Source organism: Canis lupus, chromosome 13, assembly GCF_003254725.2.
Source record: "Canis lupus dingo isolate Sandy chromosome 13, ASM325472v2, whole genome shotgun sequence".
Taxonomy (NCBI): Eukaryota; Metazoa; Chordata; class Mammalia; order Carnivora; family Canidae; genus Canis; species Canis lupus.
The window spans coordinates 15867892-15939980 of NC_064255.1; the positions used below are offsets into that span (position 1 = coordinate 15867892).

General features: G+C 37.3%; 1 pseudogene; it reads left to right on the plus strand.

Moving 5' to 3' along the window:
- Positions 1-17871: 17871 nt before the first annotated feature.
- LOC112662262 (tubulin alpha-1A chain-like) lies at positions 17872-19394 on the plus strand (annotated as a pseudogene).
- Positions 19395-72089: the final 52695 nt, after the last annotated feature.

Here is a 72089-nt window from a genome sequence, read left to right on the forward strand (position 1 = left end):
TGAGGAGGGGAAATGCTTGAAACATAAAAGACCAACTTGGACCATCTGGTTCTGTAACAGTCCCCCATCAACACGTCCTCACTTGATGAGACCAATATAATAAATGAGGATAGATGTGTTTCGCTCCTGTCAACAGCCATACAAAAGGAAAGATAAGAGAAGCTTTTGAAATTGTAGAGATCTTTTGGCTTTAGCTATTCCAGAGGCAATTAGTTCCATATGGGAAGCAAATCCATGCGGATAGATTTAACTATCAATTCTGTAGCTGCTTATCAAGAGGCAGTATATTTTGTAACACACACACAAAAGCCAGATCCTGTTACTGTGACACCTGCTTTCACCCAGGCTGGGCAGCAATGCATTAGCCTTAGGTCTATGATATTCCATGTGTCAACTTACTTTGTAGAAATTAATTAATTGCCCCTGGAATCAATATTAATAACGATAAATTGCTTTCTAAAATAAGCTAAGCTAAATCAGGGCAATGCTACTTTCATGAAACTCTAAAATGTTAAAACAAAGCACAGTAAGCCCAAACATTTCTCCTTGTGCCATAGTAAAAGCTAAGTGATCCACTGAGGAAAACTTTCAGACTTTACTATTCTCTGATGGAAGTTACAGAAAGTAATCCTGAAGAAAATTGATAAGACAATGGATAACTCATTCCTCCATGCTACCATAAGCTTTCCCTTAGAAACATCCTGCTTTTATCCATTCTTCTGCGTAAGAGAGAAAGAAGAAAAAGTGGGGTGGGGATGGAGAGATAACAAAATAAGAAAGAAATGAAGGATGGAAAGAGCAAATGTAAAGTGCCAGATCAAAAAGAGGAAACAGAAAAAAGGGAAGCGAGAAACTTCAACTGCTTCCTCCCCCCGCACCCTATTTCTTCCATGTTCTTGAAACTCATCTCTCTTTCATTACTGCACACTCGTGTGTGTGGTGAGGAGCAGGAGACAGAAGCAATAGTGACAGGAGTTGATCTTGATGGGGAACACAATTCTCAAAGGCAAGGAACCTCTAGACCCACAGGGTTTGTGAAAATATCCATAGGACGAACCCATGGCCTTCAGGATTTGGCAAAAAATTCAACCCATTATTCAAACATTTTGTGCTAAGTGAAGTGCAGTGCATTTTGTCAGGCAGTTCCTCCTTAATTTCCAAACCCATGTGTATTTCCAAGGGAATGTGATCCATATGTTTCTAATTCATTTGCATTTAAATCATCATAATGCTGTTTTGCTGAGCTATTTGATGTCCAAGAAGACTATGAGGCCTTTTACAAGCCTTTTTAAAGGCTTTCTCCTTTGAACCTGCAAGTCATGGTTTTCCTGTACAGAATGTGAATTAAAATAAAGAAAGGTTATAGCTTCTCTTCAAACTAAATTCCACTGTATTTAAATGGATAATAATAATGACAACCATTAAAATAATGTGATCTCAGAGGCAACCTTACATATAAATTTAGAAAAATCTATCAGTTGAAAAAAAAAAGTTCCAGATTTTCCAACGCCACAGCCATGAATAGTTAATGGTTGGATTCTGTTCTGTTTGCAAATTAAGTTTAAAATATTATTTGCTTTTCTTAACCCCTTGATTTTTCTAAAGCCCAACATAATTTCTTTCAGACTCTGAATATATTCAGGGATACTAATTGTAGCTCTACGGTAATTTTTTTAAAGAAAGTTTTGAATATCTTTGTGCCAGAATTATCTAAGTCCTTAATAAATTTATGAAGCACTAAAATATTGATTTATTCTTTAAAAAAAAAGTAGCAATCACAATATTATCTACAAGTATTAGGCACATTGATATTGGTGAGGCATGGTACTGGATGCTTTACATATGCTGCCTAATTTAATATTTGCAAGATCTCTGTAAGTTTATCATGATTGCTACCCATTTCATGGACACAGAAAACACACAAAATTTGAGCAAGTTACTTGATTTAAGGACACTTGTTCATATCCACACGGCTAGTAAGCTGAAGAACAAACATCTAGAACACTGAGGAGGGGTCAGGCGGTTAGCAACTACTACTTTTGAAGTTTCCAAAAGGGCCACTCTTAAACACAAGGAGGAGTCTAAACAGCATAAAGTTCTTTCATTTACTGAGTTCCTACTATCTCCCAGCTACTGTACTAATCACTGTGGAAAACAAAATCAAGCAACTATCATCCTTCTACTCAAAGGGCTCTGAGTCTAGCAGCTAAAAAGATGTAATTTTCCATGCAGTGTGATTCTGTCCTGTAATTAAAGACCAGAGGTAAAGGTGTATGAAAGTGTCAGAAGATAAGGTTCAAGGTTCATTCTAAAAGGCCGATAATATACATAAACCATGGATGCCTAAGCCTGTCCCCCACTCAGTGTTTAATAGATGTTGTTTCTCTTCTTCTAAGATGTTTGGAATTTATCCTGAAGGCAAGGACCAGGTGTTTTGTTTTCTTGGAAGAGAATCGTGACAGTAGTGCAAAGAATGGATGTAGAGATACTTACAGGGGAGAAGTCAGCTTGGAAGCTGTTTCAATAATCTAGTGATGGATGGAAGGCAGTGGGCTGGGGAGAATAATTTTAGAGCTCCTTACATTTCACATTTTCTAAATCATTTTACAACACTTGGCCTTTTAAACAATAAGAAAAGCTCAATTTGCATCATTTTGCTGAAAACTCGAATTTCTCTCTGATTTCCCAATGTAATGTCTATGCACTCACAGACATACACATCCGGTCATGTAATGATCATGTAAGCATAAATCCTTCTTTCTTGATAACCATTTCCACACAAGAATGATTTTACACTGGGCTTTGCCCTTTTCCATTGATACTGAGAAACTAATCGGTAATGCAATGTAATGTGATGTAATATAATGACTTTTCAAGAGAAAAGGAGAAAATCAAGACATCCCAAAAATAAAATGGTCAAAAATATTTATATAAAGGAAAATTACAATTCCCCATTTCCTCAATGAAACATCAGCAATGCCAGCATTATATATGTATTGAGTACATGGTCACAGGCTTGACAATTTAAAAAGTCCTGAAATTTCTGCCCATCCAAACATCTCCTTTCACTTGTTAGTTTGAATTATCCTAAAAAGCATTAACTCACTTTATTTTTTAAAAGGTATTAAGGTCTTTTATGATTTAGGACTTGGGGTTTAAGGAAAAAAGCGAAGTCTTCAAAGAATAGCTCTTTCATATTTTAACCTCAATTGGCACTTGTGACAAAAGACATAATTGAATTAAGAAATATAATCCAATATCTTAAAAATCTCCTTTTCTTCCCCTTTTCAAAGTCTCTCACTTAAAACCATTTAATTTGCTACAATATTTGAAACATTTTTTCACTTCTCATGGTCACCCCTAAATATCATCCTCTTACTTGGATCCTGCCTCTCAGCTTCCATTCTTGTCCTGTTACAAGCCCTTCTCCAAATAGCAGCCAGAACAATCATTTTCAAAAATAAATTAAATGATGTCACTTACCCATATAAAACCTTCCAACAGCATATTATTGCTTCTTGTTGTACTTAGAATAAAAGTGAATCTTTGGAATCCCGCTCTAGCCCAGCTTCCAACCTCCCTTCACTGGCTTCTTTCCCTGTCAATACACTCCAGCTACCCAACCTGTCCTGCTCACATTGTACCCTTGGGCTTAAATCTCACCTCAGATGTCACCCCCTCAGAGATGCTTCTCACCACCCCCAAATAAAGTACTGAGTATGCTGACCCATACAGGAGGGAGATAAATTAACAATCATAACTAGAGTGTGTTATACAAACATACACACACACACAAAGAAAAAAATAATTCAATGATACTTTGCTTCAGTGAACTTTAAGTGTCCTACAAGATTGGAATATAAAACTCACATCTTCTGGGTCACAATTAGATAAGTGACTAAGGTTCCAGCCCTTACAGCATGTCCATAAGTTCCATCATGTTGCCTTGGCTGTTTCTTTCATTGCCCTTCTCACAGCCTGAAATCTAGTTTATTTATGTCAACTTGTTTTTTGAGAATATAAGCACCTTAAAAGCAGGGCTTCATCTCTCTTATAGATTTCCTTATTACCAGCACCTAAAACTGTGCCTACTGGGGGTGCCTGAGTGGCTCAGTTGGCTAAGCATCTGCTTTTGGCTCAGGTCATGATCCCAGGGTCCTGGGATAAAGCCCTGTGACAGGGTCCCTCTCCCTCTGCCCCTCCGCCCTGCTCATGCTCACTTGCTCATGCTCTCTCTCAAATAAAAACAAAACCAAACAAACCCATGCCTAACATAAAATGAATTCTAAAGGAACTTTAACTCAGAGACTATCTGGAAGAGGATGTCATGGTTAATTTTATGTGTCCACCGGACTCGGCCACAGTTGCAAAATACATGGTGAAATGCCAGTCTAGGTGAGGCTGTGAAAATATCTTTTTAAATGAGATTAACATTCGCAGCAGTAGACTCTGAGTAAAGTAGACTACTCTCCATAATATGGGTGAGCCTCATCCAATCTGTTGAAGGCCTTGAGAGTAAAAGACTAAGGTCCCCCAAGGAAGAGGAAATTCTGCCTCCAGAGTGCGTTTGGACTCAGGACTGCAACATCTATTCTTCTCTGAGTCTTTATCTGCTAGTCCGCACTTCAGACTGCCAATTCTCACCATGCTGTAAGCCAATTCCTTAAAATATATCTCTCTTACACACACACACACACACACACACATACACATACACAGTTATTGGTTCTGTTTTTCTGGAGAATGTTAATTAATACAGATGGGTCGGTCACTCATGGTACAGCAGAGCTAACTAACATTTCTCTTCAGACATTTATCCCTTTGCCCACAGCTCCCAGGCAGGCTAGGAACTAAGGCAAACTCTCCATTTCTCCATATCCCCAGATGTCCCATCTTCTTTCCCTCTTCACTTTCTTCTCCTCACCCTCACATGCCACTTGACCTCCTGGCCAGAAGTAACTTCTATAATTTTCTCTCTCATCCTCCAAGCTATCCCATGTCACCCTAAGAAGACCTGTGACTCCAGGACTCTTTGTGGCCTTGATAAATACAATTATTCTGTTGCTTTGACCACTTTCCTCCTGCAAAACTGCTGGTAGATAAAATGCTCCATGTTGCTCCATAAACAAACTGGAATGGAAGTAAAATCAGAAGTTCATAAGATAACCACAAACAGACTTGCGCCATTCTGTAATGTCAAATATTCTAACTGAGAATTTTAATTATAAATAAGTTATGTGGGACGTCTTAGTGGCTCAGTGGTTGAGCATCTGCCTTCGGCTCAGGGCGTGATCCTCGGGGTCCTGGGAACAAGTGTCACATCGGGCTCCCTGCAAGGAGCCTGCTTCTCCCTCTGCCTAAGTCTCTGCCTCGCTCTGTCTCTCATGATTAAATAAATTAAAAAGTCTTAAAAAATAAAGTTATGAATAGCATATGATTTTAAGAAAAGAAATGGAGACATAATTGGAAGTTAAACATAAAAAGTCTTCATTGAAAAAAAAGAAAAAAGTCTTCATTGAAGAGAGGACTGACTGTTCAATGAACTAGCATGCTCATCAATACCTTTTAAATTGGTAACTGATCTGAATGCAATTCTGATGGCTTCATGTATGATTTCAAAGTGACAAACAGGACTTTGGACTTTGAGCCTCTTTTGAACAGGGACAGTGCCTTATACAACAATATGCAAAGAGTGCATAGTGCATAACCCGACACACCTGGGTTAAAAACATTACCTGTCACAACTGTGCCCGTATCATATGGTTTGATCTCATTGGTTCTCAACTGTCTAAAGTGGGAAAAATAAGACATTTATGTGATGCACCCAACAGTGGACTGGTTCATAGTAGATGGCAAATAATTGCCAGTGCCTATCATTGGAGTTGTTTTAATTTCCACAGCATCCAAAAATATGCTAAGCACATAATAAAATAAAATAATCATATATGAAATGAAATGGGGGTGAGATTACACTGATGGGGGCAGTTTTCTTTCTCTAGGTACACATCACTGTGATCACAGTATGGAGGCTTCCAAATCTCTATGTTCATATTTTATTATTAGATAAATCTGCCCTATATACGTGACATTTTTTATAGTGTTTCTTTAAAAATATATATAAATAGCAGTCTGGATAAAAGTACTACTTTATTCTTAACATGAAATTCATCTATTGCCTTTATTTTGAATTCGTGTTATATCCTAAAAATGTCAGATTTCAAAATTTTGTGCAAACTTGGTTCTTTCTACTTAAGAATAAATAGTGAGTGATTACAGGCATCATTTTTCTTTAAAACTTTAGTTTTAAAACTCATCAGAGCCATATTTGATAAAGGCAGCCACCTTAAGTGCAAAAACAAAATAAAAACAGAAACAAATTAGACAAGCATGCATCCTCCAAAGAAAAAGTTATTTAAAAACATATATTAATGAAAATTTTCTAGTCTATGAATAAAGGGCTCATCAACTAGGCAAAACTAGAATCGATAATACATTTCTACCCTAAATGAGATTTAAAAATATATTCCAGTGTGTTCAGTTACCATCCTTCTTATCAGAGGCAAATAGAAGTTTGAGCTTGGTTTGATCTTGCTGTAGAAAAAGTTTCTGCATTTAGTGAAAGGCTCAGGAGTCTCTTCCAATCCAGAGATTTTATAGTTCTGTGATTTAGCCACTCCAGGAAATTTTTTAAGTGTTCATTCCTAATATATTTTATGTCTCCATTTGCGTTTGGTGTTATACAACCATGATCTCAGTGTTGAAAATCCAGGATTTTTTTAAGCACTAAGATTTCTTGATTTAAAGAAGTAAGAAGAAAAAACAGAAAGAAAGAAAAGAATTGCACAAATGTTTCTGAAATTTAACAGGGTAATTTCACTTAACTCTAGAGTTATACAAATATATGATAGAATTATGCAAATACATAAAACATCTGCTTACATCACCCCAGAGTTACATAATGCCCTTTGTATGATTTCCCAAAACCATTTCAAGAACTAAAGCTGAAGTGTTAAAATTTAAAGTATGTCCTAAATGACCTTTTTTAGATGTTCTAGTGTAAGAAACTTGAAAAACAAATCTGGAAGTTTATGAATATTACACATGTGAAGTCTCTGTTATTTATGCTTGTTTTAAGTACTTGATTAAGCATCCATATGTCAACCTGATCCTATGGAAGGTCAGAATAAACAAAGGGTTTCCGAAGTTAAGTACTCAAACAGATGAGACTACTGATTTTTCTGAAGTTAAAGAATACCATTTATTTAGCAAATGGCATCTGATGTATTTGGAAAATTCACAGATGTCAATAGATATCAATTGTTGCAAATGAATAAAAGAACTTGCAACTAGATCCCACGTTTCAAAAAAATCAAAATTTCTTTGGGATGCTAATTTTCTAAAAATGTGGGCAGTTTTTTAGTGAAATTAGCAAATGATATCAGAAATTGCAAATGGATTTTTTTCCCCTAACTCCATGGAAGAAATAAGACAACATAAATTTTGAAAAGTGACCAAGGAATGTCTGCTCTCCTGTAATAGTATAATTGGATGAACACATGAGTATATACCAGTCCACCTAGATGTGAGTCAGTTTTCCCTGGCAGGCATCTTGATATGTGGCTAGTGGCCTACTTGCTCCTCTAAACATCAGCAGTTTCTTACCTAGAAGCTCTGTAAGATGGCTTGGTGTAGGAGAATTGAACTGGTCTGCTCCAAACAGAAGTCCTGCTGTGAACAAAGTCTCCCCAAAGGGATCCTAATCTACCTGTGTCTGAAGAACCATGAGTCATCTAAACAGTCCATCATGTATCCTATTCCCAAGAGAATCTAACAGTTCTCACAGAAGAATCAGTGAACAAGAATCTGGGGACTGATGGTTAGTATCCTAGAAAACTGAGTTTAACAATCTCGAGTTAGAGGAGGCAGACTAGGATATACATTTTGGGGCTGGGAACTCACCTAAAGCTAGAAGAGAAGCAAACTATTGCTTGGGCTCCGTAGTGGGAGATGGGTTCAGTATGTTTATGTAGGCTCAAAGTACAGTGAATAGTAAAATTAAATGTTCTCTCTCTATAATAAAGAATATATCTGATCTTTGTCCCTGGTTCAAAAACACTTGGAATTTCCAGAGTGATAGGAGCATCTTTGTTATGTTAATGAGGTGATATATAGTAGGCCCCTAAATAGCCTCAAAATAGGTACTGATCAAGAGAAAGACTGACCATGTAATTAGAGGGCTGGAACTTGGGTCCTCACTAATCTCTGACCTCCAAAGAGGTGATGTGCCAGAGATTGAATTCACTCACATGGCCAATGATTTAACCAATCTTGTATATGTAATAAAAATTCTGGGACGCCTGGGTGGCTCAGCGGTTGAGCGTCTGCCTTCTGCCCAAGGTGTGATCCTGGAAACCCGGGATCGAGTCCCATATCGGGCTCCCTGCATGGAGCCTGCTTCTCCCTCTGCCTGTGTCTCTGCCTCTCTCTCTCTGTGTGTCTCTCACGAATAAATAAATAAAATTTTTTTAAAAATCTGAACATTAAGGCTTGGAAGAACTTCCTGGTTGGTGAACACACCAATGTGCTAGGAGGGTGTTCTGACTGCAGAAGTCAGAGTAGAAGGAGGCATGGAAGCTCTGTGGCCAGAACCCTTCCAGGCCTCATCCTATGTGTATGTATACCTTATAACAAAAGTGCAATCATGAATATGATGCTCTCAGTGAAAACTGACATAGTCAACATTTTAGAATATTTTCTGTGTGCCAGACACTGCCAACCATTTTATGTGCAATTTCTCAATGACTTTTCATGAGAGTAGCATCAGGCAGCTATTATATTACCCCAATATACCTAGCAAAAAATGAAGGCATGGAAATAAGTCCTTGAGAGACTGGAAAGGCTGGGGGGTGGCTGGCGTCCAAAGGAGTATGAGGTGCCCTACAATTGGTATGATGCTCCTTGTGTTCAGCTGAGAAAGAGTTAGGACCAGGATTAACAATCATGACAAAGAATGTTAGCAGTGGCAAATGTAGCTGCCATATATAATTTTTAAAAACCCAATATAGCTAATTAAATTGCCCAGGTAGTCAACAGACTCCAGTCATTACAAATTTGAAAAAAAAACCATAAAATAATTTTTAATATGGAGATTTTCTTTTTTTAAGATTTTATTTATGTATTTATCGGAGACACAGAGAGAGAGGCAAAGACATAGGCAGAGGGAGAAGCAGGCTCCCTTCAGGGAGCCTGTTGCAGGACTTGATCCCAGGACTCCGAGATCATGACCTGAGCCGAAGACAGATGCTCAACCACAGAGCCAACCAGGCATCCCTAATATGGAGGTTTTCTTTGCAAGGACACAGTCTAGATATTTTCCCAAAGGGAAAACTCAACAAAAGACTGTATATGTCCTTGACTGTGCTGTTCCAATCAAGTAATAATTTAGGCTTCTTGGAAACTGAGAGTATCAGGAGGGAACTCAAATATCCTATTTAAGGGCCTTGGCTAAGTCTTGGTATTTCCAGTCCTTCTGAAGATCCCCACACCTTGTGGACATATGAAAGAGCTTAGTATTTGGGAGGTTTTATTACTAAATCATAAATATTTTATTTACCCAAACCAGTAAGGGAGGTAGAAATGAGGGGGAATTTGGGCATCTTTCAGAGGAAATCCATGCCAAGGCCCCATTTGCACTGACTCTGCAGAGCACTCAAAAGCACTTTTGTTTTAAATCTTTCATTCTGTTGAAATACAGTCATCAGGTATGCAGCACAGATAAACTCATCTGCCTATATCCGGGTTTAAATCTGAAAAGCAAATATGTCAATGAACTTGATCTAGGTAACATCTTTCACACTAGCATCTGCTCTACTGTTTCCAAAGGTACCCAAGCAATGGAATCCATATTAATGCCATCCTTTATGAAGATAAATCTACTGACCTACTACCATTTGGGTGTCTACTTTGAAAGCTTCCCTGCAGAAAACTGGTCCTCAATCATTCTGTTGACTAAATCTCAGTGTGCCTGTGGTAAAAGCTTGTCAGGATGAAATGTATAGGCCATTGCTGGAAAACAGCAATGTAACTGGTTTATGTAGGAATGGAACCCTTGACTTTGCCCTCCAGATGGTTCTCCCTGATGCCATAGAATCTGTCTTCACCATCCCCATGACTGAAGTTTCTGTTGTTAGCCTTTGTTCTTTTCAATCGTCCTTCACACATCCTCCAGACTTGCTTTTCTGAAATGAAAACTCATCATGTTGTCACACTGCTTAAAAACTTTTAATGATTTCTCATTACCTCCAGCAAAGGCAGATGAAATTTAGCTTATTGGTAATAATCACTGTTGCTACCAAATTAGTTTCTAATATTGAAAAATTGGGAGAGTTTATCTCAATATATGTAGATTTCTGAATTCACTTGTTGAATTGAGATGTCTGAAAATAGTGGGCCCTTTTCTGTATCTAGACTGGAGCAGAGAGGTTGCTATTCTACTTAAGGCAGGGTACTCACACTGCTGTTCACCACCGTCCACGTGGTCTTCTCAAATTCACATTTGTCAATTAACACTTCCTGGGCTGCTCATTCAATTTTACAAAGGTAGAGAAGTGAATACCCTTCTCCACATTCATCAAGTGGTGTGCTGGTACATAGCAAAAAAAAAAAAAAAAAAAGAGAAAGAGAAAGAGAGAAAATAAAACACTGATTTGTCACATTTGCCAATTCCCGTGATTTAAATGCCTCCACTGTGCTAGATTTGAAGCTACCCACATAAAATCATTGAACTTGAGTTTGGGAATCAACAATTGCCTTTCATACCTGCTCCAGCACATCACTATAATAAAGGCAAAGAAAACTACATGTTTAAAAATTAGAAAACAAAACAACAAAAGGACAGGGCTAATATCCTACCCTATTATCACTTTATTTGCCTGGCCCATGCAAGACCTTTGAGTGTGCAATTCTTGTGGATGATCAAATAAAATTCAAAGCATTTAAAATAGCCTACAAATCTCTTCACAGTCTGATTCCAACCTAAATTTCCAAGCCATTTCCTTTCACTACCCATATAACCTACTTAAATTGGCTGTTGGTCCCTGTATATACCAAGAATTCTAATACATCTATGTGATCATGGATGATGTTCCCTCACCGAAAACATAGTTCTCATCTTCCACATCTATTATACATTCTCTGTTACATCTTCTTTAGTGATGCTGGGAAAAATAAAAGACTCTCATCTCTGCTTCTGTGTCACTTTGCATCTGGGATTGTAAATTGTGTGCTCTCTGAGGGACCATATAGTATTTATCTGTGCATTCAAAATGCTGAGCATATACAGTAGATGTCTGATAAATATTTGTTGAAAGCAGGATATAACTGAAGCCTTAAGTGAAAGATTTAAGTTTCATTTACAAAATGTGTTTTAAAACCCCAAATGCAGGGATGCCTGGGTGGCTCAGCGATTGAGTGACTGCCTTTGGCTCAGAGTGTGATCCTGGGGTCACAGGATTGAGTCCCACATCGGGCTCCCTGCATGGAGCCTGCTTCTCCCTCTGCCTATGTCTCTGGCTCTCTCTCTCTCTGTCTCTCGTGAATAAACAAAATGTTTTTTAAAAATGCTGATCAATTAAAAAAACACACCTTTATCGTTAGGACTGTATTTGTAAGTCTTTTCTTCTGAGATCACTGGTTTTTAAATTTCATAACCAAGTTGCATAAATACTTATACGAAGTGGCGATCTCTATATTTCCTTGATTCCTCTGCTGGTTTTCTATCAGAGTACATGCCACAGGAGTAAGAGTGTTTATCTCGCCACCTTCAACAGGCCAGTTGTCAACACCATCAAGTAGCATATTCTTATAAATGCAAATATGGACACTTCCTCTTCACACAACTCTTGAGAGATACAAATTTGGCATAAGGCCAAGCACTTCCATTTACACAGAACTGTTGATTCTAGAGCACTGAGTCCAGAGAGAATTTAGCTCTAAAAACACAGCCATCAAACCCAAAGGATGAAGAATGGACTGGATGGATCACTAGAAATAGACTTAGGCATTTCTTCCTGACTCAGTTACAATACAGAAAAACACTAAGAAGCAGCCTAGGTAACATCTACATCTTACTCATTTTTTACCATTATGTTGTTGCTTAACACACAAATTCTCAAAGGATTTGATTTCAGAACCCCTGTACATGTTTTAAATTATTGAGGAACTCCAAAGGGATTCTGTTTATAGTTGTGTATAATTATTTACTGTACTCAAACTTAAAACAGAAAAAATTTTTAAAGAGTTTACTTATTTATTTGAGAGAAAGACAGAGAGAGCAAGCACGAACAGGGGAAGAGGCAGAGGGAGAAGCAGACTTGCAGTGGAACAGGACCCTAGGATCATGACCAGAGTGGAAGGCAGATGCTTAACTAACTGAGCCACCCAGGCACTCCAAAATAGAAAATTTTAAACACAAAAATCCACAAGCACACATATTGTTATTAGCCATCAGAAAGATGATGCCATTAAATCTTGGGCAGCCTCTGGAAAACTCCACTGAACAGTTGTGGGAGAGTAAAAAATGATCACTCTTAGTTTTATTATGAAGGAGCTTCAGCACTGCAGATCCCCTAAAAGGATCTTGGAGACTCCTAGGGGCCCCTGGACCATCCTTGTATACTGCTGGCCTAGCTCATAAGGTGCAAATAAACAAGTTTGTTATTTAAATTAATTAGTGATAGCTTCAGTTTATAGCCAATATTTACTGCCAATGTTACATTTACACAACTATCTTCACTGAATCATGATCAGAGTCTGCTTGCCATTGCAGTTTTATTTTCATATCAGTCAATCAGTTTTGGTTACTAGCCAATAAGACTATCAATAGAAAACCCTAGGACAAGAAAAAATACGTTACTGAAGGACAATTATAAGCCTTGCTCAAAATCTTTGTTTATAATAATATAAAAGGAGACAGATGGAAAGTAGGGGGAGCGGGGGACACTTTTTGGTGGGGTTAGGTAAAGGCTGAAATTGTGCAATTTAACAACCATTGAATTAACAATTCCATCAATTTTCAGAATGTTACCATTATGAGAAGTTATTCAGGTATAGGAAAAGTTATAGTATTTATGGTTAGGTTTGTAAGTGCTGCATTTGACACAGTCTCATAAAACTCTTTCAGATACTTGCAGAATTGCCTTGGTTTACCTAGTTGTTCCACAAGCCAGGTCAGTTTCCTTTTCCATGTCAAGTAACTGTGATTAATAAATATGCAAATAAAACCACAAATAAACTATAATCAAGTCTTAAATTGCTGAGAATTTCTCTTATGTCTTTTAATCTGAGACTCAGAAGAGGGAGAAATCAAGTTTTCTATAGCAAACTATAAATATCCTTTGGCGAAGAATCTGAATCTATAAACTTTTTAGCTATAATAGTCATTGCTTACTTGCTTCTGCTTTGAGTGTTCTTTACCATTTTCAGCCTGTTGCCCATTCCAAGTAGATTAGAGAGTCAAATAAATCATTCCAGTAGAGGACAATCTTAAAATGAAATGTCTGTTGGGGAAATCGCTTTTCCATTTATTAATATTAATTTTTAACTTTACCATATGTTCAGTTCGTTTTCCACCTCTCAAAGTTAGGGCTCGTGGTGTGTGTGTGTTTTTCTGAACAGTTGAAAGAATGATATTACGCATCCAGTGGTCAGTTTACAGCCCTCCCATTCCAGTTCTTTATCCTGAGTTTAGCTTGTCCCAGGTATGGCCACATTCTGGTAAATCCCTTAAGCAAGAAACACTGTAGCCAATTTAAACAAAAGCGAGGGAGGGAGAGCTGCTGTGAACAGCAGCTATGCCAATGGGAAAAACGAAATCAACCGTTTGCCAATACTCTGTGGCCTGAGGGTTAACGTAGTGTCCAAACAGAACTTATAAAATAAGCCTTAAAATTGAAGCATCGCAGAGTAGGGAAAAGAAACCACCAACGAAAGGTGATGAAATGTTTTTCTATTTCAGCACTGGGATGTATCTTTGGAACGTCTGATAAATACAAGATATTAGAAATCTGTCTCATATTGTTGATCTTTTATAAGACCAGATGGATACTGGGCATAGGGGTAGACAAAATTAACTTATAAATGAATCTGTATTTGCATTAAAAAAAACTCAGCAGGATGACATCATGCATTCAGGCCTGTTTGCTTTTGTTGATGAACATAACAGTTGTTCATAAAGTTAGAACAAGAAAATGTAAAAAACTGTCAAATTAGAGAACTTGTCAATTGAAAGGGTGGCCACCCTCTCCCTAATTTGGAGTCTTCATAAATGACTATGTTAAGTAACTGTTGTTTTAGGCAAAAAGGGAACTACAAAATGTTGTGAGACAATGAGAAGTTATTCTGTTGTTGGCCCTTCATAACATCCATTCACCCTCCTTCTCCAAGGACTTTTGTACAAGTCACAAGCAGCAAAATAGTCTAATAACTAAAACAACTACTAGGAATCATAGGTTTTGTCAGCATGACATTAAATAGCTTATTTAAAAGCTACAAATACTGCCACATTTACTTAGATTGCACATATATTATATCATCCCTTGAGTGTTGAGAGGATTTTTTTTACTAACAAAATAGTACTATCAGCAGCCATTTGTTTTGGTCTCTCCTTAATATTTAATCCTCACACTAACTCTACAAGATAGATGTTCGAGATTTGAACCTAGATCTTTCTCTGCCCAAATCCTTCATTCTTTTCACTAAGTGCAATGATGTCTAAACCACTGACAGCTGGATAAGAATACATATGGCTTTTTGTCACCATGACTTTCATGTTAGAGTTAAGACTCACTCACCCAGGAAGGAAAAGGTGGGAGGAGACTGAATTGTGGCTACTTGTGTAAAATGGATTCTGATGATAACCAAGTATTTTAATTTCTGGGACAATGAAGTGAACCCTGAACAAACAAACCCCGGCTTTCTCTTTGCTGTAAACATCAAATATACTGCTGCCACTATGCCCAACACTGTTTCCATTATGCCCATTATGGCAGGTTTTCCTATAAATGTATAGAGCAAAGACCAGAGTCAGATGGAACCAGCATTTCATACATGTTAGACCTAGAAATGGTGGCTTTTACTGTTGGTAAACAATGGCTATAAGATGATGTTTCTCCATTTTCTGACAAGATGACCACAACCAGAAACAAACAAGACAACAAAATGTCACATGAAAAGCTGAGAGATATGCCAGTATCTACAATTGGGAAATCTCATATGAAAGATCTCCTATTATATGCCTAATACAAAGCCATTATTACTATTTGTATTTAGTTAGTGGCCATTTGCCACTTGGTTACCAATCTGTCAACAGTTTTTAAGTAGTCAAATTGAAAGTCAGGTAGCTATCTTATTCTAACCCATTGAGATGCTAATAAATAAGTAAAGACATTCATCTGTGTTATTACTACATTGTATTTATTTTGGGATATGAAATAATTCTCATTTTTCTTCCAGGTGAGGGATTAACAATCAATTTAAAGTGATTTCTATAAAGATTCTCATTCAGGCATTCAATGACATTTGGAACTCTTTAAATGGGGTAATGATAAAACTCATTCAGTTTTCAAACTTTTAAAGCACGAAACTCTATATTAAGATGAAATTTTCTTACTGAGGCCCAATAAGTCAAACTAAGTAATAAGTAAAAATGGAACTGCTTTGGTGAAATCTGACTGGGAAGTTGCTACAGGCCCTTCTCAATATCAGTTCCCCATCACAACCTTAACCACTCTTGAAAATAAGTCATGATGCATTCTTCAGGACTCCTTGGAGCTCAGGTCGTAAAATGATCAATTACATGACTGATTGAATTTTTTCTTGAAATTGGAAATCAACTATTACGTGAGCTGTAACTTTAAAGTGATGAATTTTTATGAAACAACAAGAACATCATGATTCATATAATCCATGAGTGCTGTGCACTTCAGGGTAGTCTAAATTGGAAACTAGGCACTTACTCCACAAATGATGGCATTGCTCAAAATAGTTTTGGAATGTTCATTTTGGTATTGTCCCTTACATGTTCTTCTGGATTCTGTCAATATTGGCAAACCATTGTCTTTTGAAAATGAATTTGATCTTTTAGAATAGTCAAAAATGTAACAAGGGCTGTCAATGGTAGTAAATGGCTCGTCAGAGAAACACTGTTCACTTATTAACTTGTTTTAGTAAACCTAGCATGTGACCATAAAACATTAAATAGTTTTTTGTTCAGCTTAAAAACTTTTATTTCTGAAAAGAAAGAAAAGAATCCAGAAGAGATCTAAAAGCAGGAAAGCTGGATTTTATGAAACAGTTATTTTAAATATGACAATTCTTTGTGGATGTATGAATTCTTGCTGAATTATCCCACTTTTAAATAAGCATCTTTCATATAGGAACAATCAACCACTATAAATCTTGACAGCTCGGTGTTTCCCATTATAAACCAAGAGCAATTCTACTGCTTCCTTATTTACTATGAAAGGTTATGGTTAAAAAAAAAAAAAAAAAAAGGTTAGTTCTGTAGAGAACACTTATGGCCTTGAAATCTGCTATTTTAAAAAAGACTTTGATTGGGGGAAAAATAATTAGAATTATGAGGAGATGAGGAAGAATTTCAGCAAAACCACCTCTGGATTGACTTTTAAAATATTTTTACTTAGGTTATTTTAAAATATTATTTAATAAGGGTTATTTTAAGATCATGATTTTAAGGGGAAATAACAAAATTTCTTAAGAGGAGAGAATACAGAGTAGTCAGCCTGGGAAAGTCTGACTGTTTACTGAGAGGTCACTTAAAATTCAGTTTCAGTTAAATGCTCAGGAGTGTCTACTGTTTTCTTCCACATGCACAGCTCTAACTCATTTAATCCTCAAGACAGTCTTAGAAGCTGCATAATACTATCTCCATATTAAAGCTGAGAAGGAGATGCCAGGCCAGCTCAGTCAAGAGAGCATGCAACTCTTAATCTCAAGGTCATGAGTTCAAGCTCCAGGTTGGTCATAGAGTTTACTTTAAAAAAAAAAAGAAAAAAAGACATTAAAACTGAGAAGAGAAAAAGCTGGACACAGAGAAGCAACATAATTCTCCCATTGTGTAATTCTGGCAAAACTGTCCTCTGGGTCTAAACCCAATGCCCCTTCCATTATACCATTTCAACTCTAAGGCTAAAAAGGCCAAGATGCTGAGCATCAGCAATAAAGGAAAATCAGGGGACATTAGGATTTTAATAGATTAGAATTCAAGATGAGAATTGCCTCAGGATCCAACTCCTTGGACATGTGACCACTTTGGTTTCAGCACAAGGGATAAGTTAACTTATACAACGTGAGACAAAGTCAATAATGGCTCACTTTAAGTGAACAGAACTGGTGGGAGAAAATAGGACGAAGTCAGGTATAATACTTATGACTTAATCCTTCATAAGAATACCCTTCAAAGTCTCTCATCTTCTTTCCATAGATTCCTGTTGTCTCTTAGTGAGAGAGACAAAGAAGAGCAACCATCACAGCTGCCCTGAGGACTTTAAAGGCTAGAGCAAAGATCTTGACCAAGGACCATACATCTTCCTCAACCAAACCCCTCGGCTATCTCCTCGTATATCTTTGTACACATTTTTATTCTTAAAATGTTGCCTGGTAGAAAAAAAAAAAACACACCTAGTAATGTTTTTTTATGACTCATTAGTCACAGGGTAGTTCAGACAATGACTAGGTGAAAAATGGTTCAGATAGCGCAGGTTCTCTTACATCGACTACCTAGGAGTCGCGCTATAAGAAGCAACAACCTCTCCTCTTCTCCACCATCCAACCCGCAGCCGCAAAGCAGCAACCATGTGTGAATGCATCTCCGTCCACCTTGGCCAGGCTGGTGTCCAGATCAGCAATGCCTGCTGGGAGCTCTATTGCCTGGAACACTGCATTCAGCCCAATGGCCAGATGCCAAGTGACAAGACCATTGGAGGAGGAGATGACTCCTTCAACATCTTCTTCAGTGAGACGGGCGCTGGCAAGCATGTGCCCAGGGCAGTGTCTGTAGATCTGGAGCCCAGAGTCATTGATGAAGTTCACACTGGCACCTACCGCCAGCTCTTCCACCCTGAGCAGCTCATCACAGGCAAGGGAGATGCTGCCAATAACTATGCCCGAGGGCACTACACCATTGACAAGGAGATCATTGACCTTGTCTTGGACCGAATTCAGTAACTGGCTGACCAGTGCATGGGTCTTCAGAGCTTCTTGGTTTTCCATAGCTTTGGAGGAGGAACCGGTTCTGGGTTCACCTCCCTGCTGATGGAATGTCTCTCTGTCAATTATGGCAAGAAGTCTAAGCTAGAGTTTCCATCTACCCTGCACCCCAGGTGTCCACAGCTATAGTAGAGCTCTACAACTCCATCCTCACCACCCACACCACCCTGGAATACTCTGATTGTGCCTTCATGGTAGACAACGAGGCCATATATGATATCTGTCAAAGAAACCTCGATATTGAACGCCCAACCTTCACTTATCTAAATAGGTTGATAAAAAAAATAAATAAATAAAAATAAAATAAATAGGTTGATAGGTCAAATTGTGTCTTCCATCACCGTTTCCCTCAGATTTGATGGAGCCCTGAATGTGGATCTGATGGGTTCCAGACCAACCTGGTGCCCTATCCCCGCATCCACTTCCCTCTGGCCACATATGCCTCTGTTATCTCTGCTGAGAAAGCCTACCATGAACAGCTTTCTGTAGCAGAGATCACTAATGCATGCTTTGAGCCAGCCAACCTGATGGTGAAATGCGACCCTCGCCATGGTAAATACATGGCTTGCTGCCTGTTGTACCATGCCGATGTGGTTCCCAAAGATGTCAATGCTGCCATTGCTACCATCAAGACCAAGCATACCATCCAGTTTGTGGACTGGTGCCCCACTGACTTCAAAGTGGGCATTAACTACCAGGCTCCAACTGTGGTACCTGGCAGACACCTGGCCGAAGTACAGTGAGCTGTGTGCATGCTGAGCAACACCACAGCCATTGCTGATGCCTGGGCTCGTCTGGACCACAGGTTTGACCTGATATATGCCAAGCGTGCCTTTGTTCACTGGTATGTGGGTGAGGGCATGGAGGAAGGAGAGTTTTCTGAGGCCCGTGAGGACATGGATGCCCTGGAGAAGGATTATGAGGAGGTTGATGTGGATTCTGTTGAAGGAAAGGGTGAAGAAGGAGAGGAATACTAAAGTTAAAAATGTCACAAAGGTGCTGCTTTTACAGGGAAGCTTATTCTGTATTGAACATTGATAAGTTGTGCTCTGATCAGTTAATTTGTTTGTAGCAGTGTATACTCTCATATACAGTTACTGACCTCTGCTTTAAAACACAACACTTTGTTACAGATCCAAGCTGTCCATTTCTCTGATGGGTTAAATTAAAGTATTCTCTGTCTTAAAAAAAAATAGTTCAGATAAATTAATGAATACTAAATTCATAATGGGTTGCTATAAAACTGATATGGCATGTGGAAATGCTTTCTCTTTTGATATTTAAACCATTCAGACAGAAGATAAACTAAGTTTCTTTTAATGCATCCATGACTTAATCAACATAATAACCAATGATTAACACTTTTACAGATGCAGAATCAAAGAGATAAATAAAGTTGTCCAGATTCAAAAAGCCAGATGAGACTAGGATTTAGATATACTCAGGTTCCTATACTCTTGTTCATTAGGCTCTTTCTGCTTCAGACAAAAAAGATTTCAGCACACAGACACACACACACACACACACACACACACACACACACTGGCTGCCAATTATCCGGGGAACAAATCAAGGAACTGCATAGGCTCTGGGTCTTCCACTTGAGACAATTTTAAATTCCTAAATTTTCCTCACGAGTTCACTATGAAATGGTTGTGTGCACAGTAATTTCCAGGTGTATTTTGGGATTGGTCTAAATACACAAAAAGTACTATGAGAAGATTTTTCTACAATAGCATTATCACTAAATGTAATTGCACCTTATATCACTATACCTCAAGATACCTCACTATATCTTAAAAATTCCACTTAAGTCACAATCCAAATGAAATTATCTCTCTGAATTGTCATTCTGAGTTTCTAAGTAAAACGTGAAGATACAATCTCATTACAACAAATTCATGTTACAGATTATTTTGTGAATTGGTATGCTTTTTTTCTTCAGGATTTGTACCAATTAAAAATATTACCTGTAAAGAAACTCCATCATCATGTCATATGCTTTATTCGCTTTTCATGCTTGGGAAGTCTGGTTATGAATCAATAAAGGGAGTCCATGGTGATGTTCTACCCAACATTTAATCTCTCTGGATCTGGTATTTTCTCTTCCTTGATATGCTCCCTCCAGGATATATGTGATTCCCCCTACCACATGATGTGAAATTTTCTTTCGCTGTTCCCTTCACGGTTCACATTGTTTTTTAAGTGTAATTCTTTGATTAATATCATTCTTTCCTACCAAACTGAAAATGCTATAAGGGTATTGACTACACCCGTAGTACCTTCTTGCTCGGTAATTCAAGAAGTATTTGTCAATAAATAAATAAATAGACCCATTCCAAAGGGATATTGTGAGTTGACAAAAAACCAAAAATCCTACCAAAATGAAAGTCTTTTGTAAACTGGAAAAGAAATGCTATATAAATGTAAGCTCTTCTTCTTGATCTATTAGCCTTTATCTTTTCAATCAATATTCAAATAAAGAGGAAGTGGTAGTACAGATACTGTCAGACTGGCAAGTTCCCCAAAGTTTCTGGGCTTAATAGAGCTGGCAGTTGGCAAATGCTTCATCATCTCTGTGGGGAAGAAGGAGAGAGAGAAGTGATTCACCTCTCATATTACCCCTGGGGGACAAGCAATTCACATAATTGCTCCTGTAGGAGGAAAGAGAGAGAGAAAACAATTCCAAAGACATGAGACCGGCCATCTGATATCAACTTCTTTTGGGGATTCCTGCAACTGTCGCAATTTTTAGGGGTAGCACTCCTGGGCTATAATATTCAAATTCACTGAGGATATCATGCTATGGAGCCAAAGTTCTGTAGCCTATAATTTATTTTTTTAAACCTATCTACCTAAGCACTCTTGAGGAAAAATAACTTAATTCCATGTCTTAAAGTTAATCTAACTACTAAAGTCACAAGACTGGCAATAATCACCTTAATCATTCTAGCTAGCATTGTTACAAAGTAGGGCACAGAGAGCTGCAAACAAATGCATGGCACTCAATCAGTCAGAGCTGAGAGGAACTACTGTACACCTGGGGTATGTTTAGAAACTGATTGAAAACTGTGTGAGCAGCAAGCCATGAAGATTGTACCTCCTGGGCTCCCACCTCTGCTGAACAGTGTCAACATGCCCAACTTCAGGACAGGCTGTTAATTTTGATTAGGGCTATGACTCCCAGTCAAGCAAGGGCAAAGCAGAATATGAGAGGTCAGATAAGAGGAAGCTAATTCCTGATCTATTTGCACTGGCACCTTGGAGGGGTCATGATTTGTGAGCCAAGTGGGAAATGCCTCCGTGGTCCCCTTGGTGAGGGAAATTCCCAGAAAAAAACCAACTCTGAATATGCATATGTGGAGGCAGCATGGTTAATCATCACCTTGCACATTGAAAGGGATCAAACTAGCACAAAGTGCTTCTGCTGAAAACAGATGATGTGTCCCTTTTCCCTATCCAGATGCAAATTGCTTCTGCAAAGAGCTGACTTCATTATAAAGAACTGGTACTGCCTGAATTTGAGAGGAGGATCACCAAGGGGCAGTGACCTTCTGTCTGGATCTGAATATATCAGCCTATCTTAGTGCTGAATAATGCATGTTATATTTATGTTCTAATTTAAATATTGTTTAATATTTAACTTGCTGTTGCCCATTCACTGTGTTAAAATAAGCAATTCCTAAATAGTATAGACATCATGCGATCTGTAAATGCAGTCATGTTGACATTGGGTTTTCTAGGGAAAAGTATGTGAACCTCAGTTGTTAGAAGGCTTGGAATCTGGAACATGTTACTTCATCAACCCTTGATCAGCCTTAAAAGACTTGCAGTATACGTTGTGAAGAACTTGAGGGAACTTTTTTTCTTCAAAGACAGTCTTAGTGTTAAGAAATGAACTAAGTTTTAAGAGGGTTATTTAAAACTTCGATCATGTTAATGGGATTTTTAAAAACCCAATAAAGACGTCGTCCTGATTTACTTGCTCTGGTTATTAGTTTATTAAACACTTTATTATTTGTCCCTTTATACACCATACACAGATTCTAAGTGACAGAAAACATCCAAATGAAGAATAGATTAAAAACTCAGTGTTTCTAAGTACCCAACATTAGAGCAAAGAAGATGACAAAAATTCTAGATGATTTAATTACTCTCCTGTTTTTTTTTTTTCCAAAGAGATACTGTGCTGTGATTTCAATATAGTTTCAATACTCCATAGATATCTTTAGTATAGTTGCATTTGCCCTGAACTTGGAGTCCAAATATATTAGCAAATCTTTTTTCTGCCCTAAGGGAGGGCATGCGTGATTCATTACTTCTGGACGCCAGTATATACTCATCTGGAAGATAGACAAAGCCATTGGATTAAGTGTTCAACCCTGCTCCCTTTCTGCTCTAGCAGTCTTTGGTTCTGATATAGCACTGCTAATAAGTAGAGATGGAACCATAGTCCCCATTGCATAGCTCAGATTCTAAGGAACTAGCTCAAGAGCATATACAACCTGAGGATGCAGCCAGGCTTTGAAGACATGATTGCTAATATCTAACTCGTGGTTCCTTTCCAATGAAATAGTGACCTGAAAGGAATGATGCATTCAGATGGATGAATAACAGAGCATCCACAAATAACTCAGTAAGACGCAAGACTGTATGAATTCTAATTTTATCATCTTTAAAGATTATAAGGCAGAAATAATAAAAGATTTTAAATTAGAGCTGGCAAAATGCTTCAAATTGAACTTTTTAAAGTCTAAATCATATTTGGACAAAATTACTGACAAAGTAAATTAATAATTCATCTGGAAAATCACACTAAAACATTATTGAATTGCTGAGACAACCAGTACCATTCCTGTGTTAAAAAAAAAACAAACAAATAATGTATCTCCTACCCCCAGCACAGACCTTTTTATTTACAAAATTAATTATGAAAATGAGATTTAGAGGTTTAAAATGCAGACTGTTGTACCATACTTTGATAGCACTGTAGCAACAATTATATTTAGAAGCTTTTAAATTAAAAATGTAAAAGCCTCATATTTGTCTTTTTAGTTTAATTAGTTGCTAAGTACCATACTGGAGGTCGCATTCATGACACAGCCTCATGGTTGCAAATCAGCACTCTCTAAAGGATTCACAGCAATTCTTTAAATGAGATGTCATAAATGCCCCATAACAATGCACTTAATGTCAATTTAATAAAATCACTTTTATATGTTAAATAGTAAAAAATGAATCCAGTGCCTACATCAGGCCTCTAAATTGTCAATTTGGTTCCCCATCCTCACACTGGCCTGTCTGAGAGAGGAAAAAAAAAAAAATACATTGCAAAAACATAAAACTAGTATAGCAAGCATTACTATTATACTTCCGGTAATATAGCTACAAATGTTTTCTCTGAATGAAGGATGATTTATCCAAGGTGAAAACAGAATAGAGTTTGTCTAATGAATTTAAAACATGAAATAATTTTATTGTGTAAGCTAAAGCTAAAATAACTGATAATCAAGCCTTACAGGACCAGCTCACAAACTTGCCTGAGGGTAGTAATGATATAGAGAAGGCCAGTGGGAAGGTATTTTTTTTTCCCCTCCCCTATGTATTGCCTGGGGGGAAAAGGCAGCCTATGAGTTAAGTCTCAAGTCCCAAACTGTCACTACTGCCTCTACAACAGCTAATATAACTAATTCTATTGGGGTGTTAGTCCTTCTCCTCAAAGTAGTTTAAGGGGTTCCACTTTTTAAAAATAATTACTATGAATGTGGCAGGCCCAGTGCTCAGGGCTTTCCATGATCTTAACAACCCCACATTTATTTCTTACTAGCTCTGTTTTAACGATGAAGAAATTTAGGTCCAGGCTAACAATCTCACAGCTAATAATATATGGAATCTATATTTGAACGTGAGTCAGTTACACCCCACAGCTCACACCCTTTCCACAACTGAGACTGTATCCAAACAATAGGAAATAATTTCTATGTTCTGCCTTGTATTGTCATTCTGTACCTGAATGCTGAGGAGTGTGAAACAAATGTTTGCACTGATGGAGTGTTGTGTTATGCATCCATATAGATGACACTTACAGCCACATGTACAGAGTCATGATGTGTTTTCTTTCACAAAGAGAAATGAAACCCTTGGAAAAAAAGCTAACCCCTATGTTGTCATCCTTCCTTTAATGTGCCTGGCACAGAGTCAGCCTCTCGATGAGCCAAACTTATTGAAAGTAGCTTCTCTTCTCACTGCCTCCACCTCCTCATTTCTCAACTCGCTGCAATCTGAACTCTACCCCCATTTGCTGAAGTCATTTTCTAATTGCCAAAACCAACTGGTACATCTTACTTGGCCTCTCTGTAACATTTGGCACTGACACCCATTCCTACCTCATGAAACCACTGGTTTCTCCATTGGTTTCTGGCTTTCCTCCTTCCTCTCTGGCTGCCCCTTCTCAGTTTTCCCAATAGGCTCCTCTTTATCTATCTACTCCTAAAATTCTAGTGGTTCCTGGGTTTCATTTCTTAGACCACGTATATTTTCTATATACTCAACCTGTGATATCATCTCAATGCTGATAATTCCTATTGGAAGAACATTCTCCATGGGTCTCTCATATTCTATCATGTGTGTGAAGCACTGACAGTCCTTTGTCTGAAACTATCATCTTAATAGAGAACAGCCTTGAAACATACAAATAGTGTCCCCTACTGAAAAAAGGCAGCCATACTTATTGCCTGTTATAAGACGTTGAGGTTTCCTAAGCTCAGATTTCCACTTCTATAACGTAACCCACAGAGTAATAGGTGACATCTTCAAGTCACCCAGTGAAAATCAGAACTATAGGAAGCAGTACAAACCATGATGATATTCTGGCTACTGCTACTGCTGTGAGTAATAAACTCTCCTTCATTTGGACTCAGACGTTTCGTATCTTCTATCATCATCCATGATTCATGAAACTGTGGCAAGCTAACTTACTCATTTCAAAGCACAGTAAAATATCAGACCCTTCACAACTCTTAACAACTCTTTGTACCAGTTAGAATATTAAAGATTATGAATAGAAGAAAGAAAAGAAAAAAGGAATGAAAGAACAAAAGAATATTTCTTCTTTTGAGAAGGAGAGGGAGGGGGACACCTGGGTGGCTCAGTGGTTGAGCATCTGCCTTTGGCTCAGGGCATGATCCTGGAGTCCAAGGATTGAGTTTCACATCGGGCTCTCTTCATGGAGCCTGATTCTCCCTCTGCCTGTGTCTCTGCCTCTCTTTCTCTGTGTCTCTCATGATCATGAATAAATAAATAAAATCTTTAAAAGAAAAAGAGAAGGAGAGGGAGAAGGAAGGAAGAAAAGAAGGGAAGGAGGGAGGGAAGGAATGAGAGGAGTAGGACAGTCTTCATAGAATGTGTGAGATTGGTTTAGGTTAATCAGGTCCCACTCCTAGAGAATGAAGTCATGTCAACTTCTTCCAAAAGACATTGACTGAATGAGGAAGGGGTGGCCACCTGAAATAAAGCCTGAGCATTGTTACAAAGGGAGAAAGGGACAGTTAATGCTGGGTAGGCAATTCTTTGAATTATTCTTTTTTTTTTTTTTTTTACATTCCCACCAGGATTTTCTTGATTCAAGCCATCATTCCTCCCCTGTGATACCACAATTTCACCCTAACTGGCATTTCTGCTTTTGATTTTGCCTGTCTCTAAACTACTATCCACATTACTGCTTTGTTTTGGAAAATAAAAATCTTAACTTGTCTAAACCATGTTTAAAATATTCCCCACGTCATCAGATAAAAACATACTCCTTAATGTGGCCTCTATGATTTTCACTACAGCCATTCTCTACAAAAGTTTCCATAGACCATTCTTACTCATGCCAACTAATGCAGGCTGTCTGCTCTGTATGGAATACCCTTCCTTCCAACAAAGTCTGAGTAATTCCCACTCATCCAGATGCAAGACTGAATTCAAGTTCCAAGCAGCACTTTGTTTTATGTCTTTAGCTGAGACTGAGCGAAGGGGCTTCTTTTCTGTACCTTTGCTGTCTGACCCTGGAACTTCCATCATGTCCTTGTATTGTACTACTTAACATTGTATTATCATCAATGACTTTCTTTCCCTTCTCTTTCTTCTAATAGAATGTAAAGCCTTAATAGTGAGAGTCCATCTTGAGCACCCATCATCCAGCATGGTGGTTGATTCAGAATGGGGACTCATTGTCATTGAATGCGGAATGAACAAATTATATTTTTACAGTGCATTCAGAGTTGATATTTAGTTTTGCAGCACAACCATCCTGGTTGTCTACAATGCCTATGTTACGCTAGTTACTAAATATTTTGAAGAGCACTCCTTAGCACATTGATATTACCCCTGTACATATTGTTTGACAAGTAGGATTGCTAATGCCATGTATTAACAACTTGTATTAATAGCTAGTTCCAGGGATTGATTCTTGATGATGCCAAACACATTAGGCCTATAGATGTATGATTTTAATGTAGTCAGGATTATGCTCTATTGTTTCAACTATAACAGTCATCTAAAGTTTACCAAGTGGAATAATTAACACTTTTCTAGCATGAGGAAGAGAAGTGGTTAATCAATTAGACCAGTGAATGTACTCAGGAAGCTCAGAATTACCATCATTACTACCTACATACTGACTGTCACTCAATTCCTTTAAGATAACTATTAATTTTCACACATATGTCCACTAATCTCATTGATACTCATAAGTTAATGATAAAAACAATAATAAAAATAACTAATATTTAATGTATGTCTACTACATGCCAGGTATATCACTAAACATTTTACCTTCAGTATCAACATGACTGAGTATTCTCATTATCTGTATTCACCAGGGCATTGATGTTCTATTGTATAAAAAATTGCCACAAACTCTGGCTTAAAACAATATCTACAGTATAAGCCGAAATTCTGGGTGGAGTGTGGCTAAGTTCTGTTCTTGGTGTCTCCTAAGGCTGCATTTGAGGTATCAGCATGAACTGTGTTCTCATCTGAGGCTCAAGGTCCTTTTCCAAGCCCATATCTTTGAAACTGTTGAACTCATGGAGGCCAGCAGGAGAACCCCTTGCACTTTCAATCACTCCGATTTCACTGTCTCTGACCTCTAACTCCATACTTAAAGAGTTAAGATGATTAGGTCTAGCCCATCTGCATAATTTCACTTTTGATTAACTCAAGGTCAATTGATCAATAATCTTAATTACATCTGTAAAATCTCCTTTGCCTTGCAATGTATTGTAATCAAGGGAATGATTCTTCATTCTATTCACAGGTTCTTCCCACACTCAACAGGAAGGAACTACAGAAGGGTAAGGGTCATGAGGGTCATCTTCTAATTCTGCCTTCCACAACTAATAAGGAACCTGGTTGGAGAAGTTATGTACTCAGAAAAGGCCAAACATATGAAGTGCAGAGCCAGGGATCAAAACAAAGCCTATACTAAAAAAAATAAAAATTAAAAAAATTAAAAACTAAAAAAGCCTATACTATTCAAAGCTTTTGATACTAACCATTATATTTTTCTGACTGCAGAGGAATCACAGCTTTGATAATCAAGTTTGAATATATGAATCTTTACCTCTTCCACTAGTTCACTTACTTTTAGAGGACCAGTTTCCTCGTCTTTATTAAAAGTCTCTTAGAGATCAACATCAACTTAACTTCATTCTATACTCAATTACTAGAATATTTTCAAAAAAGTACAGTTTTTTTTCAGGTCACTCCTCAGCTCAAAACTGTTCAGTAGCTCTCTCTTTCTTACACCAAATACAAAGAGTCTGATCCCACTCTACATTTTCATCTTCATTTCAACTCCTTCCTGCCATACATTTCACTGGCCCCTCTCTATCACATGCGTTACAACCCAATGAGAGTACCTACTGTTCCTTGGTCTGTGATGGGTTTCCTCCTCCATACCCTTCTTAAAATCTCACCTCCAGTCTCTTCCAAGAAAACTTTCCCAATTCCTTCTGCATACATTGATCCTCCCCTTCTAAGAATTCCTATTACTTTTAAAGTCAGCAACACATACATTAGTATTTCATTATTCTCTATTTTTTTTCATGGATATTTGTTCTGTTTTCCTAACTAGTGTAAGTTGCTTTGGGCAAAACCATGCTATTCTCCTTTGACAACCTCCACATTCCCGAGAACACTACAAAAATCGCATTGTAGGTAGTCGATAAATATAAGTTGACTGATGGAGTTCTCCCAAGTTGGTTTCTTCCTTTCCAACCAAGAGAGTTTGCCTAATGTTTAGAAAGCAGCCTTAGCTCATCCAAAGATGCAAACTGTTGTCATTATGCATTCAGTTTGGTTTTGGACATCAGTACCAGAAATCTGTATGGCCACATGCCTTCTTATTCTGGAATAGGCTACTTCTTCCCTGGGGCTAACGGCATCAGCCCAAGCTTACAGAAAAGACTTTTTCTGACATTCCATTTGTTTGCATGTTGTTCCCACCAATTATTCCCAGAGCTTTATTTTGATTAGGAATAAGAAGACATGATATTTGAGGATTTAGATTTAAGTTTATGTACAAAATTAAAATAGGACATCTAAATTTGTTTGCTTTCTCAACTAAAATATTAGGAAATGCAGTGATACAAGATGCTCAAGAGATCTAAGAAGTATAAAAGAAAAAAAGCAATGAAAACTACTTCTATACCATGCTGGATTTGGAATTGATTCTAGCTTCCTGGGAATAAGCTTAGTCTTTAAGGGGATTTAGAAAATGGTTACACCCAAGCTCCATTTATCATATTGCCCCCAAGAAATCTAGAGTTTTATTAATTTAAATTCTTTGCAATAATGTCAGGGTAAAAAATAGACTTTCATGTTTTGAGTAAATCACAGCAGTCAGAAGACACTGACAAAAAATGAAATACTTTCTGCTGTACTGGCTAGGGAGAGAGACAGAACTATATTGCTGTGGGCTTTCTGAACCTTCCTTAGAAGTCCTCCTCTCCCACCATGGCCAGTGAGTGCATTCATAGACTAATAAGAAAGAAGAAATAGGTTTATTACTCATCATTCTGCAGGGGTTCCATGTCACTCAGAACTAGAATAATGAAAACAATTTAATATTTTATTGGTTATCTTTACAGCCACAAAAGCAGGCAATGCCATACAGTTCTGGACTCATCTTTAACATGAAGGAGAAACATATGTCCAACCCCTGCCTCAAATATCAGGTCTAAACCTTCGACTGGCATTTCTATTGCTTTTGTTTTACTGGAGAGCATAGTGTGGTTCTTTTACTTCTGAATTCATAAATGCTGCCTTTCCCCAAGCTAGCTGATCTGATGCCTCAGTTCTAATTATATGTATTTATACAGACATGCCAGGCTGCATCTCCAAGATTCTCATCCTGAACCTCTTAGCATGAAAACTGGTCTTAGCCTTGATTTTGGCCTTGGAGAGGCAGTGGACAGGGTGACAACCAACAGTAATTCTTACATCTGTAAGGCAACCATCATTCAGCAGACACAAAGTGGGTTGGGTGTCTTACTCCTTCCGGGGCCCTCATTTTGCTAAGCAAAACCAAACAACCTAATAAGGACTTATAAGGACAATGGGAAACAGAATGAACATTTATTAAGCAACTTTTCTGTACCCGGAACTATGATACAAGCTTTAATTTTGACCTGCCACACATGTTTGAGGTAGGTATTAATATGAACATTTTAGAGATAAGAAGATTAAGCCTAATAGAAGATTAATAACCTAGGTAATAAAGATTGGTGTCAAAATTCAAACACTACTCTCCTCCTAATTCCAAAGTCTTCTGTTTCTACCATATCACACTGCCCAATTTTTACTGGCTTACCACTATTTTAATGCTGAGCTGAGCTGAGATAGAAGGAGTATCCAGCAAAGCAAAAGCTAAAGCACTATTTTTTAGAGTTAAATAGTCTCAGCATGCTAATGAGCTCCCTTAGTCTAGTGTCAGCAAAATAACACTGCTAGAAAAATTATTCACTAACTCGTCTGTCTGACACAAAGTCCCTTTTTAATTTCCCCCTCACTGAGTTCTGAAAAAAAAAAAAAAAAGAGTGCTCAGATACAAGTGTCATTTCTAGTCTTCCCAAGTTTTCATTTTATTTTTTAGCTCTTTTCTGTCTATTTCTATTTATTTCTATGACGCCTATCACCATGGTGTCTAAGTATCCAGACAAACACATTAAACTAAAACAAAACATATGAGAGAATTGAAAAGAAAAGCTTCCCAGATCATTCTCCTCTGGAGCGGAGTTCTGTTGATTTAGAGATAGCTGATTGAGTTGTGAAACCCTAGGGCTATGCTGCCAGTGGTAGGAATGGGTCTTGGTGGCAATTGGCTATTATTTAGCCACGGAAATGATAATTTACCTACAAACCATTTTTGGAATACAAGAGAAAAATGAAACTAAAGAGAATAAAACATAGAAAGTAATCCATTTTGATCTTTTAAATTATTCACCCCTGAGGATAACATCCCAGGACTCCAAGTATACCAGAGTGGAAACAAGATGCCCAGAAGACATTTAAGAGCTTTTCTGTTGTTTTTTTCTGTTCCACTTCAGTTTGCTTATCCCTCATTCCACTATTTATGGCTCTGAAAATGAAGAGCCCACAAAAAGGTTGTCACTACAGAAATAAATAAACTATTCCAAATGATCAGTCCATAAGATTGTAGTCTACATAACTCTGAGGCAGTCATTTTTTTAAAAAATGATAGTAGAGAGGTGAAATAATGGTATAGAGTTTGGAAATACGAATATTCTGTAGAAAAATCAAGTTTGCCACCTAATATTTTATAAATATTTTTCAAGTCTGTCTTTTAAACATTTGATACTACCTCCCTGCCCACATGCTTCACCATTCACATGCACAAACACACACACACACACACACACACACACACACACACATTACAAGTCCCCTTTATTTTCTGGGGATCAGAGTCACAATAGTCCTTTGGCTGCTTTTTAAAGATGGATCTACATGATCGAGAAAGAAATGATCAGCACCCTGAATGACACAAACCTGGTGTTTCTGAACAAAGGGCAAGTGAGGGAATAGTGATCTTTTAAAAACACAAATCTTATTGTGCATTTTCAATGTTTTTTTTAATACCTTGACTTCCTTTTACTTGAGTTTTTTGTTTTGGTTCTTTCTCAATCATTTGAACTACAATATCAGCTAATGTTTTAAATCAGAGTATCTAAGTAATATCTAAATTCTCAGCCTTGGCGATCTCTGGGTGGCTCAGAGGTTCGGCGCCTGCCTTTGTCCCAGCATGTGACCCTGGAGTCCCAGATAGAGTCCCGGGATCAAGTGCCCTGTCAAGCTCCCAGTATGGAGCCTGCTTCTCCCTCTGCCTGTGTCTCTGCCTCTCTCTCTCTCTCTATGTCTATCATGAATAAATGAATAAAATCTTAAAAAAAAAATCTCAGCCTTATACAATTGAAAAAGTCCTGATTGCATTATAATCTCATTTTGTGTTTTTAATTTTAAAGCACATATTTAATAACCTTTGCTTTGTGTCTTAGGACTTAGTGTTATGGAGAAAACTTTCAAAATCACCTGCATTTTCCCCTTCTATGTATATTATTATAGCAAATTTCCCTTATAAAGATATTTCAAAAAAAGTTTTATCTGAATGTATCTTTTTTTTTTTAAGATTTATTTATTTATTCATGAGAGACACACACACAGAGAGAGTGAGAGAGAGGCAGAGACATAGGCAGAGGGCGAAGCAGGCTCCCTGCAGGGAGCCCGGTGTGGAACTCGATCCCGGGTCTCCAGGATCAGACCCTGAGCTGAAGGCGGTGCTAAACTGCTGAGCCACCTGGGCTGCCCTATCTGAATGTATCTTGATGTGGTTTCTCTCCTTTGATTTCATCCAAAATAAAATGAGGTTTGCTGAACTCTATAATTGGAAATTATTTTAGTTCCTGGAAATTTTATTTGGTTATACTGTTTCTTATTGTTACCATCATAATTGTTCTACTGTCTTCCTTAGGTAAATTAAATCTTTAGGTGGAATCTACCTCTTGTCTCCTAATCTATATTGTTCTAACTCACCATTTTTGTTTCCCTAATTCTGTATTCTTATCACTTTATTCTCTCCTTTGCTCTTTGAGAGAAATTCTCAAGTTTATTCTTTGCATCATAGATTCATTATCCACAATGTCAATTCTGCTCTTTACTGCATCCATTAGGATGTAAATATTGTAACCACATTTTAAGTTTTCCTGCTAAACTTCCTGTATTACTATATCCCTTTCCTTCATGACTTATCATATCTTCATTTCCCTCTGTTGCATATGTAAATAAAAATAAAAATAAAAATATATATTTCTCTGTTATTCACAGAAAGCTCCTGCTTTCTTAAATCCTATTAGTAAGTTAATATGTGCAATTGCTGATACCTGGCAGGCTTGATCTAGAGAAGCTTAGAGCCTCCACTGCCTCCTCTCTGAACAGATGTAATATATGAAAGCTAGAATTACAGATTAGTGTTCCCACTGCTTTTCCTGACTCTTCTTGTCCCTTGAATTCCATGATGCAGTTAATCATCATCAGTGACACTGGACCCAAGAACCCAAGAGATGCATATTCAGTTTATACTTAACTGTTTTTTAAGGAGTTAAAATCATCAATTGATTGTAGAAATGGAAGTACTAATTTAGGAGGCATTATACTAAGTGGAACAAGTCACACAATCTCTGTAATGCCAGCCTAAATTCAACAATCAGTTCTTAAGCAAGATTGTATCGCAATTGGTTTAAAGAATATATGTAAAATAACAAAATTAAACCTAACAGTTAAAAAATAATGTTAAAATGGATATAACAAAAATTTTCATTTTGGCCATTTTTAAGTATCATTGAATAACATTAACTACATTCAGTGTTGTGTAACTATCCTGTTTCTAGTTCTAATTTTTAAAAATCACACTAGAGACTTCATAAACCTTAAGCTATTGCTACCCATTTCCTTCTCCCCTAGGACCTAGTAAACCCTAATTTACTTTCTGTCCCCATGATTTTGCCTATTTTAGATATTTCATATAAGTGGAATCATGCTTTTAGAAATAAACAAACAACCCATATAATAGAACAGATCCATGAAACCAAGAGCTGGTTTTTTGAAAAAAATAAAAAATAAAATTGATAAACTATCAAATTTGATAGACTTGATAGAAAGAAAAGAGGAAGGGCCCAAATAAATAAAAGCAAAAATGAGAGACGTGAAATAACAACCAATACCACAGAAATACAAACAACTATCAGAGAATACTATAAAAAGAAATTTATGCCAACAAATTGGACAACCTAGAAAAAAAATGGATAAATTCCCAGAAACATATTAATTACCAAAACTGAAGAGGAAAAAAAAGACCAATAACCAGCAAGTAAATTGAATCAGTAAGCAAAAAACTTCCAACAACAAAAGTCCAGGACCAGATGGCTTCACAGGTGAATTCCTCCAAACATTAAAGAAGAGTTAATACCCATTCTGCTCAAACTATCACAAAAAATAGAAAAAGAAGGAATACTTCCAAATTCTATGAGGCCAGCATCACCCTGATACTAAAACTAGGTAAAGACACCACTAAAAAAAGAGAACCACAGGCCAATATCCCTGATGAAAAAATTCTCAACAATACTAACAAAATCCAATAATACATTTTAAAAAATCATACCATGATCAAGTGGGATTTATTCCTGGGTTTAATGGTGGCTCAATATTCACAAATCAATCAATGTGATACACCATGTTAATAAAAGAAAGGATAAGAACAATATGATCATTTCAATAGATTCAGAAAAAGCATTTGACAAAGTACAGAATCCATTCATAATAAAAACCCCCAACAAGGCAGGTTTAGAGGGAACATACCTCAACATAATAAAGGCCATATATGAAAAACCACCAGCTAATATGATCCTAAAGGAGAAAAACAGAGCTTATCCTCTATGGTCAGGAACAAGACAGGGATGTATACTCTCATCACATTTATTCAACATAGTACTGAAAGTCCTAGCAACAGCAATTAGACAACAAAAAGAAATAAAAGGTATCCAAACTGGTAAAAAAGAAGTAAAACTTTCATTATTTGCAGATGACATGATACTATATGTAGAAAACTTGAAAGACTCCACAAAAAAACTGCTAGAACAGATAAAGGAATTCAGTAAAGATTCAGGATACCAAAATCAACTCACAGAAATCTATTGCATACACCAATAATGAAGCAGCAGAAAGAGAAATTAAGAAAATAATCCCATTTACAATTGCACCAAAAACAGTAAGATACCTAGGAATAAACCTAACCAAAGAAGTAAAAGACCTGTACTCTGAAAACTATAAAACACTAATGAAAGAAATTGAAGATGATGCAAATAAATGGAAAGACATTTCACAGTCATGAATTGGAAGAACAAACATTGTTAAAATATCTATACTATCTACAGCAATCTACACATTTAGTACAATCCATATCAATATACCAAAAGCATTTTTCACAGAGCTAGAACAATCTTAAAATTTGTATGGAACCACAAAAGATCCTGAACAGCCAAAGCAATGTTCAAAAAGAAAAACAAAGCTGCTGGTATCACAATTCCAGACCTCAAGTTATATTAGAAAATTGTAGTTATCAAAACAGTATGATACTGGAACAAAGATAGACACATAGATCAATAAAACAAAATAGAAAACCCAAAAATGAATCCACAGTTATATGGTCAATGAATCTTCAACAAAACAGGAAGAAATACCCAATGGGAAAAAGAATGTCTCTTCAACAAATGGAGTTGGAAAAATTGGACAGCAACATGCAAAAGAATGAAACTGGACCACTTTCTAACACCATACACAAAAATAAATTCAAAATGGATGAACGACCTAAATGTGAGAAATGAAACCATCAAAATCCTGGAAGAAAACACAGACAGTAATGTCTCTGACATTGGTTGTAGCAACTTCTTTCTAGGTATGTCTCCAGAAGTGAGAGAAACAAAATTAAAAATAAACAATTGGGACTACATGAAAATAAAAACCTTCTGCACAGTGAAGGAAACAATCAACAAAACTAAAAGCTACCAATGGAATGGGACAATTTATTTGCAAATGGCATATCTGAAAAAGGGTTAGTATCCAAAATATATAAAGAACTTATAAAACTCAACAACTCCCCCCCCCCAAGAAATATTACAATTAAAAAATGGGCAGGAGTGACTGGGTGGTATAGTTGGTTAAGCACTCGACTATTGGTTTTGGCTCAGGTTCTGAGATCAAGCTGCACATTGGGCTCTGTGCTCATCATGGAGTCTGCTTGAAATTCTCTATCCCTGTCCCTCTGCCCCTCCCACTCATGCTCTTTCTCTCTCTCTCCCAAATAAATAAATCTAAAAAAAAAAAAATTAGCAGAGGACATGAATAGACATTTTTCCAAAGACACACAGATGGCTAACAGACACATGAAAAGATGCTCAACATTTCTTATCATCAGAGGAATACAAATCAAAACTGCAATGAGATACTACCTCACACCTGGAAGAATGCCTAAAATCAACAACACAAGAAATAATAGGTGCTGGTGAGGATGTGGTTAAAGGGGGACCCTCTTGCACCGTTGGTGGGAATATAAACTGGTGCAGCCAATGGAGATTCTTCAAAAAATTAAAAAATAGAATTACCCTATGATCCAGTAATTGCACTACTAGGTATTTACTCAAAGAATACAAAAATACTAATTCAAACAGATACCTATATCCCCAATGCTAATGGTAGCACTATCTACAATGGCCAGATTATGGGGATGTGCCCAAGTGTCCATTGATGAATGGATAAAGAAGATGTAAAGTATATATTTATATATATGATAAAATATTACTCAGCCATAAAAAAGATAAAATCTTGCCATTTGCAACAACAAGAATGGAGGTAGAGATTATTATGCTAAGTGAAATAAGTCAGAGAAAGACAATACCATATGATTTCACTCCTGTGTGAATTTTATGAAACAAAACAAATAAGCATAAGGGCTAAAAAAAAAAGAGAGAGGTAAACCAAGAAACAGACTCTTAACTATAGAGAATGAATTGATGGATACCAGAGGAGAGGTACATGTGGTATTGGTGAAATAGATGATGGGGATTAAAGACTGCGCTTGTGATGAGCACTGGGTGATGTATGAAATTGCTGAATCACTATATTGTACACCTGAATCTAATATTACACTGTTAACTAATTATAATTTAAATAAATTTTTTTTTTAAAAAAGTGGAATCATACAAAATTTGTCCCTCTGTGTCTGGCTTACTTAACCAAGCATAATGATTTCAAGGTTCATCCATATTGTGGTATTATATTTCGTTTTGACATTATTTTTATAACATTTCATTATAAGGCATTTTATGGTATATTTCACTGTGATAATTGCTAAGGATAAATATTATAATGAACTTATTTCAAGGATTGAGAAAGTGAGAGTCAGAGAGATTAAATGGTTTATTCAGTGTACCTAATTACAAGGAGACAGGAATGTATGAGCTCAGGTCTTCAGACTCCAAAGCTAGTACTCCTTGCACTCTGTCAACCTCTTTCTCTCCCTTCTAGTTACTCTGTGTGTACACTTATCTCCTCATTTGGCACATATTTTCTCTTTGCACACTTTCACTTTATACATTTATTTCCTCCTAGATATTTAGTCTGTTGCTACAATTTGTGACTGCCATGTGACTGGTGGTTTCCTTGGTTATAGTCCAAACATGTAACCAATGTTTTCTTAAAGGAATAGAAGAAAAAGACCAGTATATATTTTCTCTCAATTATCTTTAGAAAATCTGATACAGATTGCTTATAGAAAGATTTTAAAAAGTCATCCCAACTGGTACCAGAATATAAATTTTAAAACATTTTAAAAGGACATGACAAACATTTAAAAACTCCCCTGGTGCTGTACATTTTAAGTCAAGTGGGATTCTAAATTTATACACACATGCATGGGACTGGGTCATTTTTTTAAACTTCTCAGGGAAGGGTGACTGCAGTTATTTTTTGAAATCTCACAAGAAATTTCTGATTTTAAAATGCCATCTAATAGCATTCCATTGAAACATCTCCAGATTTCTTAATAATATAATTGTTATAATTCAAAAAAGGGCAAAATATAAAAAGAAAAAAACTTGAAACTAAGACGGTCAGCAAATCTATTGCCATAACTTTTTGGACAAATTATCATGGATTACAGGTCAATGGAATGGATTGGAAAATGTAATTGATGAATCCATCTGAATTAGGCCCAATGAGAAACAGAATTATGTTGCATCCCAACTCATTGTCTACTCCCTAGTGTAGATATACAACATGTTGTATCTAGCTGGGAGCTAGAATATACACATATTTATACACATATTTATGCACATATATGTATATATATTCTATACTATAGACATATATATGTATATATATACTATATATGTATATATATTCTATATATAATGGGGAAGATAATGTCTTTAATAAATGATGTTGGGAAAACTGGACAGCAACATGCAAAAGAATGAAATTGAATCACCTTTTAACATTCGCAAACATAGAATCATAACGGGTTAAAGATCTAAATGTGTGAAAGGAAACCATAAAAATCCTGGAAGAGAAGGCAATAATTTCTCTGACATTAACCATAGTAACATTTTTGTAGATATGCCTCCTGAAGCAAGGGAAACAAAAGCAAAGGTAAATATTGGAACTACATTGGAATAAAAAGTTTCTGCATGGTGAAGGAACAATCAACAAAACTAAAAGGCAACCTACAGAATGGGGGAAGGTATTTGCAAATGACATATCTGATAAAGGGTTAGTATCCAAACTATATAAAGAACTTATAAAACAACCCCACCCAAAGAAATACTACAAATAAAAAATGGGCAAAAGATATGAATAGACATTTTTCCACTGAAGACATAGAGATGGCCAATAGATGCATGAAAAGATGCCCAACATCACTTATCATCAGGGAGATACAAACCAAAACTACAATGAGATATCACCTCACACCTGTCAGAATGGCTAAAGTCAAAAAGATAAGAAATAAGTATTGACAAGAATGTGGGCAAAAAGTAACTCTCACACATTGTTGGTGGGAATATAAATTGGTACAGTCACTGTGGAAAACAGAATGACAGTTCCTCAAAAAAATGAAAAATAGAAGTATCATATGATTCAGTAATTCCATTACTGAACATTTACCCAAAGAAAACAAAAATACTGATTTGAAAAGAAAAATGCACCCCTATGCTTATTGCAGCGCTATTTATAATAGCCACGGTATAGAAGCAACTTAAGTATTACTGACAAATGAATGGATAAGGAAGATGTGGCATGTTCATATATAATGGAATATTATGCAGCTATCAAAGAGAATGGGATCTTGCTATTTGTGACAAGCATGGGCCTATAGAGTATTATGCTAAGTGAAAGAAGTCAAATTGAAAAAAACAAGTACCATATAATTTCACTCATATGTGGAATTCAAAAAAAAAATAATAAAACAAATGAATAAGCAAACAAAATGCAAAGTCAGGACAAACTGAGATTGCCAGAAGGAAGAAGGGTAAGGTAATGGGTAAAATGTATGAAGGGGAATGGGAAATACAGGCTTCCAACTATGGAATAAATAAGTCATGAGAATAAAAAGAACAACATAGAGAATATATTCAATGATATTGCAATAGTATTGTGTGGTGACAGATGCTACCTACACTTGTGGTGAACACAGCATAACATGTAGAGGTATCAAATTACTATGTTCTACATCTGAAACTAATGTAACATTGTGTGTCAACTATACTCAAAAAACTTAAAATAAATTTAGGCTGGTATTACAGTGATTTTTGTGAATATATGTACAAATCAATTAATATGAATATTATGAAGAAATATTTATCTAATGCTCATGTACAGGAACTAGTCACCATAGCTACAAAGACACTTGAGAGACAATCATTCACCTAATTAAGGATAATCCCATCTATCATTTTAAAATGAGTGCTGGGGATGCTCCTTATGATTCTCTTGTAGTGAGAGATACACATGATGATCTATTACAGAAGTACTCCATATGGGAGCATCCCTTTGATAGCTACAATGAGAATGAATGCTACAACATATATTTTCACCACTCAGAAAGCATGAATCATTAGCACATAAATAAATCTTCCCATTTCAAAAACTTATTCATGATCCCAGGAGTTGCTGCTTCCACCTGAATTCCCCATCAAGTCTGAGGATTACAGCTTTCCCCTTGTGTTATCAAAGCAGCTGGACCTCAGGGAACCTGGGGAGCAAGACTCTTGACTTTCTCTATTGGCTCCTCTCCCTCACAATCCAGCCTCATCCCATTTTCACTTTAGCTTTCATGAAGCAATCTCATTCCCAATGGGAGTGACTGAGATCACCATCCCATTCCCCATAGCTAAACCTATCAACAGTTTCGTGATAAATGCACTCCATGCACCAGATACAAAATTGAGATGGCTTCAGATTAAGACCTTAGAAGAAAAGAAAGTCATAGTTAATTCCCCAAACTGTAATAATTTTCATTTGTTGAATATTTTATCTCAGATGAAACATTTTATTTGTTGTAGTCACTTCCTTCCTAGTTTTATAAGTTAATTTAGACTGTGTTAACTCAAATTTGTGTTGAATTACTGTTTTATCTTTTTATAGTTGTTTTCTTGGTTCTAAAATTATGTTATGAATGAAGTCTCTTACACTGAACTCAATTCAACAAGTATTTTGGAGAGTCTCATTAGAAAGAGGGAGTGAAACCACTCTATGAGATAGTGTTATAGCAAAGTTAGAGATAATAGACCAATCCCTTGACCCTATAGATTTTGAATCTAAGAAGAGAGATTACTCATGTATTTGTATGTAAGTAAAATCTTAAGAGATTTAAGGTTTCCCTTAAAAATACTCATTTTGAAAAAAAAAAATACTCATTTTGCAGCATTAGGAAAATCTTGGAGAAAGAGTGGCATTTATGATGGCTCTTGTGGCAAGAGTACAACATTTGTCATTGCACATTTAACCTACTAAATTTAAAGGTCATCAAGGATAAAGACTATTTTAGTTACCTTGTCCCCTGGATGCAATAAAGCTGTTGATACAGGATCATAGACATACTCTGGGTGAAACAAAATACTTTGAATTTGTACTTCTTATTCAGAAATATGTTCCTAAGTCACAAGGATTTTTATAAGCACTTACAGTATGTCATATCTCTTTTACAAGACTGACTCAGTGACTAAGAAGTTGAAACATAATCTAAATTGTATGGGATTGGATAGTGCAACTAGAAGTTAGAAAAAATGAGTTTAATCCTAGCACTGCTTATTAGCCAGGTGAACATAAATGAGGTATTTAGTTTCTTTGAACTTCCAGTTCACCTACTGAGATTAGAAATAACAAAACATGGCACTCGGGGTTTGAGAGAGATTACATAAAATAAGATTAAGACTTTTACAAAGTAGGAATTCAAAATAAGTTAGAGGGGGTTGAATCTGATTTGCATGACTCATGTTTCCAAAATAATCTTTTATTTATTAATAATAGCACATATGTATTGAATATTGACAGTGCATCAATATAAAAAATACCGTGTTCCATGAAACTTCAGATCCACAGCAACTCTGAAGGGTGGCAATGAAGAAACTGAGACTTTGTGGTATTTATTTGCCTGAGCTAGGAAATAGAAGAGACAGCATTTAAATTCTTACTGTCTAACTCTAGAACTTTTACAATGAATTGTAGTGCAAACTATTTCCTGGTGAAACAAACAACTGCAAACTTCTGAATCTAGTAAGGTTACAACTTTTTTAATCTGTTTTCTATTAGGGAAGATGTTTTCACTCCCCCAAGGATACTGCTTATCCATTAAAGAGGAGCTCTGGTTTTCTTTGAGCTCTCTGAGCTTTGAAAAATACTGCAGTTCCTGCTTTTACCTTTCACTTCCTTCAGGAGGAAAGAAGGAAGATTCATCTGGTTGGTGAGGTAGAGGAATTGTGGTGTAGACTGGTCTTGTTAATAATGCAGCCCTGCCTCCTCCACATGATCCCCTACCCAGTGTGCTCTGCCCCTGCCTGGCAGGATTGTCATTGCCCTGCTGCTCTGTGACCAGGTAAGTAATTTCCACTCAAGGAGAAAGAGTAAGAAATCAGAATTTGGCGTTGATTCTAAGCTATCTGAAATAATTCTAATATGTTGATCCCTATCAAATTCCATGTGTATTTATCAGCTGGTTCAACATCTGGAGGAGATAGAGGTATGATTAGCAATTAGTTTCAAGTTCCAACACATGTTAAATCTGGCCAGTTGTATGGGTATTTTAAACTCCACTTGGAGAAAAAAACCATAATGGATGAGTGCACTTTTTGTACCAAGAATCCACTTTTTGCTCTTTCTCAAGGTCTATCTTATGAAATTTAAGTATGGGTAAAATATGGTCTGAGGATAATTAAATTATATTAAATAAAGAAATCAAGGGGATGTGAGTTTAATGCCTCTTATGCATGCATGTATACATGATAGCTTAATATCTCTTAAGCATATGTGTGGAGAGAGAGAGAGAATTTAAGATAAAGAATCTTTGGAGCCAGTCAAATCCTGATTCCAGGATTTCATTATAGGATTAATCTGAGAAGCAAATTTATTGATGGATAAACAGCTTACCATCATGCTTAATATACAATAAGGACTCAGTGGTAGCTAGTGCTATTATTATCATGCTATCATTATCATCATAATTTAATAAATAAACCAGTTATTCTTTTTTTGCATAGAAAAATGGGGAGGGAGTAATAAATTATAATTTAGTAAGAAAGAACTCTCCCTCTGCAAAAAAAAATGGGCTCTCAAGGTGTAAAATGTATTCAGCATTTTACTGATCCTATGAACAGGATATTCATTTAGAATAGGATCAGTAAGTTGAATTTAAATAATAAAAAAATAGAATAGATATATTTTTGTCTTATTTAAGTATGTGTGTGTGTGTTGGCGTAGGAGGGTTCTAGCCCACTATCTTTTCACTTAGGAAAAGGTATAAGACTTGGAGATTTTGTTTTGCTTTGTCATATTAATAAAATAACAAATGTCATTTCTAGAACAAAATTTATGTTATATTTATGTTCCAATGAATTTTCTTTTTTTCCTCCAGAAACAGTTTGACTGTGAATACTGGTTATAACCTTTCCCAAAACCCAGTGCCCACTATTATTACTACCCTGTCAACTGTGGCCAATTTCAAATTTAGAATTTAAGTGACTGTCACTACTTTAGCTCCTAATTACTGAAGATGCTGTACTAAAATTCAAACTTGGTTGCTAGGAATTGAAGTTTTGAGGAAAAATTTCTGGTATCTTTTGTGTTTATATTGACCCTAAAAATTAATGCAAAGCATGATATATTTCCAGTCGGTCACTAAAATAAAATCCAACTGTAAAAGGAAAGCAATCAGAAACTATTCTTGTATTCAGACAGTATCAGGGGAACCTGTGTTTTCCCTTCATTTTGTGTTAGTATGTGCTTGATGCTGCGTGGTGAATTGCATAATTGAGAGATTCAGAACTAGGCATTTTAAATAATAATATGTAGCAGTTGTCAAGGTAACTCGGGAAGGGTATTGAGGAATTTTTTTAGCATAAAAGGAAATAGGAACATTCTCCTTTATTGTTGGTATCAATGTTTGTGCTTTATGCATTGACCCCACAGAATACAAAATGCAGTTTATTTATAGTCAGTGACTACAATAAACTCTTTTATCAGACTTCAAAGGGAGTGAAATCTGAAAATGTTCTAGCAATCTATAATACTCTTAATATGAGACTCTTCTATTAGTATGTGTTTCTGTTAAATTTTAACTGAATCACAAGTGAGGCAGGTAAAAGATATTGCTAGAAGATACTGTAAGGACTATAAGACAAACTAAGTGACATGGGAATTAACAGACCTATTAAGTATCACACAATCTGAATTTTTATCAGAATCAAGTCTTGAACAAAATTCTCAAACTATCTGGAAAGATGCTACTGAATACTTGTATGTCTATGTTGCTTTATATTTCTTTTGAAAGGTGAATGCCAGGCCCTATTCTATGTTCTATACCCACTTAACTCACTTGATCCTCAGAACTACACTGTGGAAGAGGTCTTATAATTATCCTTGCATTACAAATGGGGAAACTAAGGGACAAGAGGATTAAATAACTCATTTGTGATATAGGATAGGAAATGCCAGGACTACAATTTGAACCAAATAATTTTTCTTTCAAAGACTGGATGCTTGACACTGCAGTTCCTCTTATTCTGAGAAGGGCTGGGGTCTTTTATATCCTAAGCAGAAGTCCAATGGAAATAGAAATATATTCTAGTCTCCAACCTGTGCCTTCCTTTTGTGGGTTTTGATGACAGAAAGCACGTGCTCCCTGCTGGGGGAGTCATGGAAGACCTGTATTCTTGCCTTCCTGGTTTCAGAATGTGTTCGGTTTCACCCTTTGGAGTTAGAAGAGAAGAACTGAGCTGATTGGGTCTTTGGGGATATTTTTTGTTTTACCAGCTTTAGCAAAGCTGGTTTCTACACCTTCAAAAGCATGTCAGACCCACAGGCAGCCTCAGCTTGGGCGTTTTAAAGCACTACCACTGACTGAGGGAGAGACATGTTTGCTATCTATGTTGTCTCCGAGTAAAACAAGATATTTTGGGGCCAATGACAAATGCTTTTGTATAGCATAATAATGCAATTTGGCTGGTCTCACTCAAAGAAATTTGGACAATAGAATTAATTGTACATGTCGGAGTGAAAATACAACAGTTTATAAGAAAGAACAAACAAAATAGAACAAATAAAATGCAAATGAATTTAATGAAGACGACAGTCTTTGTGAGTTTTAGTCTTCATATTCTCTTAAAATAATTGCCAAAGTACTAGGTTTAAAACCAGTATAACAAGGCTTTGGTGGAAAACTCTAGTATGCTACCCAGAGGAACCAAAAACTTGACAGAAATTCTTCTAAATACAAATTGCTTATCCACTCACATTAATGAGTTTGAATTAAAATATCTGTAGTGTGATCATTTATTTAACTCTTTAATCTTTCCCAGGTGGGGTTGAAATATTTAAGCACTGGTAGAAAAATTTGAACTCTTCATATAAGTACAAGGGTAGCCTTCAAGGATTTTAACTAAAGCACAGATATGTAGATAATTATAAAATTTGGATCAGGAAGGTCCTCACAGTTCTATAATCAAAGCTTTCAGATTCTATGAAAGTCCTCTGGGCTGGTATAAGTTCTTTTGCCTCATTTTCTGGAAATCCCAATGAAAGTAGGATTGGAGATGAAGAGGCAGAGCTGTAAAGAATCCCTAAGACGGCAAGAAGGCAACCAAAACCTAAGGCTAGTTTCTAAGTAGGTCTGCTTGGTTTCTGTCTTCATGGAAGGGGTACATTCTGATGGGATCTTGCAGCATTTCAAGGCTGGGGCCTAAATGAAAACGTGAATGTGTGTGCATATGTGCACGTTTGTGTGTAGGTGTATGTGTGTGTGAGAGAGACAGAGAGACGAGGGCCGGGGGGGAGGGGCGGATGAGAAAGGAGGTAGAGAACACAAAAAGCACCATTTAAATATCATTTATTTAAATATCATTTTTTCAAAAGAAAGTACCTCTTGGGAATTAGTGTTCAGGACTACATGACAACCATTATTTCTCAGACTTAGTGAGAACATTTGACTACATTTTCAAATGCTACCACTTCATATGACAGATGTCAAGTATAGGCCAATCAGTGACCCCTGAGTATTCAGGAACTTGCACATGCCCACAGAGTGAGGGCCTAAGGAAAATATCCATGCCCTGGTCTGAGGTTTAAACTCCCTTAGCAAGCTTCATGCAACCTTATTTAACCAGCCCCCACCACCACACCGGGGACTTTGGCCCCAGATCAGTGGAATGTGTGATGGCAAAAGGGTTTTAACCGTATGCAGGAATCATTGCAGTGACTGCAGGCAGGGAGTGTCTGTTGTCTTCCTAAGAAATCTCTCCAATCTGGAGTGAATTTCAGTCATTTACCAAACATGCTCCACATAAATTATTCCAAACCATGTTTACTTACTTGGGTCTAAAATCCTGTAGATGGACAAAGCACACATGGCCACAGAGAGAAAAAAAAAAAAAGTCCTGATTGGATCCCAGCCCGGTGAACACAACTTTTCCTTCTCCAAGAAGTTAAGTCCAGATTTTAACCCTGTGGCATCAGATGTGGCCACACAACAGAATATTTTAAATTACCAGACTTTTTTTTTTTCCTTTTGGTCAAAGACATGTAAATAAATGATCAAGAGAAGCAAAGCTAATATAAAAAAGAGATTCACAGATGAGTTTATCAAGAACAGAAGGAGAGTTCTATGGTTCTTAAAAATTATGTCCCAAGCTTACTCTCCTACAGGTTTAAACACAATGACAAGAATCAGATCAACATTTTCTTCCAATTTGACTATAAAATTTTAGGGATTTCCTCATCATTTTTTTCAAACACTTTCTTAGGGAATTGGTTACAGGAAACGTTCTTTCTCAGGTAATAAGATACACTTCTACTTGATTCCTCAGCTCATTCAACCTGAGATTTTGAAGCCTATACTATCAACTTAGAGCACTGTTGTGAAGAAATAATTAAGCAGCACTTGAAAGATCATTCAAGATGTTAACATAAAAGGTGCTAAAGAAGAATCAAACCTGGTATCATAACAGAGGGACTTCCAAAGGAAGACCTCCTTCTATTATTTTTTTTTACTTTAATTCTCACCAAAATTCAGAATTTGGTCAATGGCAAGATACTGTCTGGAAATATTTGGACAATGGACTTCTGATGTTTGTGATCTGATTTCTTTCCGGCTTGCTGTTGATATTGTATTCCTATTAGGGCATAATTAACACAGTACCCCAGGACTGTAGCATTTTCTTTATAGCTTTTCTCCTTTGAGGAAATGTTTTTCTTCAAAGGCAAACAACCCAAGAACCTCACAGCAGTCTGGTAGGTTAGAAAAATATATATCTATCTTCCTGTTCTGCTCTCACAGGGACACTAGCTCATTTTCAGTCTTGACTGTTCTTCTTATTTTCCACATCATCAATGAGAGATGAGTTTCTCTTTTCATTCACTTGGAAGATGTCTGCCACCATAACCTCTGAAATCCTTCTTGAGAGCCTTCAGGTCTGTTTGGATTATTTACCATGTTGCACAATTTCCTATCATTTTCGCTCTGTGTTATGCAGCCCAGTATTATTTGTAAGGTCCATCAATTTCTGGTCTTGAGTCACTGACGCTCCTATTTCCTATTACAGGATTTTAGGCATGTGCATAGCACGAGGGGTAATGTGCAGGCTAAGGCAGCAACGATCAAAATTTCCATCATTAAATTTACTAAGGAAAGTGTCAGGCCCTACCATGCAAGGAGCTTTGGCCCCACATGAGTAGAGGGCGTGAGAGCAGAAGAGTCTTTGTCCTACTCACTGCTCACTACAGAGAATAGGCAGAAATCGTATGTGCTTGCCCAAGAAGGCACTACTTCTCGAGCTGAGTTTTTGTGCTTTTTACCTTTGCCCTTGTCATACAGAAAAGGAAAGTGGCACATGGGTTAGTACCAAATAAATAAGAAGCATTCAACTGATATTTGTGATGATGAGTCATTCAGTCAACAAATCTTGCTGAGCCCCTACTATGTGCCAGATGCCTTTCTCAAAATGAGGGTACTTCAGCCAAAATAAATAAATAAACAAACAAACAAACAAAGCCCCTGCCCTCATGGAACATATAGTCTTGCATGGGAAAGGGTGAAAATGCCCTCAGAACACCATTAAGCACAACTGGCCAGTTTCAAACAATTTAGGCCAAACACACTGCAACTTCTCAATAATAAAAGTTTCAGTGTTACAGCCTTTGTTCTCCGGACAATAGCTGTAATTCTGCTTGACTTTAGTCGCAGCCTCACTCTTCTAATAGAGAAGCATCCAAAAACATTTCTGGTGAAACTCTGCCCAAGGACACCTAAAGATAGAAGCTCTCACCGCATTTAGATATGAAGTCAATATAAGGCATGTCATGGCCCAGACACTGGAAGACCCTCCCTCAGAGTCTGTACCTCTCCACTGTGTCTTCACAACTCTGTCATCAAGGCCATTCAACAGGTGACTGCCTTGGCACATTCAGACTTAATGATTACTCTAATTCTTGTAAACACTTCATCAGTTCTTTGGCTAAAGTCACGATTGATTATGTCATCCACTCTCCCTTTACCTACTGATCTATTTACTGTTTTTAATAAAATGAAAAAAATAGATGTGTCTAGGAGGATGTATTTTTAGAGACTTCAGTAGATAACCTCAGAGTTCCCATGTTTCTTTTTCCTATAACTTTGAAGACAAACTACCCTTTTTGTGATGCCTCCTTGTATGTCTCCTAGATACACATGTGGTTGGATACCCTCTTTAACCAACAGCTCCCCAGAAGGCGATGATGCTCAAAGAACTCTCCCCCTCCAGCATCTTCTTACACATCCATTGCATTCAACTTAAAGGGAAAACCACCTTTTGTTTTTTAAATTTCTGGGGGCTCCTGTTGAGCTGAGGCTGCATTTTTTCATAAGACATAGGGATTCTCAATACTATGGAAAGCCACACTGGCATGTTTTGGGATTAATTTCCTAGTAACAATGGATTTAATACAAAACATACTTCTATTGTAGCAAAGAAAAAAGCCAAAGGGAGCAATATGCATTTTGCAGATTCTGCCAAACAAGGCAATGTTTGTTTATGCTTTAGAGAAATAAATTAATGTGTTTTGTTTACATTTGCATACATCTTTCTAAAACACATGCATACACAAAACAGTTGTTGTTGTGTTATTATTAATATTTTTGTTATGGGGCCTTTTCCTGGCAGTCCATATGGCTTCCTCTGCATGGCTTTACCTTTATACCCTAGGAATTCACCATGTAGCCCTTTCTAACTTCCCATGACATGTGTCACCTATACAAGAACCCTAGAAAGCACTGACTTCTGCTGCGGATTAACACTGTCACCATATTTCATGGAAATTTTATCTATCTCTCCCAGAAAATGTACCCATCAATTGCATCCAATTAAAAAACTGGTGAATTCTTTCTAAGGAGTTACTCAAATTGGGTACATGACTACTTTCAAGATTTGGAAAATCCAAGTTAACAGACAAAATTATCATCCTTTTAAAGAATTTTGTCTGAAGTGTATACTCAGTCTTAGGTTTTAGCCAAAAGGATTTTTTCACTATATACTAACAGTCCTTTTGATATTTCTTTGCCATTATAGTCCTTACAGTAAAAGATCATGTTTTTGCCTTTATTACTTTCTTAATGTTTTTCTATCCGTGCAATTCAAATTTGGTCACAAATATGTGACCCAAACACACAAATTGGTTATTACTTACATTTTAAAATCCTGTTTAATATCTTCTTCCTTTCCCCTTCTTCTCTTCCCCTTTCTTCATTTCCCCATTCTCTAATACACATGTACATATATCTGCATATATATCTGCATATATATATATATATATATATATACACACAGATATATGTATTTAAAGGCTTACGTGTGTATGGGACTTATACAGATGTATGTTTGTGTGTACATATAAAAATAAATTTATTTCTAGCCCTTCCCACTGAGAGAGCCAGGAATTAACAATACTCTGACAGTAGTGATCACTCTGAATACCCACTTCTTGGTTTCTAAATGTTCTTCTCCTAAAAAAGGAACCTGGGTTCCTTGCAAACTGAATGCTTTCAGAGCTAAGACAGGGAAAGAACAAAATGAACCTGAAATATCCAATGACCAAAAAGTGAAGAAATGCTCAAAGAATGAGGGAAAGATGTCAAAAAGACAAAGGAAGGAACTGCCACTGGCCATATCAGGAAGAGGTTGAGTATCAAAATAAATAATGACAATAATGAAATACAACCAATTAAATTAAGTTGGAATTTACGAGTCCATATGAATATAAATAAGTGCATGAGAAGTAAAAGTTGTTTCTTAAAATAAAACACCGACTAATAAATGTAGAGAAAATGATGGAGATAGAAAATTGTCATTAGATAACTATCACAACAGCATTTATTCAGGCACGGGTGGAGGATGCTTGAGGCCAGACTAGCGTGTACTCTCAGAACATTTTCCTGCAAAATGCTAGTCAATTACAAAGGAGGATGTTACATTACAATAGGGAAATCTGCCAGATATTACTATGGCCAGATGCTCAAGTTTAACATCATCAGAGATGTGATGGATCGGTATTATGTGCTCCTGATATGATATAATGCAAAGAACATAGCATCTTTCGTGTAATGTTTCTGCCAAGAGAGCATGACTTGAGTCTGGTCATGAGGAAACCCTTAAGAATGTTAAGAATTGTACTCTTTAAGAATTGATCAAGGGCATAAAAGAAGGAAAGACCGTAGAACTATTCCAGTTTGGAGAAGAACAAAGAGATGTGACAGACAACTCAATGCAGTGAGTGTTCCTCGATGGGATCCTGGACCAGAAGGGCAGAACTTTATTAAGACAATTGCCAAATTTGATTGAATCTGTTGATTGGATAGTAGTGTTATATCAGTTGATTTCTTGATTTGGAGGTTTGTATGATGCTTATGCAGCAGAACATCCTTGACTTTGGGAAATACACATACCAGTTTTTAGAATTATTAGGGCTTTGTGTTTTCATTATGCTCTCAAATGTTTTAGAATACCAACGTTAATAGGGATATATACTCTGTGTGTGTGTGTGTGTGTGTGTGTGTGTGTGATTGTACTGGGGAGAGAGTGATGGCGATGGAGACATAGAAAGGTGATGGCTTAAATAACAGTTGGGGAATCTGGGTAAAAGGAATATGTAGATCTTCGTAATTTTCTTGTAACTCTTCTATAAATTTGAAATTCTTTTCTTTTTTATTGTAGTATAATTAATATACAGTGTTATATTAGTTTCAGGTATATAATATGATTCAGCAATTCTTTACATTACTCAGTGCTCATTAGGGTATGTATACTCTTAATCCTCATCACCTATCCCCACCCATCCCCTCACCCACCTCCCCTCTGGTAACCCTGTTTGTTCTCTGCATTTAAGAGTCTGGGATTTTTGGTCTCTTTTTTTTTATTATTTGTTTTGTTTCTTAAGTTCCACATATGGATGAAATCATATGGTATTTGTCTTTCTCTGAATGACTTATTTCCCTTAGCACTCTACCCTCCAGGTCCAGCCATGTTGTTGCAAATGGCGAGATTTCATTCTTTTTCAATGGCTGAGTACAATTCTACGGTTTGTACATATATACCTCATCTTCTTTATCCACTCATCTATGGATGGACACAGATTGCTTCCATATCTTGGCTATTGTAAGCAATGCCGCAATAAACATAGGGGTGCATATACCTTTCATTTTCTTGGATAAATATCTAGTAGTGGAATTGCTAAAATAATTCTATTTTTAATTTTTTGAGAAACCTCCATACTGTTTTCCACAGTGGATGCACCACTTTGCATTCCCATCAACAGTGCATGAGGTTTCCTTTTTCTCCTCATCCTTGCCAACACTTGTTATTTCTTGTGTTTTTATTTTAGCCATTCTGACAGGTGTGAAGTAAAACAGAACCACTTTCTTACACCACACATGAAAATAAACTCAAAATGAATTAAAAACCTAAATGTGAGACTTGAAACCATATAACTCCTAGAAGAAAACATAGGCAGTAATACCCTTTGAGTTGTAGAAACATTTTTCTATATATGTCTCCTCAGACAAGGGAAACAAAAGAAAAATTAAACTATTGAGACTACACCAAAATAAAAATCTTTTGCACAGAGAAGGAAACTGTCAACTAAACAAAAAGGCAACCTATTGAATGGGAGAAAATATTTGCAAATGATTACTTGACAAAGGGTTAGTATCCAAAATATGTAAAGAACAACTCAACACCCAAACCCCCCAAAAAATCTAATTTAAAAATGGACAGAGCTGCTGGGTGGCTCAGTCAGTTAAGCATCTTATCTTCAGCTCAGGTCATGATCTTAGGCTCCTGGGATTGATTGAGCCCTGCATCGGGTTCCCTGTTCAGTGGGGAGCCTGCTTCTCCCTCTCTTCCCTGCTTGTGTTCTCTCTCACTATCTCTGTTGCTATCTTTCTATCTCAAATAAATAAAATATTTTAAAAATGAGCAGAGGATCTGAATAGATAATTTTTCAAAGAAGACATACAATTTGCCAATAGAAACATAAAAAGATGCTCAATGCCACTAATCATCAAGGAAGTGAAAATCAAAACCACAACAAGATATAAATTTGAAATTATTCAAAATAAATTGTTTAATTTCTTATTTCAGATAATTTTTCAGTGTTTTATTTACAGTCCTCTTCTCCTGGCTAAGGTGAAAAATAAGAATGGTACTTGTTCTCTCAAACTGAATATATATTTGTAATCCACACTTAATGTAGAAACATCTGAGGACGCATCTTAACCTCTCCTATATTTCTTTAAGGTTCTCTAAATTCTGCTAATTTGGGAATAAGATACTCAACAGACCAAGAATAAGATTGATCAACTCAATTCAAGAATAAGATACTTCACATTTAAGTCTTCCCATGGAGGGAGGAAGGAAATATATAAACTAATAAAAAGTGGAAATCTAGGCACTTTAAGGATTAATAATTAAGAAGCAGTGTACCAGACCTTTAAATTTAGCATCGTTTTTTTAAAAAATGAATAACACATCAAAAGAAAAAGGGAAAAGATTATTGTGCATGTGTAGAAGTCTCACATTTTTCCTCATTGGTGCATTCACATCTTCTGTCACTCGGCTCCTATCGACAGTGGAGTCTATAATATTGTGATTTATCATATTTAGCATCCACTGTGCACTTAATAAACTATTATGTAGTTATATCTTTTCAGCATTCTACTGCAGAGTAAAATGAAAGTGCATGGACCTTGAGTCAGACAAGATTTCAAATTCTTGCCCTCATCTGTTTCTAGATGCTTCTTAAATTGTCTGAATCTTAGTTCATTGCTAGGGTTGTTGAGAGGATTAAATACATCTAATAAACGATTTGGACTGAGAGTGGCGGCTGGACTATAATGGACTCAATGAATAGGAGTGATTCTTACTGCTTTTTAACGTGTTATTACCTCTGCTCAAAGACCATAGGCACAATGAACTGGAACAAGTGGAAAACTGTGTAGTATACAGACCCCAAATATCAAGCAGTTGGTTTTTAGGGAAGGAAGAAGAGAGAACATAAGCGGGCTAACCACAGAGAAACTATTCCATTCTATATTCTTTGTTTTCTATCATTCCCACCATCATTATCATAACCATTAATGACATCATTATGTCATCACTAACACTCATGCCACACTTGCTTTGCACCTGTAACATCTCATGTAATTTTTATCACAACTCTACGATGGTGCTTGTTATTTTCCCTCACTTTCAGGGAGATTAAGTAACTTGTTCAAAGTCACCTAGATAGTAACTGGCAGAGCAGAGATTCAAATCTAAACAGTCTGCCAACAAAATTGGCCATTTCAGTCTATTATACCTCTGAGGGGCTTTTCCTAGCATGTCCTCCAAGATCCATAAGAAAATAAGATAGTTACATCCACGTTTTGGATCTCATTTAATTTTCTGGCTTTAAGATTCTTGAGATCATTGGAGAATGTTTAAACTCAGAGATCAGCAATGGCCTCCCATCAGATAATAAGACTTAATGACCTAAACAGAAGCCTGACAGATGTCTGTGACATGTCAGGGGTGCATTCTAAGCAATGCACAGCTGGCCATTACATTAGGCTCTAATGGCACTAGCCTGAATATTTGGAAGTAGATTCCAGTCTCAAAAAAGCAGAAGTTTGTCTTCTTTCATCAATACCTGGATATGTCTATTACTAAGCATGGTACCAAACACAAAGAAGGTGGGAGCTGAACAGTTGCCAAATGAGTGAATGAACTCTTTTGTTTCAGTTAGTGACACTTTATATGCCTCATAGGACTATTTGAAAATTAAATAAATGTATATGAGTAGTGTTTAGAAAACAGTACCTGGCACACAGCACACAGTCAATAAATGTTGGCTATCATTATTATTCTATCATTACTATTTTTATTATTATTTACTATAAGACTCTAAAGACTTACAAAAGCTAATCAGTACAGTCATCTTCAACAAATGCCTTATTTACTTCCAAAGGGTAGTTTCCAGCGTACTGACTCCTAAAGGATTTGCACCTATTTGAAGATGTACGTGACCATCTCACCATGTTACTTAACATTGATGTCACACCTCCTGGGAAAAACCAATATTAACAGAGCTACTTTTGCATTCCCCACTCATCTTAGAAAGCTTCTAATCCTCTGGCATGTTTCACAAGTAATTATAAGTAGCTTTATAAGTGATACCAATTCCCTTTCACCCTTGGATTCATATGGTTTCTTAACTTTCCATATTTCAAGCCTTGGCTGAGAATTTCTGCCAATTACTTCTTCCTTTTCCCAAAAGGTCTTCATTAATTTCTAATTGTAGACCTTCTTATCTGCACTTTTCTTGTTTAAATAAAGTTAGAAATATAAATGTTCAGGAATTTTGCCATTTCATATTCATCTTATTACCATGGCCTTTCTTGTTTGGCTTTAAGAATATATTTTTTTGAAAATTTCTTCCTGTTTAATAACACTTAATCTAACTTCACTAAAATTCACTCACTCAGTCCTTGCATCTTTTCCCACTTATTTTAAATACATACCTTTTATCCTAGTCAGATAAATTTTTTAGCTAAAGATAATTTAAAACATTTCTTCATCTAAGACATCTTACATTTTCCTTCACTCATTTCTAGAGGAATTTCAACTATTTGATTTAACTAAAGTACCTGTCTCCTAACATTAGATTAAAATTTTCCATTTTCTACATGGCTCATATTTCTTAATCTAAAATTTCCACCCTAAAACTTAAAAAGTAATGTATACATGTTGCAACAAATAAACTATAATGAATATATATCAAGAAAAGTTTTTAAAAGATATATAAATAGGGATGCTTGGGTGGCTCAGTGGTTGAGCATCTGCCTTCGGCTCAGGTTGTGATCCTGGGATCCTGGGATCGAGTTCTGCATAGGGCTCCCCTCAGGGAGCCTGCTTCTCCCTCTGCCTATGTCTCTTTGTGTGTCTCAGGAATAAATAAATAAAATGTTATTTTTTTAAAATAAAAGATATATAAATAAAAGAGAATGACAAAACAATAATCTCTACAAACTAGGACAAACACAGTGGTATATGCCTCACAGGGCCATTATAAGAATGAATTTATACTCCCTGTCTCTGTCTCTTTCTCTCTCTCTCTCTCCTTTTAAAAATCTAGATCTATATATATTCCCTCAAACAGATTCTATCTGATAGTCAATCATTCAATCATTACCTATATCTTGACCTTATTTCTTTGGATTCCTACATTCTGTCTAGACACTGTTGAAAATAACTAAAACACCACAATCTCACAATTATTGTATCAGTTCTCCCCCAAACTTCAATTATACTAACTGTCCGTGCATTAGGTTCTATTGGAAGTTTAATTATTTCTTGTATGGGTGTATTAGTTTCCAAGATTACAAACTCCTTTTATTCACATGTTTGAAAAGTGCATGGGCCATAGCCATTATACACATTGTGTCCAATAGAACATGATGGAACATGAGCTCAATGTTGGAAATATTAGAATCTTAATAAATGCCTTGTTGGTATGCTAATTTTAACAGAAATAACCCCCAACACTCACAGTAAAGAGTAATATTTAATTACACATTAGAATGATAATATACAAATATCTGGTATAAAGATATTTCCAATCTTTTTGCATCCATGTTGTGGTTCATTCGTGCAGTTTTACTTCTGATTTTGTTTTTCCATGATGTCCTGAGGTTGTGTAATACATCTCATTCAGACATGGATCTGGAATCCATTTCAAAAATCCATTTTCATACACTGATTCTGGCTCCTATTTCCTCTAAGCAGAGTCGCCGGCTTCCAAGAAAAGGAAAAAAGGTAAGAAAGAAAAAGAAGGAAGGTGGGAGGTGAGGGAGAATGGAAAGAAGGAGGAACAGAAGGTAGGAAAAGGGAAAGAAGAAAGGAAAAGAAGAAGGAAAGAAGAGAAGTCAGGAAAGGAAGGGGGAAATGAAGAGAAAAGATGAGAAAAAGACAATAAACTACCATTTATCAAACATGAACAAGTTTACCATGTTCCTGCAATTTTGTTAAGTATTTTGCCTGCATCATTGAGTTTAATCCTCATTAGGAACGTGTAAGATTTAGAGCAGTTATGTACATTGCCCAAAGTCACACAACAATTAGGTGGCAGATCTAGAATCCAAATCCAAGTCTACCGACTTCACATTAGGTATATAATCATTACACTCTTTAATCTTTCCTGCTGAGAAAAGCGAACTTAATCTTTCTCTTTTATTATGTTATTTCCCTGTAAAAAGAATAATGATATTTCCCACTACATACTAAGAAAAGACAATTATAATGGGAAAGGTGGCAGATGAAGCTGAAGAGGTAGTCAGGAGCCAATTCAAGGAGGACACCCATGCCATGCCAAGGAGTCTAGACTTCATCCTGTCAGTAATGGAGCACCACTGAAAGATTTTAAGCAGGAGTGACATTATGGGATTAGAGTTATAGAAACATCTCTCTGGTAAGAAACCCTACAAAGGGTTGGTTGCAATGGTGCAATCTGAAAACAAAAAGAATAGAGAAAGTCGTCTATACTAACCAACCAAACAAGGTGATACACCTTGTTACACCAAACAAGGTGATAATCATTTCTCTAAGTCCAATTCAGTGATCATGTAGGAAGAGGGTCAAGTTTTTACCAGTATAAGGAGTGAAATCAGTAGGACTCAATGACTTCTTAGATTTAGAAAGTGAAAGAAAATTAGAAATCATCAATGACTCACAGATCCCCAGCCTGGTGTCCAGGTAGGGATGAATATGCCAACACTTGAGACAGAGAAATGAAGAAGCAAACTTAAAGAGAAGACATTTTTTTTCTGTCCTCTCACCTTTGCTTATTCACTTCCTTTTGCCATTAGTTCTCCAGGTATATCTCCTTTTCCTGAAATCCTACCAAGTGTCTCAGGCCCAGTTCAAATGCCACCTTTCACAAAAGGACTTCCCTTGATTATATGAGGAAGAAGCGATACTTCTCTCCACTGAATTCATAGTAAATTTGTTGGTACAATTCAGGTGGTAAGTAGCACTTTCTGCCTTGTGTGAGGGTTGTCTATGAATCTTCTAATAGTTTACAAAACCCCTTAGAACTGAAACTACATCTATTCTTTGCATTTTTGTATCCTCAATTGATATATTTGATATGTGAATGCATCCAAATAATTTTAAATACAAGAAATAAAGCCTGGTGTTAGATATTCTTGAAAGAAGGTAGCATCTAGCACAAAATTGGAAGCATCTTGAAAACAGCAATTGTATTGTATGGCTTTTATATGCTATTGTCACATAAGCTGCAATTCAACTTAGTGATTATCTCAATGCTAAGCACCATATATGAGCCCCATTAATATTTGTAAAAACACTTTAATGTAGATGGCACCTCTTCAATTTTTTTCTTTATCCAATCCCTCTAGGTATTTATCTTTTAAGGATGGCATCTTAGCAATGAACATGATCTCAGCAGATTTTGTTTATCTAAATGTAGTCATAGCCTCCTTCACTCAGATGCACAGTTATCTTCTTGCCAACCTCCTATAGTCCTTGCATTTGTATAAAGACATTTTAGTACTTTCATTTTTCCCCCCTCTTTCATCATATGCTACAGAAAATTCTATCTTCTGCCTAATTTTTTTTTGAAAAGCTGCTAGCCTGCCAGTTTTGGCAGAGCAAACTAGGAAATAGAGTCTGGCAACAAAAAGGCACCAAGCAGCAGACAAAACTCAAGGTTTGCAAAGTAGTAGTGATGCTCTTCAACCTGTTGTATTGGGTGTGAAATTAGATCCTATCAATGTCACACTCACCCCCAGAGCAAATGTCCCCTTGTGACAACTACATGCTGTGCTTCAAGCCAAATGATAGAATAAAATTTCCAACAATTATGTTTCTGGAGCAGAATCTCTCTGCAAGTATCAACACGTTATTGATTGGCCTTTAGCTACTTCCAAAGTGTCTCTGGTAACAAGTGGCCACCATCAGCTTAAAAAGCAGATGCTATAGGATAATTGGAAGTAAAACAAGCATTCACTAGGGTGATGGTAGAAATCTTCCAGGGTATAGCATTAACACAATGAAAAATAGGGAAAACAGGCATGAACCACTCAGATTATAATAGTAGGGAATACAAAAGACCATATATTTCTTTTTTCCTTCCTTCTTTTCCTCCTTCCTTCCTTCCTTCCATCCCCCTCAGCCTTACTCACTTATTCCACAGTTATTTTATTTGAATGCCTTCAACGCTATGCCAGAAACTGTGTTTAGAACTAAAAATTCAGTGGTGACAAAGAAAAAGATGAGGAAGAAAGTGAAAGTGATTCCATTCCTTTAGAGATCATAAAGCCAACAGAACTAGGGGAAAGCCTCAAAAAGCTGTGCCACCCTCAGCTGGGTTCTGCAATTAGCAAATAGCACCTATGTGCAGGTATCCCTTAGATTTACATCTCTCTATATATGCATAAAAAGAATAATCCAAGATAAGGTAACTGAATTTCAGAAAAGGAAGCAAAAAGACCCATGGGCAATAAAAACCCCTGTGCCTGGGGCTTTTACCTAAAAACCTGACTTTGCATTTGGAAAGAACTGCTCTTTAGAACATTTAGGAAGCTGTGACTCTTGCCTAGAGATATAACAGAGGTAAATTTCTCTTACAAGAACTTTAAAAAAGGGATGAATTGACCTTGGTTCAGTAAAGTAGGAGGAATGGGGAAGAAGTACACCTATTCTGCTTGGAAAGGAGATGTGGATATGCAGCATGCATGTAGCACATGTGTGTGTGCATGTGTGTGTAGATATGTGTGTGTGTGTGTGTGTGTGCAGATATCAGAGTCTTGAACAGCATTCTAAGATTACATTTATTGGAAAAATAGTTCCATAATATGTCAATGGTGACCAAAAGGAAGAATTTTGAACATGTTGTTTTAAACAAAGTGAAGCATGTGTCTCTATTAGAAGACTTTCAGACTTCAAATGCCCATGTCGTCAAGAACATCTGCAAGAGAAGTATGAAAATATAGTATATGCCACTCTCAACAGACCATCCTTTGAAGATTGATATGACACACTACCTATATTTTAGAAACTTCAGTTCAGAGAGGTTAATTAACTCATCCAAAGCCACCAGCCAGCTCTTTTGGTCCTGGTCTGTCATTCTTCCCATTGCCTCACGATGGTCACCAAATTGCTAACTGATTCTCTATTTTTAATGATACCTCCCTTCTCCTGTTTTCATCTTCACACTTTATCAAAAAAGAAAATCTAATGTTTCCACACATGCCCTACTTTGAGATGGCCCCATCTATAAAAGAAAAGACATACTACATATTTTCAGAAGTAGGATGTTATATTCTTCGACATAAGTCTCAAATGCATCTTCTTCTGGAGAAAAATGTTAATATAAAACCTTCTATGCCAGACCAATCCAGAGAAGACCCCCCTGTGTCTTTTCACAGCTTCCCTTTGGGAATCTTATCACTATAAGGTGTGTATGTGTGTGCACATGTGCATATGTGCTTGTGGTGGTAGCTTTTCCACTGGCATATTTTGACTCCACATACCCATGTCTGAGATCATTTCCAAAAGCTACAGATTTATTCCACTTATTCATTCAATCGTTCATTCACTTACTAAGGCATCCAACCAACATGCACTTGATCCCAGCCTATGGCTCCACCATATCACTTGCCTGAGTGTGTGTTCCTGTGGTAGGAGTTCCAATTGAGAGATCTCTTCCTAGAATTCCAGATCCTGTTTCTACAGGTACTCTGAGGTAACCGCTCAAGTGTGCTTGCTTTAGTGCTGAGATCTACTCAATATGTATCATTTAGCAAAACAGGGAAGCCCTCTGTAAAGTTACCTCATTGTTTCCCAGAGGCAAATGAAGAGCACCCTGCCCTCCTCTCATACAGGACAGTGGGGAGAAGTTTGCTACAGAGTGCAGAAGTAAGTGCAGTCAGTGCCTGAATACATGTAACCGATCCATAAAAACATGATAGAGTACAGAAAATCTAATAAAAAAAATCTGTTTGATAAGGACTTTGGTTAATTTACTCTTGAAACTTGTTCCCTTATGAAATATACAATAGTGAACAATAGATTGACTAGACGAACATATCTCCAATCCATCCCTGACCACTCCAGCTCATGTTGATGTCCCATACCCACCCTATTACTCTATCACATCATCTGCTTCCTTTATCCTATTTCTTATTCTCTGAAATCTTTTTTTCCTTTGTTTCTTTTTTATCTCTTATTCTCCAGAGTTATGTTGTTTTAGTGTAGAGATCTTATTTGTCTTATTTCTTGTTTTATCCCCAGCATTTAGAATTTTACTAGCACATAGTAGTCAATCAATAATACTCATTGACTGTATGAATAGATGAATGAACACATGAAGAAACTAAAGCCCTCTTTTATTCCTCTACCTCATCTTAACATCTCTAATAACCTATTTTTTTCTTTTACATCCCACTTCAATTGCTGAGATATTAAAACTAAATAGTTGAAACTAAATAGTCCAAAAGTTACTTCAAATTCCTCTGGAGCTATATTACAAATTCTAAATGTGTATGTGTGTGTGTGTATATATATATATATATATATATATATATAGAGAGAGAGAGAGAGAGAGAGAGAGAGAGATCATATACAATTAAGCCTAATTCATTAATTGAATTGCCTAGTCTACAAAACTGCCATGAGCTTATTTCAAACACCTCAAAAAAGGAAGTATTCAATGTGAGTAAATACCAAAATTCCAGTATACATATGAGAGCCCTACTTTCCCAAGCCTATATTCTTTCAGGCATCAGGCCAGGGGTTCCTTGTGAATTTGGCTAGTTGACCCCATAAACACATAGTCAGTTTGCTGGCTATGTCTCTTCACAAAAGATTACTGTTTCTAAAAACTCATCTCTGTGGGTTTGAGTTGCTATTTTATGGATAACAATCAGTTATCTCTGAAAAGAAAGTGTGCGTGTTGTACATATCTTCACCAGCAAGGAAGAAAGGTCTCTAGAAGTAGTCACAGCCTTCTTGAGAAATGGGGACCACTTCCAAAACAATCACCAAGCACAGAGTTTTTGATCACCAGGCACCTGTTCATTTCCTTTCTCCACAGTCTACATCAAGTCAGCCACAAAGCCCATTATGAATGCAGTTTTGAGTTTGTCTGGATGAAGTGGATAGTAATTAGTTCCTTTTACATTTGGTAATTTTGTTAACACAACTCAGTAGGTGTCTTGTTAATTTGTTCATTACTAGGTGGATGAAAATGTGCATCTCTTCTGTGAATACCAATTATTCCTAAATGAGGTAATTTCACCAAGACAGTGAAATTTCCTCATTCTTCCTTGGTTTAAGAATACCACTGCCAAGAATGAACAATTTGAAACAAAGAAAGCTGTGGGAGGTAGAAATGGTGCTCTTACATGAAAAGGGGGGGTATACCCTATTATTTTGCGATCTTAAAAGGAAGGCCATTTTCAGGGTGAATGGAAAGCAAGGGGAAAAAAAAAAGGCAGGACATGCCTGTGATGGCAGTAGTTGCCTCAGACTCTGGTGGCCCTAGATCTTCAGTTGCTCTTTGCAAAAACTAAAGGGACATGTCACTGTGGGGATGTAATAAGAATACATGGTCATCTCATCATTTCTGGACAACTCAGTCACACTCCAGGAAACAGAAAAATCAATGACAATATCTTCAATGGCATTTTCAAATCCCACTCCTATCTCCTAATCAAAAACCTTTCTTCTCAATCAAAGCAGTTACATAAATCTCAGTCTTTAGATAAGTGAATTGAGTTGGGGGGGGGGCAGAAACTAGATAATGTCATGGCAATATTATCTGTAAGGCCAAGGATTTGAAGAAGTGCATCTCTCAGCTGAACATGGTAGGGAAGGAAAGGATTCAAATTCCCTGAGAACAGAGACTGTTCCTTCTTGAATTCGAATCCCTGGACATTCCTAGAACACAGCAAATAAATGGGACGATCCCCATTTCCTCCTAAACAGGTTCTATTATTTCTTCCTTGTTCATACACATATTCTCCATGTTGAAAGGCTAGAGAAAACAAGGTCTGCCTTTTAGTCAATGCAATGCAAAATAGAAGAGCTGAGCTGCCCTTTCCTGAGAGCCCCAATGACTTTACCCTGTCCTTATTCCCAACCATACAGGATAGCCAAACCTATCAATGCGCTTTCAGTGCATCTTTGGAGTGACCCACTAGAGATATGGGGAGATGCTGTGGCCTGGGAAACACATGAGCTGCCTATTGCTCATCTTCATGCCCTGCTGCTCTCAAACAACTTCCCCTAAATCAACTATAGCATTTTCTCTAATCCCCTCCTCCTTAAGCCAATATCTGAGCTACTCTTTGCTCCTGGGGGACTGAGAGTGGAGTTAAGATTTGTCTCAACATTGTGTTCTTTGTCTTAAGGAGGAAAGATTTTTGTCTTACAGAGTTCTTTCATTTCCTTCCTGTTAGAATCATTCTTTAGGCTACCTTCATTTCAATGAAAGGATAGATGGGGACGTCCATATATACCCTATTCACCATAGATCAATCACTAAGTGATTAACATAGAGTCTGGTATACAGTAGTTGCACATTGAATACTGTTATTTATTCATGGTGATTATTAATAGTTAATAATAAAAACAATAATAAATAACCAATAATTCTTGGGTGACCAAAGCATTACCCTAAGTGTTTTACATATCTTAACACATTTAATCCTCAAAATAACTCTAAGAATAGGAAACATTGTCACATTGAAGGATGATAAAACCAAGACACACTGAAATAATGCATCCAAGATCAAACTGTGTAAGTGACAGCAGGATGAATTCCCTCTATTACCATTAACTCCCAGAGAACAGGAATTATGTCCTCTTTGTCCTACTATCCCCCACAGTGTCTAGTAAAAAGTCCTGCATCTAAGCAATAGTAGTGTGGCTGTTAAGAACCAAGGACTTGGAGTGAGACTATCTGCATTCAAAAGCTGAGTCCATCACTGGCTGGCTGTGTGACATTACTTAACACCCCTGAGTGCCAATTTCCTCTCCTTAGAGGGGAGATAACCACATTGCTGTCCTTCAGCATTGTGGAAGACTCACACTTAGCACAGGGTCCGCTCTACAGTAGTCATTCAGTAAGTGTCAGCTGTCATATCTCAATGGTCAACCTGGTACACAGCTCAAGAGAGTGCAGTAACTATTTGCTGGGCAAATGAAAGAATGAGTAAAGGAAAGAATGAGCACAAAATGCTTGCATTCCATTGTTTTCTTCCAGGGCCCTAAGCCACTAGCAGAGCTCTGCTCACCATCTCTGGTGCTCACACAGCATGGTTGTCAGCTCATGGATCCTGCTCGTCTGTTCACACCTTAAAAGCAGTAGAGGGAACATTGAGCAGGAGGTGTCTTATTCCACAGGGCACTGCTAAAAGCAGGACTGATACAATCTGCACTTTTTCAGTCTCAAACCTATGGGGAGGCTCCTTGGCTTAAACATGGAATGGGGACACATAAGGGGGAAAAGAGTCCAGATTGAACTCTTTACAATGTCATACACCACAGATGTAGGAAATCTGCTGAGCCCAATGAAACGGGGACACCTGAGTTAAAGACGGGCTCTGGGAGACATCAACTCAGTAAGTTTTCCATGCTGGATGGGAGCCAAGTCCATGAGAAATTCTGCTGTCATTTCCTTTCACAGCCACTGGCAAATGAGTGTGAAATCTGGTGAGCTGAAGAGACAGGCATGGTGGCAGAGATTTAACAGCAGAGTTAAGTAGATGAGACAGAAATATGCTTCGGGACCCAAGAGACTTGAAATATGGAAGACAAAGAGCAGAGGCCAGTCCATTCAGAGGCTGGAACACTTAGGAATCGCACTCCTGGTTTCCAAGGAGAAAAGTAAGTGAGCGAAGTACAGGAGGATCCAGCTAAAATGGACGCCATGTGAGGGCTGCTAGATCCATTTCTCTTGGGTCCTTTCTTACTTTGCCATACTGGAAGCCTGCATCTGTCCCTGAATATAAACACCACTTCTTCAGAGAAGCACATGTAGAATGTAACAAATTAATGCTAACACATTCATTTAATTTCGATTTATTGACACATTGTTTTTCATTTTGAGTTTTTTTTTTTAATCCCCAAAAGGGTTGTTTCATCAGACATGGAAGAAGAGCATCAACAAAGGAAGACGTCTTTATGATGCGTCTTGGTTGACGCAATAGCTCTGCCAAGACCACGAGGAGGCTTTCATACAGATGGTCTCTGAAACAACGTGGTCCCACCGCAGAGTTGGTTCCCATCCTGCATGGCATCTGGTCCTGAGGAGTAGCGGGGCTGGGGGTGGGGTCTTTGTGGTAGGTGAGAAGATCTCTTTTGCAAACTACCATGTGACACAGTCCTAAAGGAAATCATCTGTGCTTACCAGGATTAGAACGAAACTCCAAGGAAACTTGAGTTTCCCAACTGTACTTTTAAAGACCTCCAAGGAGGGAAGTCCAGACTTAGAAACAAAACCAACAAAGCCTGCTAAAAATTTGTAGAGGCTTCTAGCAGGTAAAACTTCTGGGGGTGCTTGCCATCAAACTTATTTGCCATGATTATTAATGCCTAAACCATATAATATCCCATCAGGAAATTGTGTGTTAATTTCCCTAGGTTTTGGAGATATAAATTGGTGCATAAAGAAGATGAGTGAGTTTGCCGCAGGCCCTACAGTGAGTCATTGCCAACCCAAGAATTACAACTCTGAGCTCCTGACTTGCAGTCTGAGCTCACACCTCCAGGATCAATCTTCTTAGATCCACCAGACAATGGCTTCAAAAGCTTTTACAGCAATTAAAGGAAGAACACTGTCTCCTATTAGGACACACCTACCCAGTTCCCTTTTGGACCTTGGCACACTTGCTGCCAGTGAGCAGGGAGCAGGAGACATAATTTAGTGCTTGAAGTCTTCCATGTCCAAGCAGACTTCTTAATGGCAGAAACCACACCTTATAAGGAGAAAAGTCTGAGGATGGGAATTCTCCCTGGCATAGCTTGTAAGGAGGAGAGTATGGGTGTGGGGGAGCAAAGAACCAGGCATCTCATTTGTTTGCTCTTGAACTTGAAACTGACATTAACCGAGTTTAACTTATATTATGCCATAGCATCGTTCCCAATGTGTTGACCCACGGCTCTGAGAAAATGTCTTTTTCTTCCTTGCAAATATGTATCATATATTAAGAAGATCTTAAGGAGATAAAAAAGGATACTTTAATTTTTTATCTCCAAATGATGCCCACAGCCAGGGATGTAATGCCGATGGCATTCACAGAGGTTTCACTGTGATCTAGACTAGTTAGGCTCTATGGGAGGAGGCAGGAATGATCACAAAGGATATCTGAAATCCAGTATTTGCCTTCGCGTAGGTTAAAATAAGTGAATATGAAAAACCCAGCTATAAAGCAAAAAGAGAAGATCATACTAATGAAGATTCTATAAACACTACCCTGTAGTCCTTTCTTGGCCAGTGGTGGGAATTGGGTGGGGTGGAAGCTGCCCAAAGCTGCCCTAAGCTGTACAAAGGATAAAACTGGCAAACTAAATTATTGATATTCTTTTCAGTTAAGAACAGTTTTGACTGACCATTCCCTCTAATGTACCTCGTCAACTGTACTTCCAAGTCAAATGGAAAAAAATCATTTGTTGAGCACCTACTCTTCTGGCAAGGACTGTATTAACTAAGTGTTAGAGGGCAGTTTCCATGGCTCTTAACCAACCTTCACCAGATCTGTATGAAGACCTCTGGTGGAAAACCATTCCCGATGAGAAAATCTGAGAGCTTGAGTCACCTGCGTGAGCAGGCCTTGTTCTTAGAAAGCGTTTTTGACCAGTCTGGAGACAAGGTGGGCTCTTCACAGCAATATGAATGTGCAAGCCTTGCTCTCCCAACTGTCCAGATAGCACTCTAATACTCTGATCACGTCAGTTCAAGCTCCTGCTGGGTTTCAGGGAGAGACAAACACTTCGTATCATACGGCAAACAAGGTTGTTTTTTTCTTTATAAGAAGATCTAACTTCTCATTTTCTCATTTTCAAGCCTATGGGCTAACTTACTCTGAGACCCCCTAGAAAGCAACTGTCCTCAGGACCATTTTATGAAACTGCCTAGAACTGCCTTGCTTCTGGGATTTTTAAGTAGAACAACCAAGTTTAAAAAATTTATTTCAAAAGGTTTTAAAAGTCTTACATAAGCTGAGATGGGGAGTTTTGATTTGGTATTCACTGGGAATAATTTAGGGGAAGAAATACATGACTCAACTCTGGGTACGCCCCAGGACCACATAACCCTTTGAGCTTTCTGCAGCAGATGGATGCCTTTCTGCTCCGAGGCCTCAGAACCATCCAACAAGGCCTCCGCAATAATAGCCGGGCAAAACTTTATCAAAGGAAGAAGCAAAAAGGCCTGACACATGATGCTGCCAGCATTTCAGCAGCCAGGTTAGCTTTGTTCTAATGCCATTCTGTCAGGTTTAACAAGCAGATATTAAGAAAAGTTTATAGAGAATCAAGATGAAAGGTTGTCGGTGGAGATGAGAGCTGCCAGTGAGCACCTCGAATCACAGCTGGGTGTAGACTCTGCCGCAACTGGCTGAGAGAAAAAGAGGTTTGATATGGGAGCAGCTGCTTCCAACCCCTGCTAGAAGCAGGGCTTAATCATCTGGCACCCAAGAGTCTGGAGCCCCACCTGGAGAGAAACACAACAACGGAGAGTGTTCTGGGTGTGAGCCTCATCATTAGATCAGAAATAAGTGATGTACTTGCAGAAATTGGGTCCTTCACTGCTCCTGACCTGGTCTGACATTTGATATCTGGAATGCTTTCACCGAAGCATGGAAGGGCAGTGGAAGCAAAAAATAAGGAAGAGGTTCAAGAGGGAGATTAGCAATTTTACTGGAAGGCTTGAGAAAGGAGGGGAACTGGAAAATGAGAAAGGCTTGTGTGTTGCCCCAGGAAAGGGACATTTTAGAGCAAGGTGATTATGTCCTGGCACGAGGGGCAAGGCGATTTGAGCTCTCTTTTATCAATTTTCAGTCATGCTAAATTCTTCCTGCGTCCACATTCCTTTCAACGGAGTGCTTTCTGAAATGTGGATGAGTCAAGATGCCTCAGAAGGACTGTGTGTCATCAATGCAAAAGTCAAGTTTCAACCCCTGTGCGATAATACTGTAACTCGCCCATTTGTGCCCTCTTTTTGCTCAGCCCCTTTTCTGCAAATGAAAATCAGTCAGAAAATAATTATTAGATTAGTTTATTTTAAAAACTCAGGTTTTTTTTTTTTCTCCAAAATAATGACTCCTCTTCTAAATGTGTAGATGTCACTTCTATTTCAGCCATGTATCTTTTTCAATGAAGTCTGTAAATGCTTTCTTTTTGGGGAAAAAAAATGGAATTATAAATAGCAGCTATTCCATCCAATATCATTTAAAAAACCCTTCCACATATCTGCCAGCAATGATGCAATAATGCTTGCACTGAGTGAGTGAGCATCTTCTATCTTGAATTACAAATGTATTTTTCTTTTATTGAGGTGAAATTCACATAACATAAAATTAACTATTTCAAAGTGGTATTTAGTGCATTCACAATATTGTGCAACCACACCTCTATCTAGTTCCAAAAGGTTTTTAATCACCCCCAAGGAAGCCCTCTACCCATGAAACTTATTCTCCAAACTCCCTCCCCCAGACCATGGCATTACTGTATTTTAGAAGAGTGTTTGTTTATACATTCTTTGTTGTGGCAGAGTAAGTATTTCTATTCCCATTAGAAAATCAGTCATGTTGGGTTAAGGTCTTTCTCAAGATTGATCACAATTAAGATCTCGGGTTTTGAAACAAATGCTCTCAAAGTTGATGTCTCTGCCACTCCAAGGAATGCATTACTTTGTTCCAAGCCACTACAGGCAGGAGCCAAGCTTTTGACAAGCCTTTAAAACAATTACCATCATTCCTTTGTGTAGGTAGTTGGGTTTTTCTTCAAACCCCAGTGATAAACCTAAAATGCATCTCACTGGAGATCTTTGAGATCTCCATCTTACAGGTAAAGAACTCAGGTAACTAACTCCCCAGAGTTAAATGCTTTTCCAGCCAGCAGATTTAAATCAGGACAACAGATTTAAAAATCACAAACCCAGAGCTTCCAGTCCAGGCCTCTTATGCTGCTCTGGGACTTTCACGCATGCACACTGATTTCCATTATAATCCTCCTATTTTTAGTTACACATAACTTTTAAAGAAGTTTCTCTTGGAAAGTGTGAGGGTTTTCAGCAGTTATTTTTGTGATTCCTGAGAAGGAAGACCTAGCTTTTTCCACCTCAGAAATGCCAATTTTTTTTTTCTTTTTACATCTGACTCAAACAGCTGAATTGTAACATGCCCTAATTCCTTCTCATGTGGCTCCTCTTCATTCAAGGAGCAGTTTTACTGAATCCAAAAGAAAAAAAAAAAAACTCATTTAAAAATAATTTTCTCACATGCACAGTGGAAAAAAAAAAATCTCTAATAAGGTTCATTTACATTGTTACCTGAGGCCATGGAGAGTTGCGCAAAGCACATTGCATAATTCCTCCAGGCTGTTAGTAGGTGTATTTTTTTTCCCCCATAAGTAGAGAAGAGAGCATTTTCAAAGAGATCAGAATGGCAAAAGAAAAAAAAAGTCTTATAAAAATGCTCATACTGATGCAATGGAGAGTTTTTCTCTGTCCTCTGTATTTGGATTTCTATTTTTAAAACTAGATTTTAAAAAAAAATCACTGCTGCAAATATCATAAAATATAACAGTACTGATAAGACTTACTGTACACTGAAAACTCCTGGGTATGTGCATTCTGTGAAGATGTCTACTTCTGAGGTCTCCCCTTTCCCATTTCAACTTAGAGGTTACAGTGTTACTCTTGAAAAGAATGCCAGAGAATATTCTTCTCAGTGATGAATAACAAAGGACCTACATGCTGTAGTTAATTGGGATTTCATTCATTCAACAATAATTTTTAGCACTTACTCAATTATTCCTCTTACTCTTTTTGTGGAAAAGCTGTACCTAGCCTTTTCCAAACCAGAAAAGCACCATCAATACTTTAGCAAGAGCAAAAAGGAATTATTTCATGGGTTTAATGATTAATTAACTCATTTTGAGGTCCCAGTAGAATTATGGAATTATAAGACTAGTTACTACATTTGTGCGAAATGTAGTACATTTGAAGCCCAACACTGCAAGTTCTAGCCGTATTTACACATATCAGTTTTCTAAATCTTCTTTAAGAGAGTCACTACATGCACCACGGTCCTAACTTCTACTCTGACACTCATGTCTCAGTGGCCACAGTGGACTTGTGAGCCAGAGCAGGAAAACCAGCACTGATCCATCTATTCACAGAACCATTGTGCACTTCTTAGTTGGGAGACTCACTGTGCTTTCTTATACCAAAGACAAAACTCTAGTTAGCATTAGAGTAATAAGGAAAAAGAGGAAACTGAAATGCAATGAGACCTAGTAAGCAGGTGAATACTCAAGTACTAACCAAAATGTCTTCACAAGGCACAGTTCAAAAACTCCAGTATTTGCATCAACTCTTATGATTTATAATAATCCTAAGGGAGGTCACAGGTAAGCATTATTCTCCTCAGTCTTTTGGGGGAAAGATTCAAATGATCTTCCCCTGCCCTAATTCACAGAGATGGCACAAGACAGAACATAAGCTTGAATCCAAATCTTCTGAGTGTCAATATTTGTGCTCTTTACCTCCATCCTGATCTCTCGCATTTAAAAAATAATGCCAAGTCACTCATTCCATTCGTTCCATAAACATTTATTGAGCAGCCGTGAATATTCTCAATGCTGTGCTAGGCAACGTGAGTCCATGAGAGGCAACTGAGACCCAGTCCTTAACTCAAGGTGAATGTGTCAAGTACACAAAAAACCGAAGAAGAACATCATGATTACCACAGAAGAAGCCCAAAATGGTGGTGATTCAGAGAAGGGAAAGACCACAACCATGAGGAGAACATCTCAGAGGAAACTGATCAGATCTGTTGACTCTCTAAGTGGCAAGTGAAGATAAGAGAGAAGGAGGCATCAAAGACACAGTGATACAGGGACGCCTGGGTGGCTCAGCGGTTGAGCGCTTGCCTTCGGCCCAGGGCATGACCCTGGAGTCCCAGGATCGAGTCCCACATCGGGTTCTCTGTGTGGAGCCTGCCTCTCTCTCTGCCTGTGTCTCTGCCTCTCTCTTGCTGTGTCTCTCATGAATAAAGTCTTTAAAAAAAAAAAAGACGGTGATAGGAAAATAAAGAGCTTAGGGTCAGTGAGAGATGCCTGTTGCTGGTGAAAACATGAACTGCTATGAGTGAGGGTCTTGCTCACCGCTAATCTCTAGAACCTTCTCCAGCACTGTCCACTTTCTCCTGAAGCAAAGCAAGGTTGTATCAACTCTAAATCAGCCTTCTGAAGCATCTGCACACTTAGATATTGGTGTATTTCTCACAGAACAGACTGCTCACAATTGAAAATTTGGTGGTTTTTTGGAGTATTTAAGTGATGTGTGTGAAGTAGGGAATCTAGGATCATTCATGTCTTTAACTGATAGTAAACATATTAAATGGGCCAAATACATATAGACACTTGGCAGGATAAAAACAGAGGTAAGATTATGTTTTCTCCATGTGAGGTAGAGCAAAGTAGGGACAATACTGCCTGTTTCTTCTCTAGACAGTTTTGGCAGCTGACAGACCACCTTCAAAAACGTGTATCCTTGGATGAGAATAAATGTGCAAATGAACCACAGGATCTTGTCCTAGCTGCCATACAGCAGTGCTACACACCTGTTTGCGTATGCCAGATATAGACCCTGGGATGGAAGGGAGAGCTTAACTGGGAACCTCAACTTGGAGGTGTGACCTGCAAACCTCCGCAGTCAGCACGGGGAGAGGAGACAGGGACAAACAGACACAGAACCAAGAGGACATGTCAAAGTCCCCAGTGTGAGTGAAGGCCAGTTCTGGGAGGCAATGTAGGCCCCTGATGGTACAGCCAAAGGTTGGTCTGTCTTCAGTGCTGTTCATTCAGTCATTCCAACTTTCATCCATTCCTCCTTCTTTGCCCCCTGCATTCTCTGCTTGTTTAGATATGGTTTTTGTTCACAAAGTAGACACAAAGTAGACACTGGGCATGGAGTCTTTTTTCAAACAAGAACTCAACTGCAAATACGTAGCAGATTTTTTAGTTCAAGGAATTCTCTAAAAACTTCATCTCTTTTCCCTTCACCTAAAAAGAGCAAAGCTTTTGTCCAGTGTGTTCTTTCAGGATGAACTTTGATGAAGTTTCATTAAAAGGGGGAAACTACTGCCAATCATCCTGAAAGTCAGCATCTCATTGCCATCAGCATGAGCCAAGGACCCGGAGTTTGTTAATAGTAGATGGGATGGTCAAACTGCTGAAGCTCTGATTTGAGAGGAAAACCCAGGGTTTTTCCTGCAAGTTTCCAGGTTGCAGCCTAACCAGCCTGCCTACTGTTCATCTTGCCACACCCACTGTTAAGTAGTGCACATAAACACACACAAGCAGAGTCCTGGAAAAATCATAACACAGGAGTCATTAAGCAAGAGGGCAGTCCTTGCCAGGACCCTCATGCCTCAGTTACCCATGTCCAGAGAGACAGACAAGGGAACAGTGTTACAGCATTATCCAATCCCCCATTACATTCCATGTGCTGATAGGCCCCGGATGGTGTATATGGACACACTGGAGTCCCTGAGCTAACAAAAAATGTGGCTAGAAACAGCTGAAATTATTATTTTGATAAATAGTATTTCTAAAAGTTAAAATTGGAAAGGAATGAGTTATTTTAGTTTCTCTTTGGATGTGTACCCCAATTATGGTCATCGTGTTTAATATGATGGTAAGGGGTGGAGGGGCACCCAGATCTTTGAAAAGTTTTTTTTAAAGCAGGAAACATATGATTTTCTTGACTCATCTCTATTTTTAAACCCCAAAGTACACATTACCCATTTGCTGCAAAGATGAATCACTGTGGACATTTCATTTTCAATGAAATTTCATGTATCTAAAGACTTAGGATTGGTTCATCAGCAGAGATAGCACAGTGGTCAAAGCAAAAATACCTAAATATAAAAAGGGAAGCAAAAATGTACTTGCAAAACTTGAAAAAGAGGTTTTTCAAGTCTTTAGAAAAGACAGAGAAAAGCAAAAGTAGGAGAGGATGCAAAGAAAGAAAAATAATTTCCTTTTCTGTCTAGACATCAGCAAGCATGCTGAGAACCTAAGTATTGAGTATGGCTTTGTTGCCAGAGAGAGCTGAATTTTTATCTTGACCCTGAGACCTAACAGTTATGTGACCTTGGGTAAATTACT